At 39.3% G+C, this 61,924-nt stretch overlaps 2 protein-coding genes and 3 pseudogenes across 2 annotated transcripts; 3 read left to right on the top strand and 2 right to left on the bottom strand.

Moving 5' to 3' along the window:
- Positions 1–7,217: 7,217 nt before the first annotated feature.
- On the bottom strand, positions 7,218–46,379 carry MBTPS2 (membrane bound transcription factor peptidase, site 2). Its single transcript, XM_065901122.1, has 11 exons — positions 46,238–46,379; positions 43,243–43,391; positions 41,280–41,505; positions 31,393–31,496; positions 29,556–29,683; positions 21,462–21,580; positions 20,351–20,531; positions 11,546–11,640; positions 10,986–11,181; positions 8,873–8,948; positions 7,218–7,530 (listed from the first exon to the last, which is right to left on the bottom strand). The coding sequence occupies exons 1-11, from the start codon at positions 46,310–46,312 to the stop codon at positions 7,308–7,310; spliced, it is 1,572 nt and encodes a 523-aa protein (XP_065757194.1). The 5' UTR covers positions 46,313–46,379; the 3' UTR covers positions 7,218–7,307.
- LOC136143205 (U2 spliceosomal RNA) lies at positions 10,578–10,687 on the top strand (annotated as a pseudogene).
- Positions 25,750–26,949, bottom strand: YY2 (YY2 transcription factor). Its single transcript, XM_065901190.1, has 2 exons — positions 26,824–26,949; positions 25,750–26,745 (listed from the first exon to the last, which is right to left on the bottom strand). The coding sequence occupies exons 1-2, from the start codon at positions 26,947–26,949 to the stop codon at positions 25,750–25,752; spliced, it is 1,122 nt and encodes a 373-aa protein (XP_065757262.1).
- LOC136142694 (heterogeneous nuclear ribonucleoprotein A1-like) lies at positions 34,992–37,070 on the top strand (annotated as a pseudogene).
- On the top strand, positions 46,311–51,177 carry LOC136141999 (nudC domain-containing protein 2 pseudogene; annotated as a pseudogene).
- The last annotated feature ends 10,747 nt before the right edge of the window (positions 51,178–61,924 follow it).

Here is a 61,924-nt window from a genome sequence, read left to right as displayed (position 1 = left end):
AAGCATAAGGTAAAGACTGACAGACCATGATATATGAAAACATAAAAATAAGCATTATACTTAAGTGATGTTTTAATATATTTGCAAGTAACAAATCAAATGATGGAGCTGAGCTTATGAGGAAAAGCAGTAAGAAGACAATAATCACTCCCTTGCAAAATGGGCTAAGGATAGGGATAAACAAAAAGAATACAATGGCCAATAAATACATTTTAGTATTCAACCTCTTTTCTAATCAAAGAAATGCGAATTAAAATGAGACGCCATTTTACCTTACCCAATTAACAGAAAAAAATGTAAATGCGGGCTTCCCTGGTGGCGCAGTGGTTGAGTCCGCCTGCCGATGCGGGGGACGCGGGTTTGTGCCCTGGTCCGGGAGGATCCCACACGCCGCGGAGCGGCTGGGCCCGTGAGCCATGGCCGCTGAGCCTGCGCGTCCGGAGCCTGTGCTCCGCAACGGGAGAGGCCACAACAGTGAGAGGCCCGCGTAACACACACACACACACACACACACAAAAAAAAAGTAAATGCAACCAGGCAATATGTATATATAAAACTTTGTTCAATTTCAACATAGCAATTTTTCCTTTTAGTATTAAGTTTCTAGAATTACCCAAAATCATAGATATGCAAAAAGATGTAGTTATAAGGATATTCCTCACAGCTTTGTTTATAATATTGCAAAATTGGAAGTAATAGGGGCTGATTAACTTATGGCATATTTAACACTGCAATATTATACAGCTATTAAAATAACACCAGAATATTAATAACATTGAAAAGTGCTTATAATATATTGTCAAGTTTAGAAGGTAGCTTACCAATTATCTATAATATAATGCTATTTTTTCAAGAGATTACAATTTACTTTCATTTAACATGTTCTCTATAATGAACCTGCCTTTCTTTTCTAGTAAGAAATATTCTATAAAGGCCCCTAAATTACATTATCTGTCTCTTTCTGTTCCAATTCCATATTCCCAAAGTAAACTCCTGACAACCAACCTCTTTTTCCCAGTTATATCCATAACAGAAAAGGGGATGGCCTGAACTGGATGAATGAAAATTCTGTAAATTGCTAAGTGCTACCTCCCACTGTAGATTGCTGGTGATACAGAAAGCCTAGGAAGAAAATTGGAAGCCATTAAAGGATGGAAACAAAGTGGCTGAAAGGAAAGATAAGAATGCTAGGAATAAAGCATGAAGGTCAAGGGCAGGTAAAAGAAGTTAAGATATGGTCCAATATATTTGCAAACCCTTTGTGAAAATGTGAATCTTGAATGATGACAAGCAGTAAGAAGGTGATAATGGCTGCAGGGAAATATGGGCAAAGGATGTAGATAAAAAAGATCTACAAAACAACAGACATTAAAAAAAAAAAGTTTAGCCTCTTTTCTAACTAAAAAAATACAAATTAAAATGAACTTGTTTAAAAAAAAAAGAGCTTACTTTGAAATGCAATATCCCAGACTGTGTACAGCTTTCTATTGTCTGATTTAGTCCTCAAAGTTCATCCTGCCCCAAATTCTCTCCTACATTGCTTCATCACAGTGCCTCCTTCTGAATTAAGACAGTTTGGGTCAAATGCCCATGTTACTACCAACGAATACACCCATGAACACAGATTATTTTGAATAGTTTCAGTGAGCAAAATCCTTAGCCAACACCTTAAATACGATTTTAGGTCCATTTTTATTGCAGGAAAAAATATTTAAAAGGGTCAAGGCCCGGGGAGACACTCTGGAAAACCAGAGCTAGCCCGAAGGCACTGGAAGCCAAAAAGGCACACCAAATGGAGGCAAGATCTAACGCCAGTGTGGACTGAGATATGAGGGAAAATTTATGTTATAATTCTGCATTCTGAAAGTAAATAGAGTACATAATAGTAACTTGAGCGTGTCAGGTGCCATATTAAGAACTTTAGGTAAACTGTTTTATTTAACAATATTATAAAGGAAAATACTATTATGCCTATTTTAAAGATAGTTCATTCTATACAGAAAAATAAACCTGGATTTCCTACCTCACACAATATATTCTAGAAATTAAAGATCACATCATGAAAGTACAACTCTAAAGCAAACAGAAGAAAGTATAGGATATTATTGTGACTTTGGGACAGGACAGAACTTTTTAAGTAAGACTCACAAAATACAAACATGAATCAAGAAATTAATAGATTTGACTACATCAAACTAAAAATCCTTGTTCAACAAAGGACCTCATAAATAAAAATTTATAGATGGATGATAGACTGGGAAAAATTATTTGCAACATCTAAAATGGACAAGAGTTGATATCTAGAACTTGGGTTATTCTGTAAATAGATAGTAAATATTTTAGGTTTTATGGGCCATATGGTCTCTGTTGCAACTGTTCAACTCTGCTGTTGTAGCATGAAAGCAGCCATAAATGAATGAATATGGTTGTGTTTCAATAAAAACTTATTTACCATAATAGCTGGTGAGCAGGATTTGGCCTTCAAGCTATAGTTTGTTGATCCCTAATCTAGAATATACAAGAAATTCCTATTGATCAGTAAGAAAAATTTAGGATGCTTGATGGAAAACTGAACAAAGGATATCAATAAGCAATTGGCAGAATGAAAAATCCAAATGGCTAAACAAATATATAGATGTGCAATATTATTAATAATATGAGAAATGCAAGTTCAAAGGAAATGCCATTTTGCACCTAAGGGATTTGTCAGGACATGGAAGTCAGGTAATTCAGGTGGAGGTAAGGGTGCGGGTAAACATGAAACCCACACGCCTTGCCAATGAATAAATTTCAGTTACAGAGAGCTATTAAGTGCTAAATGAAATTATTGCATTTCCATACTCCAAATAAAGGAGGGCTCTTTGATAAAGGGCAGCAGGCAAACTTTTAACAACACACATACATACATTATCTTTATTTTGTAATTAGAGATAATACACATTATCTTTATTTCACTATGGATCCAAAAACACCAACATAGGCTGTCACTAGTCTACAGACCAGCTGTTATATACTTTCTACCAATGTGTTTTATTTTATTTTATTTATTTATTTTTTGGCCACACCGGGTGGCTTGCGGGATCTTAGTTCCTGGACCAGGGATTGAATCTGGCTCATGGTAGTGAAAGTGCTGAATCCTAACCACTGGACTGCCTGGGATTCCCTCTACCAATGTGTTTTAGACATGAAGAAAATCTTAATATTCATAGGGTTTAATTCTTTTACAGTTTAGAGTTTCATATCTTTACGAGGAGGACTGGCTTTATGATGCCTGATTAATGGAATGTAAAATTCACATGAATTTAAGATAAGGTGAGATTCAACTTTATAGGATGGAGAGCCAATTACAGGGTTCTACTCTTAGACACTTCTGGGTTTTCCCTTCTCTACAGTGTCAGGAGCACTTCAGTACAAAAGTCTGAGAAGCATTCAGATAATAAGGGACATTTATTGAATATCCATCAATCTTTAGCTAAATAAAACTAAGATATAAGGGTGTTTTTTTTTCTTTCTTTAATGGGAAATCAAATTACACAATATAACCTGCTTGGTAATTAGAACTGCAACTTCCTTTAGCCACTTTTTTCTATCTCCACCCTGAATATAACCTATTGTAGCATTAGGTTCTGAAATAGAGGCTTTCCCCTCATTGAATTCATTTGCCATGGTCTGATAAAATATACAATGGATTATTCAAATTAGTATGGCCTAAACAGCAAGAGTAGCTTGCATATGCACTGATTTAAAAAGGCTTACTGTTTCAATAAAGTATATCCACATGCTTTCCCTTAAAAATAAATTTGTTACTTAACTCTATCATTGATCACGTGTTCATGTACTTAAAAGGATAGATTATACTGAAGCATATGTATACTATTGTTTGATGAGTCATTAAAAGAAAACTGGTTTACATTGAATCGTACATTTTAAACAGGTGAATTTTATGGTATTTAATTATATTTCAGTAAAGCTGATAGATAATCAATCATCTAGTCTTGTGGCTCTGAACTGTAGTATAATGGGATCAGAGGCAAAGAGGAGGTGTGAGATGGGGCTACTAGCCAGTCAGGAACTGCGGTAAATTCCCAGCCTATTTTATCTGGCCCTTAGTAACCAAGAAGAGAGAGGAAGAGGGGGAGGGGGAGAGAAGGAAAGAGAATGTGAATGTGTGTGTGTCTGTGTGTGTGTGTGTGTGTGTGTGTGTGTTGTGTGTGTATGTGTAGGAGGGAGGTTGGCTCTGTGGACAACGGAGGAAGTGCTAGGGCAAAAGGTGAAACACTTTCTTTCACGAATTCCTAAAAACATAGACTTAGAGAAGACTTCTATCAGTCACTAACGAAACGTGATGGTCTTCTTTCTTTATCCATGAACAGGCCATTTCCAAAACAGTAGTGAGAGTACTGGGATTTCATTTGAAAAAGACTTCTTTCTGTGGCCTACCAACAACTTTCATATACGGATTGCTTGAGTGAAAACTGAGGCTGCTTTTAGAATCAAGAATTTTAAAACATCTAAGATGGTACTGTATGTAAAGGGAAAATTTTTGACAGAAAAGAATACAAATTTAAAAAAAGACAACACATAGATGATAAAACATAGAGTGCTGGTACACATTTATTCTTTTATTGCTAAACATTAAACGTCAGCAACTACGATATCTTCAAGTTAAAGCCTAAGAATGAATTACAGCTCAGTTGAAAGATTTATAGAAAAAAATACCTGTGTACCATTAGTATGTGGACATTCAATAAATACCACAGGACAAACTGATGACTAAGAGCCACATATCCATGAAGTGCATGGTTACGATTTACTGTTAGAACAGATAGTGACCTGTAAGAGCGATTATCAGAAGGTCAAGTTTAACTGCATGTCTTTTCAAACTGAAATGCTAAAAAGAATATATACATCCTTTACGGATTTTAAGTGATTAAAAGCAACCCTGAAAAATGTAAACAGTGCAGAATAGAAACACTGAAAATAAAGTTTTACTGCTGATCAACTGCCAACACAACACTTTCTTCAAATCCTCAAAATAATTCATTTTTCTAATTGCTCTACAGAAACCAAAATGGACTATTTTCATAAAGATGATAATATATCAGGGACACAAAGACCTTCCAAGTTATTATTTTATGTTATATATTTACAGCATATTCAATAATACTTTTTACAGCTTACTTAAATAGAAACATGCTTTTCTAATCCATAAATAACACTAATCATCATCCATTCAACCACATTTATTAAGTATTTTTGATGTCTCATGCACTGTGCCAGGGATGCAAAGATGAGTATGACATGGTCCTCGCTCTAGAAGTGCCCGCAATCAAGCTGAAGAAACAACACATAACATTTCCTTTCTTACACAATGAGGCCATTTCTGTAAAAATGGGACTGATGTGCTCAATATCCTACTAGAGTGTTTGCCAAATCCTGACCCAATGTAGCAGAAGACCAAGGTGTTTAAAAGCCATAAGAAAATGACATGCTTGGGGGTTTTTTCCACCCAGAAAAAGAAGTTTACAGGTAGGATTTCATCTATTAAATTTTTTTCTCAGTTTTAAAAAACTGACCTGCACCTACATAGCATTTCCATTAATAAACTGCTTAGTTCATGTAATAGAATTAATTATGTAAGTATTTCATGGTATTCCCCAAACTTTAATACCTGAACAGGTCTGCGTATCACTCTGTTAATATACTTTAATCCTGAAAGACTGTCTGCCTAAAAACAGAACAAATGCCTTTTTCCTAGGATAAACCAATAATTTGTACAGTTTTAAGTAGTGGTAGTAACTGATGACCTTGAGTCATTAAAAATATTAAAATTATATTCAATATATAATTTCTGTTTAAGAAGGCAGGCAGATTTATAATACAATCTAAAGTCTCCTTAAAAATGGTTAAAAAGTTTTAGTGCCTATAAAGCAACTCAGTGATCTGAAAGAGGTGAACCCCACGAATACCTCAATTAGTGAAAAAGTTGGATACATGACTACTCATGTTCTTGAGTATATGAGAGAAGCAAATATTTTTCATCAAAGAAAGAGCTTGCTCATATACTTCTAATACCAACAGCTTCACACTGGCCTATTGACTTCCCAGATCTTCCAGGGCTGCATCTCCAGTCCAAAAGATCTCAAACTAGGCAGGGCTCTTTTGGGCTCAAGAGGCAGTTCCCGGGCACTGGCAAATCCACATTTGTACTCACATGCAGCCATACTCACTCTACTACCAAGTCTTTCGTGGACCCACAGAGGTAGCTTAGGGGAAAGATGGAAAGCAAGGACTACATATTTAATTACCCAACACAGAGAAACATCGGAGCCACTGGTGAGGACAGAGTATGTTTCAGGGCTTAAGGTAATTGCTTCTTGAAGACAGGGACCTAGAAGCTAGGCCCCAGGTAGCTCCAGCAGCACAAGAGAAAATATCTACCCTGGAAGGATTCCAAGCTTTGAAGCTCTGTAGAGAACAGTAACCCAGACTGCAGAAGGTCCTGTGATCTCTCTTGTGACCTGCCGCAAGACCCACCTGGCTCATTTCTGAGGTTCACCCCTAACTGTCTCAGCTAACATACTGCAGGTGGCAGATACTTCTGCAGCTCACTCTGAATGTCAAGGGTAGTGTTGCTTTATGAGAGTATAGGGACATATTATCAAAGAGGCAACTCTTGTGGGGCAAAACATGTCTCACCCTATTATAGACCCTACTTCCTCTTTGTTCATTTATTTGGCGTCATTTGACAAAGATTTTCCCTTTCATGTCAGCAGATTCTTTTACAGAATTTTATTAATTTAATTGTAATCAGACCTCAGTTGTCAGAGTACAAAATAATACACAATTTAATTTAAAAATACTTTTCAAACAAGACAAGGGACAAGAGATATAGACCAAGAAAATGCTCACCTTTCCACTTGGCCAAAGTCTGGTCTCCTTCAAATCTGGATTAATGATGCTTTTTCAAGAAGTTTTTCCGATTAATCCTACCCAATTCTGTTTTCCTTTACATTATTTCAACATGATACGTAGCCACACAAAAATGGTTTAACATGAATTTGCACTTGTTTAGGAATTGTTCCACAAGCATCTGAAGGTTGTAGGTTCAGTCTTTAAAACTAGAATGTAATCAGGGACTATGCCTTTCATTTCTTCTGTTTATCCCATAGTTTGGATACTCTGGATAAAGAACTTAAAGTTGTTGGCTAAAATGTAATTTTAAGAAACACTTTATATTTCACACCAAGTAAGGTTTTCAATATTGTATATTGTAACTCAGAGATTCTATCAAATGAGTGCAAATATTACCGTGCTGTAACCATCCAGAGTCCCAGGGTCACATTGGCAGCCAAAAGTATACTGCCACCAAGCAAGATGAAAAATCCTATCAGATCTTTGACATCATTGTCTCCAATCACTGAGGTAAGAGTAGCATCTAGGAAAGAGTTTAAAATCCATTGTCCGTCCAAAGCAAAGCAGGGCACTGCATTAACAATAGCCAGAGCTCCCGAGAGGGAAATCAGGTACCTGGTTAAAATCGGTTAAGGAGCTTACGGCGAGGTCTGAGGGCAAAGCACATTGGTGGGAGTCAGAAGCAGGCATTTTACCAGGACTGGATTTGAGATTACAGGTGACTTCCTTCCTTTCTTTAAATCTCTGCTTACCAGTATACACCATTGCTTCTTAGATCTCTACTATTTAAAACAAATGACATATTATTTCGAAGTTCAAAAACCTTGACTAGAAAAATAAAGGCCAACCACTTGTAAACCAAGACAATCTGTAATGAACTCCTTCAGAAGACTAACTCTTCCTAATCCTTTAATTATACATCAAGACAAAGGAATAAGAAATAAGGGAAAATTACTTTTTGATCCTTACGAAGTATACGTTATATTAGATATATAAAGATTTTGGCCCCTTGAACTCTATTTTACTATCATCTGTAAGGTCATAGTGTAAATATCTCTGAGAAAAAGCTGCAGTCTACAAGGTACAATTTTGACTGTACACATTTTTTAGTAATTCATTTGTTAACTAATTTGTTACTAATTTGCTCATCTGTTTTGTTTCATTTTTTTTGCAAATCATTAAGGAAAGAAATTAAAGATTTAAAACTGACAAAAATAAAGAACCTTTCCAAACTGTTCACTTTATTCAAATTCTACATAATAACCAATTAAAATTTTTCTTTACATGCAAATATAATATGCTAAAGAACACATGAGATTTTGTCCTCTGAATGCTATTTTAGTATTGGAAACCAGTTTGATCTCCCTTACGCATTCCTCCACTTGATCGGAGCCAAGAGGCTCAGAAGGGGTGGAATTCATCACCGCATTAGTAGCTGAAGCGTTCATCCTTTATAAACGTACTAAAAGGTTTTATACCCCTAAATTCAACTCTCAATTTGTATTCTAGGTTCCTTCCCTTCGACATCTTAACCTTTCTCTCCTCCCAATCAATCTGTCTTCTCTGACTTCTTCCTCCCTAGGTACAATCTGATCTTTTTCAACTTTAAAGTCTCTTTTTTTGGTATTAGCAGTTAATTGATACTTGTAAGGTCTGTTCATGCTCTCTAATCACGGTAAAACTAATGAAGTTCCAAGTAGCACTTTTTTTTTTTTTTTTGCGGTACGCGGGCCTCTCACTGTTGTGGCCTCTCCCGTTGCAGAGCAACAGGCTCCGGACGCGCAGGCTCAGCGGCCATGGCTCACCGGCCCAGCCGCTCCGCGGCATGTGGGATCTTCCCGGACCGGGGCACGAACCCACGTCCCCTGCATCGGCAGGCGGACTCTCAACCACTGCGCCACCAGGGAAGCCCCCAAGTAGCACATTTTAAAAACATCTTTCACGCCAGAAAGGATACTTGACAAATGTCTCCACAACCACAGGCAGATCTATGCTTAGAAAGTTGAAACGTGGAATAAAACTGGTGATGCTCACTAAAAAAGAAAAATAAGAAATAATATTATTTATACAGATAAGCAACAGCATTATGAATTTTACCATATGACTAAAAATTGGGCTAGCCTATTAAATTGATTGAGAAAGCCCTTCCCAAACATATGCAGGCAGGCTCTATGGCCCACATATAAAAGCAATTGGCAATTCTAGAACATCTAATAAAAATAGTGGAATACAGAAATTCATGTCTCAGTGTACTTATATTTTGAGGTGAGAATATGATAAAACTGATTATATACCAACTATGACTACCAAATACAGAGATTGACTTTAAAAATACACTAGAATTTATATCAAAAGAGTCCTTATTCTTTCAAAGAGGTATAACCTTAAAATCACATTCACTCCAACTATCAATATTATGCCACTTAATCTCCTTCTGGTCTCGGTGTTTTTTTCATTGCTAAAACAGGGATTAAGACTAGGGGATTTTTAAGGTCTCCTCCACTTTGTGGATTCCATGATCCTGTTTTTGTTCAAAACATTTAAAAACTCTCTTATAATTAAATAGAACCCATAGCACACATTTCTGAATTACCCTGAAAAGGGACATTTCTACATTTGTTGAGGAGGTATTATACACTCTAGAGTCACTTAGAGTCAAACTAATAAATAAGAAGAATGACCCGACTTTTATCTTAGGATATGACTATGGAGAAATGAGAGAGCTTTTTAAAGAGTAACTTAAAACCCACATGTCCATCAATTGATGAATAAATACAGAAAATGTAATATATCCATACAATGGAATATTACTGGGTTGGCCATAGAAAGGAACTATGTACTGACACATACTATAACATGGATGAACCTTGAAAACATTATGCTAAGTGAAAGAAGCCAGTCACAAAATATTCCATTTATATGAAATTTGCAGAAACAGAAAATAGATTAGTGGTTGCCAAGGGCTGGGGGTGGGTGGGTGTAGAGAAGTAGAATGACTGCCTAATGGGTATGGGCTTTCTTTTTGGGGTGATGAAAATATTCTGGAACAAGACTGTGGTGATGGTTCCACAACTCTGAATATATTAAAAACTACTGAACTGTACACTTTATTTTTTATTTTTAATTTTTTAACATCTTTATTGGAGTATAATTACTTTACAATGGTGTGTTAGTTTCTGCTGTATCACAAAGTGAATCAGCTATACATATACATGTATCCCCATGTCTCCTGCCTCTTGCGTCTCCCTCCCTCCCACCCTCCCTATCCCACCGCTCTAGGTGGTCACAAAGCACAGAGCTGATCTCCCTGTTCTATGCGGCTGCTTCCCACTAGCTATCTATTTTACATTCGGTAGTGTATATATGTCCATGCCACTCTCTCACTTCGTCCCAGCTAACTGTACAATTTAAAAGGGTGAATTGTATGATATGTGAATTATATTTCAATAAAATTGGTAAAAAAAAAAGGAACATAAAATAAATCTTGTACAACAAAATAAGTTAGACTGTATGATCTTCAGCCATATGGAGAAGCTATACGTTTAATCCAATCATGTTGCCACTGTTAAAACAATTATGTTGGCCCGCTTTTGAAATTATATTCATATAAAATTCATGTGTCATGCACAAGTTACTTTATCATCATTATCGCTATGATTCCGATCGCTTCTTGGCCTTTTGGCTAAGATCAAGTGTAGTATCACTATGATTCCAGGCATTCTTTGACATATGCTGCTCTTGCTACTGTTTTGGGAGCTTGGATAAATTTAATAAACGCTCAGAGAATATCTTAGAGATCATCTATGTGATATAAACGGTAGTGAAGGAAAAATGCGTCATGTGTCACTCTCCATAGGCAGACATGGTGTTCAGCTCCATCTTGCTTTATAAATTCAGATTATTTTCCTACTGCTTAAATTTCATTTCGTGCTTAAGAACAAGTTAACAAGACTTTGAAAAGTGATCAAATATAATAAATAAAATTAATGCAAGATGTGTACTGAGTTGCTACCACTGAGAATATATGCCATTGTAGCGATATTCTGAGGGTCTACCACAATAATACCCACCTGTGTAGTGAAGGTGCAGTGGATGTCCTACATACAACATATCGATTTGAGGTGGGTGTTTCACTTTTATTAAGCGAGTATGAGTTTCCAAAGAAGGTATTATACAGAAACTTGAACTTGAGCTTTTTTTACAATCTTTATTGGTTCTACAAACTTGGGTGGCTTCCACTGCTTTCCGGGCAGGTAGACATGTATACTAGGGATAGAACATTAATTAGTCAATATTAAAAATGACTTGTTAACAAGAAAAACACCAAGTTACATTACTTCAATATCTTTCATGTCACCTAGCATATTAGGAATGAAGTTCATATAAAGGAAATGCCATTTATGTGTATCTACTATAAATTAGATTCAATTATTCTACTTTGGCCAAATAAGATATTACCATTATAAAATTTTTAAAGATTCTCAGATAAATATGACATGTGAAATGTAGAGATTTTAATAAAATTATACAAAGCAAAAGGGCAATGGTTTTGTAGATTCCATTTTAGTTCTATATGCTTACTTTGTAATAATTATATCAGGCAAGCAAGACTGCTTCAGGGACAACTTACCAAACGCTTATTAAAATTATTTCTATAGGAAAAGCACACATCTGTAAGGCTGTGATTGTTACAGCATTCAGTCGAACCGTCTAGCCGTTTGTATGCTGAAGAGAAATGGTTTATTAAAATCTGTTATTAAAAAAAAAGAATCCATTACATAGAAGTACATTTGTAATAAGAATTTTGCTTTCAAGACAAAAAGAATTAAGTAAAATGCATATGAATTCAGAAACAACTGTATAATCGACAGTTCAGCTTGTCAGCTACTCACTGCAGAGTTTGATTTTACATTATAAAAAGAGATACATCCACATCCAATTTGAAATCAAGAAGCATCAATTACCCTAGGTTAGTTGTCTTCATATAAACTTACCCACTCGTAAAGCTGGAGTTCCAGGGGTCTCAGTAGGTTTTGCAATAACTCCAGGTGGTCAAGCACAAATATTTAATGAGCCACTATTAGATGTCCTAATGCTGCTGATCCACTGATCCAATTTCACTACTGAACTCCTGTGCTGTGCTGTTAGCACAGTGAGCTAGAGCAGGGGGTCCCCAACCCCGGGGTCGCGGACCGGTAGCGGTCCACGGCCTGTTAGGAACCGGGTCGCATAGCAGGAGGTGAGTGGCAGGCGAGCGAGCGAGCGAGCGAGCGAAGCTTCATCTGCCGCTCCCCATCGCTCGCATTACCGCCTGAACCATTACTCACATTACCACCTGAACCACCACCCCTGCCCCCTGCCCTGGGGAAAAATGTCTTCCACAAAACCGGTCCCTGGTGCCAAAAAGGTTGGGGACCACTGAGCTAGAGGATGCCTAAGAGACTCTCATCCCTAAGGACATCCCTATTATATCAAATATCTCTCCCACCTCCAGGCTTATCTTGAGGCTTTCCCCACAGAACCAGGGCAGCCCAATAGGACCCCACAGATATGCACATATTTGCCTGCATACTAGTAATCCAGTTACCATTTCTGGAAGATAACAGAAACAGGGCAAGTATTCCCATTATTCATTTATTTTTTCAAGTTCTTTGGTAGACTGCTTCTCTTGTGTCTAGGGTAGAATAAGGAAGCTAAATCACTGTTACAGCTGGGACAAAATTTTTTTTCCATATATTTATTTCGGAAGGTTTCCTGCATTCAGCACATCAAACTTGTAAAGCAAAATTGATGCGTGGGGACTTCCCTGGCAGTCCAGTGGTTAAGACTCCCAGCTTCCACTGCAGGGGGCGCAGGTTCGATCCTTGGTCGGGGAACTAAGATCCCACATGCCACGGGGTGTGGCAAAAAAAAAAAAAAAAAGAGAAAAAAAAATTGATGTGTGGCAAGGACCAATTAAACTTAGAATCTTATATACCTACTACCATACTCACATGTGCTGAAGAAGAGAAAGTAAAGTTATCCCCGATTTCCAATACTACGAAAAGCATTATTAACAAGAGTGTCTTTAGGAGTGCTGGCGTGAAAATGGCTGTTGATATGCAATCTGACTTTATAAGGATTTTATATTTCAGGCAAAGGTTTTGTTTGTTTTTAAATCTTTTCTTTTTTTCTTCTAGATCATTTGGTTAGACTGGATGTCCTTAAACACGCACTGTTGCCAACGCGAAGAACAAAACAGAGGTGAAGTAAACTAACAGATGCATCAATTTCTCCTCTGCAATGGCTGGCTGTGTGGGTAGTTTTGCCTTGTTTTCTTACCATAACTGAATGGGTATTTAAATTCTGGGTGGTGAGTAATATTTAAAATATGAAAGCAAACTGTGAACATCTAATGGCACAAACTTGTGCCTATAATCACTCATCAGCCCTAATGGTAAACTATAAGGTAAAAAGGTGTTTAGGATTAAAAAAAAAAAAAAAAAAAGATCCAGGCAAAAGCCCTCAGTATTTTTTCTCATCAGTTGCCAAGTCGCACCAATTTTTACCTTCTCATTATTTTTCTCTTTATTCCCACTAAAGGGTAGACTCCAATTCTTTCTCACTTGACCCATTTGAAGAGAGTACTAACACATCTAGTTTACCACCTAGCTCTCATATGCAAACTTGTCCTACATACTGAATGCTTCAGATTAACCTTCCAGTGTAGAACTCTGAGAATGTAGTTCTTCTAATCCAAATATCCAAAGACTCTGTGCTGCTCCCAAACAGTCTAAATGCCATAGCCTAAAACATAAAGACTTCTACTTTTTCTTTTTAGTCACCTTAGCTCATACTCTTCTCTTGCTGAACCAAATTATTAGCAGTTCCCTGACCAACTTCTAGTCTGTGGCGCCGAGGTTCATTTATATCGGTCTCCTGAAATTAAACTCACTGTTGAGGCCCAGCTCAAGAGCTGCTGCTATGAAGCCTGTCCTCATCTTTTCAGTCAAGACTGACTGCCATCAACTCTCACAACTCCCAATACTTTTTGTCATTAATTATATTTAACCTTGTACCGTAATGTGGGCATGGTCTAATTCTTTGATTAGACTGTGAGGTCTTTGAGGGAAAAGTTTCTCAGTATCTTATATAAGGTGAATAACTCAATATGCACTGAATACATAAATGGTGTTCTATGCCACTTGCCTTTGTATCAGTAATGATTTTTAAAAATTTACATCTGATGCTTGATTCTTATTTTTTCTTGGAGGAATGTATGCAATACAGAATCGAAAAGTCAAGAATTTGATATCACTGTTGATATAGGATGTCTGATAATACAACAGCTTAAAGGGGCCAAGCAGGTATCAAATAAATGAAGTGGATAGTGTGTGGAAAAAATAGGAAGTGGTGGGGGTTGTGATGAATTAGAGAATACATACCTTGTTCTAAGTAGTGTTAGCAGCCAGGCCACTCAACTTGGGGCCGAGAGTCAAGAGATCATCTATTTTATTCCATGAGAAAGAAGTCTGGACCCTCATGCGAAACCTTTTCTTTTTTCTTTTTGGCCGTGCTGTGCAGCATGCGGGAACTTAGTTCCCCGACCAGGGATTGAACCCGTGCCCCTTGCAGTGGACTCTTAACCACTGGACCACCAGGGAAGCCCCGAAACCTCTTAAATATTAAATATTGGCAGCCAATTAAGAATATTAAAAATATTGTGCAAGCCAAACCATACACATCTGTCAAGGCTGGCTGGATTTGGCCTCTAGGTTACCACCAATTTGTGACCTCTAGGTTATGGCTTCTTCCTATGGTGATTAATCCAATTAAAACATAAACTGATGGCTATGGCTACCATGACAAGATGAAGTGCCTCCTGACATACAGAATTTCCCATTATTTTGTTATCATGTGAGAAGATATTTCTCTGTTTATCAATTTAAAAAAAGTTGTACATTTAAAAATGTATTTTATTTTAGAATCTTTTCTACTGGATCACATTAAAGGACAAGTCACTTAATTTCTGTGACTCAATTCTTAACCTATAAGACGGGTATGCCAGAGGTAATTTTCACATTAGTATACTGCTATCAACATGAGAGACCAATCCAATTCTACTTTGGAAGGCACATTCAAGACTGCAATGGGAGGGCTTCCCTGGTGGCGCAGTGGTTGGGAGTCCGCCTGCCGATGCAGAGGACATGGGTTCGTGCCCCGGTCTGGGAGGATCCCACATGCCGCGGAGAGGCTAGGCCCGTGAGCCATGGCCGCTGAGCCTGCACGTCCAGAGCCTGTGCTCCGCAACGGGAGAGGCCACAACAGTGAGAGGCCCACGTACCACAAAAAAAAAAAAAAAAAAGACTGCAATGGGAGGTCCCAGAGGCATTCATGGGATCAGTTTAACTCTAGGAAATTAGAATTCTCCCTTAAATCTCCCCAGACTGGGAAAGAATTAGGGAAATTAAGACCAGAACAGTTTCATAATTCCATTACAAGGAGAACCTACATATTCTGAATGTACCCTAAGATGGGCCCTAAGATACTTGTAGAAATAGTCTAGTCTTCAAAGGATGGTCTAGACCAGAGGTAATTTTGGAATAAGGCTGGAAGGAAGAGACTTTTTCAATCTATAGTTCACAGTACTCACTACTTTCTACATCACTAAAATGAATTGAACAATTTTCTTAACCTAGCTTAATAAATATATAAATGTAACTAGAGTTCCAATACAGGCATGCAAACCTATTTATTCTATTTATTTATTTATTTACTTATGGCTGCATTGGGTCTTCATTGCTGTGCGCAGGCTTTTGTGGCGAGTGGGGGCTACTCTTCGTTGCGGTGCGCAGGCTTCTCATTGCAGTGGCTTCTCTTGTTGTGGAGCACCGGCTCTAGGCACGCGGGCTTCAGTAGTTATGGCTCGCGGGCTCTAGAGCGCAGGCTCAGTAGTTGGGGCGCACGGGCTTAGCTGCTCCGCGGCATGTGGGATCTTCCCGGACCAGGGATTGAACCCATGTTCCCTGCACTGGCAGGCAGATTCTTAACCACTGCGCCACCAGGGAAGTCCCTTTATTCTTAGTTCTATGGTAGAATTTATACCAGCACCACCTAGTACCAAGTAGTTAAAAAATTATAAACTCTCTCTCTCTCTTCAATTGGTGAGAGCAAAGAAACCTTGGATGATACCTTGATATTCACAATGGGAGAACAGACACTTTTTTCTAAACATTAGAGAAGATTTGAGCATAAAAACAATCTGGGTACTCAAACTATGTGGAAAAGATTTCCTGAGTTTTCCTTTTACTATCTTAAACTAAGTCAGGAACGGCCTTTTCTCACTTCAGTTAAAGATGCATAAGACAGGACAATACTCCCTGTGCCAGGCAGTTACAAGTATATACCCTCATCTCCTTTGAACAGGAATATAGGCTATTCAAAGGGGATGCCTGTGTCTGGACTCATAGCTTCATTTTAGGGAGCGGTTGCCTTTAGTATTCAATCTCACTCTTTTTAAAATGCCATTCAAATGCTGGACTTAGTAGTCTTTCTTATTCAAGACAATGCTTCCAAGAAAGAAAAAAAGGAATTTAGCTTTCGGCACATATGAAGAGTGTCCCCTGAACTAAAGAAAGAGGATGCAAGCTACTTGTTAGAAAATAATCCCCAAAAAGAAACAAACTAGTTCTTGTCTGTAACTTTTAGTTTCATTCAAATCACTAAGTGGCATATGGACACAGAGCAATCTTAAATTAAGCAGAAGCTTGAATATGAAGAGGGGAACTTTGTTCTGTTCTGATGCAGAATGAAACCAGAGATTTATTCCAGGTACAAAGGGCTCTAAGCCTCACCCAGTGTCCTTTTTGGGGCTTCCTGGAAAGGCCATTCAATCTGCAAGGAGTGTGTGGGACAAGCTCTTTAGGCTTGCCCCATGTACCAAGGGCAGAGGTGTAATTAAACCAGCCTTGGTTCTGTTGGTGCTGCTCATAGTTTAGCAGGTTAATGTTTAAAAATCAAAAACGAAAGGACTGACAGAAGAAAAAAGTAGTTCCCAACAATTTCATAAAATGAATAGTCATTTCACGTTGATTAACCACATTTTTCTAATTTGCCAGAAATATACCTGTTAATATTTTAAGGAGAACATCTAGTCTGCTTAATTAATACCGTAATTAATTAATATCTTAGGGAATATCTTTAAAAATTTTAAATTACACCTGGGAGAGTCAGGGCATGAAATGAGGCCAGAAATGATTGGCTGGGACAGCTTATGAGCACTTTCAGGGTCAGATCTTTCTAAGGTGGCTTTATTGTTTTCAAGTGGTATAAATTTTCAGAATTTTAATTATGTATATTGAATTCTACTGTAAATTGAATATGAATCACTTTTGGATTATGAGCTACTTTGCATTACCATATTTGGCTATATCTTTGCCATCTACTCATAATGTAGGATAACAAAGGTCCCTAGATACATGTAAAATAATATCAATCCGTAGTTTTCTTTTTTTGCGGTACGCGGGCCTCTCACTGTTGTGGCCTCTCCCATTGCGGAGCACAGGCTCCGGACACGCAGGCTCAGCGGCCATGGCTCACGGGCATGTGGGATCTTCCCGGACCGGGGCACGAACCCGTGTCCCGTGCATCGGCAGGCGGACTCTCAACCACTGCGCCACCAGGAAAGCCCCGTAGTTTTCTTAAATGTCCATAGCCACTTTGGTCAAGTCTGCCATTAAAATTAATCTAGTATATATTTTATTTTTTATTATTATTATTTTTTTTTGCGGTATGCGGGCCTCTCACTGCTGTGGCCCCTCCCGTCGTGGAGCACAGGCCCTGGACGCGCAGGCCCAGTGGCCACAGCTCATGGGCCCAGCCGCTCCACAGCATGTGGGATCCTCCCGGACCGGGGCACGAACCCGTGTCCCCTGCATCGGCAGGCGGACTCTCAACCACTGCGCCACCAGGGAAGCCCTAGTATATATATTTTTTTTTTTTTTTTTTTTTTTTTTTAAGACTTTTTTTTTTTTGGATGTTGCGGGTAGGAGTTTATTAATTAATTAATTAATTTTTGCTGTGTTGGGTCTTCGTTTCCGTGCGAGGGCTTTCTCTAGTTGTGGCAAGCGGGGGCCACTCTTCATCGCGGTGCGTGGGCCTCTCACTGTCACAGCCTCTCCTGTTGCGGAGCACAGGCTCCAGATGCACAGGCCCAGTAGTTGTGGCTCACGGGCCTAGTTGCTCCGCGGCATGTGGGATCCTCCCAGACCAGGGCTCGAACCCGTGTCCCCTGCATTAGCAGGCAGATTCTCAATCACTGTGCCACCAGGGAAGGCCCCTTAGTATATATTTTAAGTTACATTTACAGTCATTAAGATTTCTACAGTCTGGCTGAGTATATGTACTCCATTTAAAAATGATTAAATGGAGGTACGGGTTTATCAGATACAGTCATCATGTAAAATCAGCAAGTATCCTAATACAGTCGCTCCTAAGGAAATGAGACATATATTGAAGAATTATTATTTTGGGATTGATTTTTTTATTAGTGTGGGAAGAGTAATATCTGCTTTGGGTTTTTAAACAAATACCTCCAAAATATAGCATATGATCCATAATAGTGAAATACTCAAAAAGTTAATAAGGAAAGAGTTTCAGAGTATTTCAAGAAAAATTTCACTTCCATTCTGTCTGCCGGAAAAAAGACAAAAGCTTAAACATCTGAAATGCAGATATTCTAAATAAAACAATCCTACTGGAGAGAGCTTTATTTGATTACGATGTCATTTTGGCTTTTGTAATTCAAAACAGATTGTACCAAGTTTAGAGAAACTTGAGGAAAATGATAAAGGACTTAAGAAGTATGAAATTATGGATTATTTCTCTTACAGAAGAACACACTGTGGATTACACACCCAACTGAAAAGATGCGATACATGGAAAAATATGAGATGCAATATGAAGTACTGAGTGCTACCTACGAGGTATTTTTGCCCCTGCCAAAAATGGATCCTGAATCTAATCAAGCCTCTGGACCTAACTACCATAGGAAATTTGGGGGATACCGAACATGTTAATGATAAATTTGACAAAACAAATGACTCAGTTTCTTCAATAAATGATATTAAAAATAAAAAGTCAGGGGGAATTGTTACAACTTAAAAGAGACTTAAAAGGCATACCATCCAACTTAAACCAACTATAAAAACAAAACCAGAGAAGAGTGCAGGTATTAGGAATTATTGTTAATTTTGTTAGGTGTGATAATAGTACTGTGGTCATGTCTAAAAGGTCATCATCTATTAAAGATATGCTGAAGTTTATGGATAAAATGACAGGATACCTGGGATGTGCTTTAAAATACTTCCCTCAAAAGTGGACAGGCTGGATAAAAAAAAATGGCAAAATGTTGATAATTGCTGAAGCTAGGAGAAGGATACATGAGGTTTCATTTATACTACTCTCTCTCTCTCTCTCTTTTTTTTTTTTTGGGCCGTGCTGTATGACTTGTGGGATCTTCCTTCCTCGACCAGGGACTGAACCCATGCCCTCAGCAGTGAAAGCGCGGAGTCCTAACCACTGGACCACCAGGGAATTCCCTGTATTACTCTCTTGACCTTTATGTATGTTTGAAAAATGTTTACAATAAAAAAAATTCTTAAAAATGGGTTATACATGGAAGACTACATTTGAAAAAAAATTTTAAATCAGTTCTTACTACTTTGTCACTGTTGTACACAGTACTTTAATACAGTTATTCTTGATAATTAATCATATTTCTTAACCCCAGTAGATGTAGACAAGTATCCAGGCATTTCTTGACTTAAAGATGTAGTCTGTGAGCATAATTTGTGCTTTCCAGCACTTTCAATAATTTGGGTCCCCATAATTTTGTATGAAGAGTTGGCAGACTGATTTTTCAGAGCTGGAAGAGCTAAAAATAAATTTGGAAGCTTCTGAGAATAAACTTGCTTCACCCTGTCGCCTACGACACAGAACAACAGATGTGACTTCAGTGGGTATTTTCGGACACCAAGATGACTTCCTCTGGATGACTGCCACACAAAAAAACCCTACCCCAAATAGCTTTGGACATGCCACCATCCATACAGCACAAGGGTATTTAATTGCTGGAATTTAGTTAATTGGTTATGTTTGAGCTTGAATGCTGACTTAACACAAGTGTTTTTTAAATGCTGAAAGAATTAGATACTAGAGTTCTGAAAATCAAATATGAAATTAGTTAGAAGTTCAACAACAATATATAATAAACAAAACATACATATTAGTATCTAACTTACCAAGAAGAATGTTTACTAGTTTAGGCTTATTATTACTTTACTGATTTGTTTTAAATAAGTTAGGACAAAATAAGTCTACAGACATGATCTAAGAATTAGCAAATGGCAAGTACTGCTGCTTGAAGCATTATATTATACTGAGGAAATATACACACCTCTAACTGGGAAGCTTAACTGCTGTAAAGTTGATGCACTTATACAGTAACCAATTTGGGGCTCATAGGCGATGGTATCGAGACATTCATTCCAATCTTGTACATTTGTAACAGGACAATCCTGTAGATGGGTGACAAGGTCTCCCACAAAAAGGCCTCTGGGTCCAATGGCAGGTGAGTCCTTGGGAAGAGGGCAGAAATAAATCAGATAATGTGTGAAGACAAGCTATGATTAATCTGAGCAAATAATAAAGACACTGACTTAATTAAGTAGACTATTTTGAATAATGTAGAAAATAATCCAGCTTTGAATCCAAGATATATAGTCCTAGAAAATTAACAAAATAACACCCAATAATTATAGTTACTTTTCATATTTCACTAAGATTTTGAATTTTTCACAAATGAAAACCAAACAAACCCCACTTGCCAACAGTTAAGATTAAAATGATAAACTTTTTCCCAAACTGCTAATTAAAATTTTTTGTGAAAGTAGTCATCAGAATGCTTTCAATGTCCTATATCATCAATGGATAAAATTATAAGACTTATCTAAACACAGTCCCAAATATGCAGACAATACCGTCAGCACAATGAACACATGAGTACATGAGGCAGTTGCTCACAAGGTAATTTTCCTTGTCCCAAAGTGTGAAGAGAAGACTTGATACCATCATAGTAGTCTAAGGGAGTGAAATACAGAGTTGAAGACATTAATTTAAACTCCCACGAAATGTTCTGCTGGCTAGCCTAGGTTCCATCTTTCTTACTTCTTAGGAGTAAAGACATCTGACTCAAAAGCAGAGTTATAAAAACAAACAGTAAAGGTAAATGCTGCATTTAATCAAACTACAGTTAGAAAGTCTTGATACTATCCTTGTAACTCAGAACAGAAACAATTTCAGTATTTTAAAAGAGCCAATGTAGTTCACAAAACTATTTCTTTGATTTGAAAGGATTACAGTAATTTCTTCAGGAGAAACTGAGCATTCTGTACATGAGAACAGTTTGAATAAAAGTTCCTTAAAAAAAAAAAAGTTCCTGACATAAAATGCTAAGTGTTACATCACAAAATCTGGCGAAAGAATACCCCAAGTAATCTATTATTTACCTCAGCAACTTCAGTGATAAGCACCCCGACTCCAGTGTAGTAAAACGGCAAGAGAATTACAGGAAGGAGAACAAGAGCTAAAATACCCAGGAGTGCAAGGACGAAATTATGCCAGATACCTGAAAAGAGGGAAAAAAAGGAATAAGCTCAACCAGGGGCAGGAATGATATCATTCCAGGTAGTTATACTTCATAATACTTAGGCATTCTGATAAATTAGTAAAGTAACCAGAAGAAGCTGTGAGGCAGACAGATCTACTTATTAGTACAGAAGACAGATGTCCAGTTAGAGGTTTCTTCCATTTCAGATATTAAAATCTAAAATGAGCATGTTAATACAATACTAGGAAGACCACATGCTAATATGATTTAACACTATTAGAATCTATATTCGATTACATATATACCTCTATTATATATGTAAAGGTGTGTGTGTATATAATGAATAGAATATCTCCTACTTACTACTCTTTTCTCAGAAAATGTATACATATTAATTTAAACATAGTTGTGAAAAAAAAACATACTTGTGATCTTTGAAAGGAACTTCAGAGCTTTTATTTGAAAAGTTATGATGAAGTAAAAAACATTCTTGCTGAACTGGGGTATGTATCTTACATCAAGACTATAATTATCTCTGCCATCTCTGCAGAGATGGTTAGGTGAACCCAGGGGTGTGCTGGAGCCTGCTCCTACCAGCTTGCCACAGCTGACCGGGCCTCTTTAACCAACTCCTCCTTCAGGAACTTCAAGTTGGCGCTTTGAAATTGGCCACGGTGGGAGTATTTACACCACAGAAACCAGCAAATGCTACATATCAGAGCTCTCCACCCTCTCCTCCAGGGCTAGATGTTAAACATTCACTAGCATACCTCTAGATTACCCCCCCCCTCCCATACCGATCCTTGCCCTCTAGTACAGTTTTTCTCATAAGGCAGGGTGGAAGCACTACCCACTCTCTGAGCAGTGTGATTCTTAGTTGTGCAGGTCTTGTCCCTTACAATACAGGACATATAGCATTCCCGACTCCATCCTCTGAATGTCATTAGTGTTCTCCAGTCACTGAGACAAGCAAACAACTGCCCCCACCCCACACATTCCAAATATCCCCAGGAAGGTGATAGCACCAGTGGTTGAGGACCAGTGTTCTATAATGATAGAAACATAACTTAAAAGACATCTCCCAGACTCTCAGGAGGCTGAGTATGGCCATATGACTATGTTTCGGCAAAAGGATGCAAGTGGAAGTGATGGGGATTGTCTTACTGGCTGGAATGTAGCTATGATGGTGCTAAACCTGAGTCCATGATGCAGAAGCTGCATGTTGGGAATAGTAGAGCTAAGACAGAGAGTCTGAGTCCCCCAAATCATAGAATTATCATATCAGCATTGAACTACTTACATTTGCAATGTTTTATGAGAGTTTAAGTCACTGCTATTTTTAGCTTTTACAGCAGCCAGATACCTAGCTAATATGGACCATATTCACAATGTAAAATGTTCCTCTAGTCCAGGACATATTGGGTAAACAATATTTTCTGTTTTGCACACAGCAAGATCTTTTTTTTTTTTTTTTTGCAGTACGTGGGCCCCTCACTGATGTGACCTCTCCCGCCGCGGAGCACAGGCTCCGGACGCGCAGGCCCAGCGGCCATGGCTCACGGGCCCAGCCGCTCTGCGGCATGTGGGATCCTCCCAGACCGGGGCACAAACCCGTGTCCCCTGCATCGGCAGGTGGACTCTCAACCACCACACCACCAGGGAAGCCCCAGAAAGATCAAGCTATTTATCACAAACTATATTTTGCTTTTTCATTTATATATTTTCGACTTCTTCCTCACCTGCACATTCACATCTAACCCACTTCTTATATCCACTACAGAGTAATCCATTTAAAAAAAAACATTGACTTATTTATAAGGTTCCCTCCTAATGATCACTTAGGCTGTTTGAACTTTTTCATACAATGCTGCAACAAACAGCTTTGCTCATATTGTTATGCATCTAATTAAGAATGCATCTGAGGGTATGGAAAATTGCACAGAAATGGAATTATTGGGTCAAAAAATACATGCATTAAAATTGACCTCCAACAAGTTTGCATTATATTCTCGTAAGTGGCATATGTTTCCCCACCCTCTAAACAATACTGGATGGGATGCTATCATAACTTTAGACTGCCATCTGCTAGGTGAAAGGTAAAATCTCATCCTGATTTCTATTTCTTTAATGATGAGTGAGCTTGTACATTTTTCATGCTTATTAAATGGTTATTTGTATTTTTGTCTGAGAATTGCTTACTTCTATCCACTGTCAGTTTACATTTTTTGACTGGGTTGTCTTTTTTTTCTTAAACTAATTTATATATATTATTATTTGTAATACACACACTGAGGAATTTGTTCTTCTGTACGAGGTATTATAATCATTTCCTCCAGTTTGTTTGGCTTGGTTTATAGTTTTGCCTATGCAGACATTTTAAATTTTGGTGAGGTCAAATGTCTCCTTTTGTATTAAGCCTTTCCCAGTTCAAGACTACAGAAGACACTCACCTTTGTTTTCTTGTATTGTTTTCATAGGTTTTTTTTTTTTTTTTATTTTGCACTCGAGGCATGCGGGTTCTTAGTTCCCCCACCAGGGATTGAGCCCATGCCCCCTGCAGTGGAAGCACAGTCTTAACCACTAGATGGTCAGGGAAGTCCCTAGCATCATTTAAAAAACAAAATTAAAACAAACAGAAAAAATCTCTAATTCTTTGACCCACTGGAATTTACTCTAGTGAAACTAATTAGGAATACAGCTGTACCACCCCACCACCCTGTTGCTAGTCCCAAGACAATTTCACAAAATAATCCAGCCCCATTGATTAGATTTGCCACCATTACCATGTGCTAAATTCAACTTTCCCCTTAACCCCTCAGGAGGGCCTAAAAGCTTGCACCAGACCTCTCCCTTATCAGGATGACACCACCATACAACCCCGGCTTTTCTCATCCAAGCAACAGTCAGAGGGGCACACAGCAGCACTGCTTCTTTGACTCTCTGGGCTGGACTCTCCTATCTCTTGTCAGGGATGCAGCTGGTACCAGACCACCCTGTTGGATTCCAGATTTGACCATGATGGCTAAATTGCAATGCAGGTACCTTTATTTCCTTTATTTAAACAATCTCTTGTTCATTAATGATTTGCTTTTTGAATATACCAAACAAATTTTTGTTACAATTTTTACTTTCTCTAGAGCAGGGTTTCTCAACAGTGGCACTACTGGCATTCTGGGCCAGATAATTTTTTGTTGTGGGGGACTATCTTGTGCACTGTAAAATGTTTAGCAGCATCCCTGGCCTCTACCCACCAGATGCCAGTCGTACCCTCCCTGTTTTCTCTATTTTCTAGGCACAATATTTATATAGGCAAGTTTTTTTCTTTCTTTAGAACAGGTATTTTATTTTTTGCTTTTTCTATTACAAGGGATGTATATACCAAGTATTAAAAAGTCAATACACACACAACATAATCCACAACTGAGCACCACTCCTTAACTAAACAGGCAAAGAAATGACACTAAAAGACAGCACCTGGTAGTATTTGGGGGAAAATAAAAAGACTAAAACAGGTTTAAATCGACTACTACATCCCATCCAATATTCAATACTACACAATCTAGTGCATCTAAAAGGTAGTTATGCAAAATGTGTTAATGTCAAAGAATACAACCAAAATTAAGATGGCAAACTAAACCTATATAACTTTTTTTAAACAGGAAAATACTTTATATATGCATGTAACTGTCCTTCTTTTAAAGAAAATCTGCAAGCAACGTTATCTACTTCCAGAAAAACCATATATAGAACTACTAAACATATTCTTAAAAGTATAAAAGTGAACACTTAGAAAATCTGTAATTTTAAAATCATAAATAGATGAACTTTATATTTAAAAGAATGTGAAAAGAAGTCCCATTTTTAGCACAGTTGTATAAACAGTCTTTTGATGTGAGCTTCATGAATTGTCCTCCTTTTGTGACCAAATATTACAAAAACATAACGTTTTTCAAACTGTATTACAGAACAAGACAGAACATCTTAACAATGTTATCTTATATAAAGAATTACTTTTTTTAACCTTTTAAATTTTACTTTTACTAACCTATCAAAACCTGACTCTTAGACGTGTTAGAGTCATTAAAAAAATTCTTTTCTAGAAACAGTACACAAAAAAGAGGCATATTTATTTCCCATCACATTATTGGAAGATGCTTTCCGAGCCTGAGAAGTTTCTTCTTTCCTTTTTACTGTCTATCTTTATTCTTAGTATGTGTTAAGATATGAGTTTTCAGGTTAGCTGACTGAGTAAATGTCCTATTACAGTAATCGAAGGGGCACATGAAGGGCCTCTCTCCGGTATGGATTCGCATATGGGTACGCAAATTGTAATCCAGGGAAAAGCTTTTTCCGCAGCCTTCGAAGGTGCACTGAAAGGGCTTCTCTCCCGTATGCACCAGTTGATGACGTTTCAGTTTTGAGCTCTCAACAAAAGCTCTGCCACATTCTGCACATACGTGGACTCTGGGACCATGGGTGTGCAGATGCTTTCTCAAAGCAGACTTATCCCTGAACATCTTCACGCAGCCTCTGCTAGGGCAAGCTATTGATCTCGGGGGCTCTTCTTTGGTTTTCTGGGGCTTCTTTCTAGTAAATTCTGCCACTTGTTTGGGATCTGAGAGGTCAAGGCCAGGAATTCCTCCAGGAGGCAGCTTCTTCCCCGTCAGGTACTCTGAATAACCAAGAGTTCGTTTCTCAGCAGCCTGTCTAGTCTCGTGGTCTCTCTCATCGCACGCGGAGCACATGGTGACGGTGAACACGCCTTCCAGGGATTTGACGCGCACCTGCTCCTGCTCCCACTTCTCGCTGCCCACCTCGGAGCTGCTTGCCGCCCTGGCCTTGCCGCCGGCGTAACTACTCTTATCGCTGGGCTTTGTGCCTTGGCCACTGTCCTTCCTGCTGTGGCTGTAGGCCGAGGAGGACGTGGAGGGTGGTGACAAGGGAGCCAGGGTCTCCTGGAAGCAGTTGTTTTCGTCGGCCAGGATGGCCGTCTTGTTCTCCAGGTTGGTGACCTGCAGGTCTTCAGACCGGTAGTAGCCCACCACCTCCTCCTGCATCTGCATCATGATCATTTCCTTGTTGTAGTCCCCTTGGTTTGGGGTGCTGATAATGAGAGGTTGCAGCACGAGCAGAGACGTACGGTGGTGGCCATCGTGGACACAGCTGCCGCTGATGTCTTCGCACTCCTTGGCTGCCTCAACCGCCATTGTCTCCACAGGGACGGTCTCCACAGGGATGGTCTCCACAGGGACGGTCTCCACAGGGACGGTCTCCACAGGGACGGTCTCCACAGGGACGGTCTCCACAGGGATCTGGTGCAGCTCCACAGCATCTGCATACATCTCCGAGTTTTCTGTCACGATGTAGAAAATGTTGTTTGAGGCCATGGCCGAGGGCTCTTCTCAGGCTTTGGCTACTGGGCAGCGAACGAACGACAAGACGGCCGCGGAAAAGAAAGGCTGTGAGAGAAAAGCCCGAGCTCCAGAGGAAAGAGAGGGCGCTTCCGGTGCGGAACGCGGAAAACGCAGACGACGTGGAAGCTTCTGGACCCGCTGCACACGTTCGCTTTGGGGAACGCCCCCCACCGTACATGCGCTTTACGTCACCCCGCACACGCGCTTTACGTCACCCTGCACATGCGCTTTGCGTCACCCCGCACACGCGCTTTGCCTCACCGCCCCACCCCCCGCACATGCGCTTTGGGGCACCCCGGCACATGCGCTTTGGAGCACTCCCCCCCCCCCGCACATGCGCTCTGGAGCACTCCCCCCCACCCCGCGCACATGCGCTTTGGGGCACCCACGCAGGTGTGCTTTGGGGCACCCCGCACATGCGCTTCTAAGCTGGGGCACCCCAGCAGAGTGCAGCACCATGCTCATGCCCACGCTCACACACTCGTGCGTGCGCCAGCTCTCCTGCCACTGCGTGCCTCTTCGCTCAGCTCGCCAAGCTATTGTTTCTTTTGAATACAGCAACCAGGCTCTACAGAATTTTTCTGTATTTCATTTCCATTGACTTTTTTGTCCCTCCCCCTCCCCCCGCCAGGTATATAATAGTATGGGCGGGGAAGGCCTACTCCTTTCTAATACTTATGCTTCTTTTTTTTCTTATTCGATTGCACTGACCCACATTTACAGGCCATTTTTAACAGTATCAGTGGAATGCTTGTCCTGCCCGTTAATAGGAATGCTTCTAAGTGTTATACCATTAGGAAGTAACCAGCTATTTCTGTTTAGTACTTCTACTAAAGATTTTTGGTTTTTAGCCATTAATAGATGTTGAACTTTGTTAAATACTGACTTCAATATCTGCTGAGATGAGGATATTTTTCTCTTAAGAGTAATTAATGTTTACCACATTCAAATAAGATTTCCTAATTTTAAGCCATCCTTGCACTGTTTAGATACACCAACCGTCTGTAGAATTTTTTTTGTGCTTTACAAGTATCAGTGGTATACTGACTTTTAAAAAATTCTTAGTTTCCTTCTCTATGCGACCTGGAAAGTTTATACTAAATTGGAATTGAGAAGAGAAATCTTTTCCTTCAAGATTCCTTCAAGATTTGAAAGAATTCTCCTATGAAACTTTCAGGACCACTCTTAAACTTTCTTAATTTCTCCCATGGTAATTAGCCTATTTATATTTTTTTTCTGTCTCCACTGGGGTTTATTTCGGCTGTTTAAAAAAAAGATAATTATCCAGGTTTGTGAAAATTTTTTGCAGAGATGAACAAAGAACACTTTAATAATTGTTTAAAATTTCTCTATCAGTTGTCATTCCCCAATCTGACTGCTAATTCTGTCTATAAATGCTTTCTCCGATTTAATCTTTTTTTGTTCTTCAAAGAACTCTTTTATTTAACAGTTCTGTTTTTTCTAATTTATTATTTTTTGCCTATATGCATGCTAATTACATCATTTCTTACCTATTTTATAGTTCTTTTCTCACTTCTTCAGTTTAACTGATTTACTTTAATTTCTTACTTCATAATAATTGCCTAAGGCAGTGACTTTTCCTTTTAGCAAAACTTTACACATTATTTCATTATCACTTTTAAACATACTGCAATTATGGTTTTGAATTAAATTGGCCAATTTTTATAAGTTTCATGGGTACTTGAAAAGAAATTGTCATGGTATAGGATTTGACATAACTGTTGATTTTGACCTTGCTAATTAGAACTTTGATGATGAAGACTTTTTCATACTTAACCTGCTGTGTGTTGAGAGATGAGATAAGCCTCCCTGATTACATTTCTGCTTTTTCCTTGTACTTTTCCCATTTTTGTTTTGATGATGTGTTACTTTATTTAGTAAGAAAGACTCACGATTACATTTCCATTGTGGATTACACTCCTTATGATTATCAAGTGACTTCCTAAGTCTAATTTAATGCTTTAGTCATATTTTCATGATATGTTCTCATTTTTTCAATCTTTTAAAAATAATTCATGTTAAAAAAATGAAAAAACTGGAATGTAAATTATTTTGCTCTACCACTTCTGACTGAGAGTCTTTTTTAAAAAAATTTACTTATTTATGTATTTATTTTTGGCTGCGTTGGGTCTTTGTTGCTGTGCACGGGTGTTCTCTAGTTGTGGCAAGTGGGGGCTACTCTTCGTTGCGGTGTGTGGGCTTCTCAATGCGGTGGCTTCTCTTGTTGTGGCGCATGGGCTCTAGGTGTGTGGGCTTCAGTAGTTGTGGCACACAGGCTCAGTAGTTGTGGCTCGCGGGCTCTAGAGCGCAGGCTCAGTAGTTGTGGCGCACGAGCTGAGTTGCTCCGTGGCATGTGGGATCTTCCCGGACCAGGGCTTGAACCCGTGTCCCCTGCATTGGCAGGAGGATTCTTAAGCACTGCGCCACCAGGGAAGCCCTGACTGAGAGTCTTATAAACTGAATTTATCAACCAAAAGGTGAGGTGTTTTCAGTTGTGATGTACTTTCCATAAAACCACTAATAACACACAGATGAATAAAGAAATTTAAGTCTTTTACCTGCGCAAAATATCCTTAGCTGCTGGACTGGTGATATAAGTTGCAAATGAGTGGTGAACAGATCAACAAATGCTCCAGGATAAATAATGAAGAGAAAAATCCCAAAGCCATTAAATCGAACTTGTTCCCTAAGAAATCACATAAGAAAAAGGAATTTACTACTAGTATTGCATTTTTCAGATTAATAATGCATGTAATCTTAAAACTTCCCACTGTAATTCAAATTCTTGCTTAAAATACAAGTCTCTCTGGAGAGTCAAAAAATTATATATGATATATATCATCATAATTTTATAATAGCATACAGATTTAGTTACCAGTGAAATTGCATTTTGTAAAACAGGGCATTCTGAAATAGACTTAACAACTTCAAAAATTTTTAGAAACCAATATGCTGAGCAAATAACTTAAAATTAGTCACTTGTATAAAGAAATAGTTAATATTTCTATGAGAAACTAAATGAAAAACATTTTTATGGTTTATTCTGAATTATTTTCAGGGAAGGAGATAGTAGAAAATAGAATTCAAGTAAATTATCTAAATATTTATATTTCTCTTAGCCATTATAAAGGTGGAGGTTTATCTAAGTGTATTGCTGTTGAATTAATGTTAAAAATAAGTACTGCATTTAAAAATGCATAATGCTCAGACTGTCCTCAAGAGAACTATTTTTTATCAATTCATTCTCTAAAACTGGAATTACATTTAAAAGCCTCGTAAGACCATACAGCTACTCTAAAAAAAGCGTCATCTAAATATATTGTGCTGTCACCTAGCATTAACTATATAAGATGACTGTAAAATTCACTTTTTCTTGGCAGTGGGATTTTATAAAATATTACCAAACTATTTCACAAACATATTATGAATGATTAAACTGTAATAACAATACTTTTCTATGTAAAACCCTAAAAGCTGCAAAGTTAAGGTGGAAGTAAAGATGAAAGAGAGAAAAGAAAAAAGTAGCCGACCACTTAAACCACTACATGGCACACCTGTGTAACAGTATATGCTCTGTCAAGATGAGGGTTTATTGCCAGTCAATAGACTCTTGTTCATAAGCAACTGGAAAGTAATAAGAAGTGATTAAATCTTCTCCTCTAAAACCTTTTATCTGGTCCACACACCCAAAGGATGAAACACATTGCCATCAGTATGTGTGTTCATTATGTGGGAGTGAAGGGGAGTTGAGACTCTATCTCTCCCCCCATCAGGATTTTACACATTTAGGAGTCTTTAAAATGCTCAGGTATAATTACAATGATACATTTGGACAGTCAAGACGAGAACATGGCATGATACTTGAAGCAAGTCCCAGGTTTCATCCTCCCTTATCTTCTTCCACTTGGATTTCTAGATAGGCTATGATATTTGTTAACAAACCCAGAGCTTTCAGTGTTCTTGCTGTAGCCAGCAGAGGCCATGAGTAGAAGCAGGAAAGTATTTCAGATGATGAGCCAAAGAAAGTACTAAGAAGGCAGGTGGATGGGCTTTGATTTGAGTGCAGTGGTTATCATTCTGATCCAGTGATGAATAGAAAGATTAGGTTTCAGGACTGGATGAAAATAGTGAAGAACCATGAGGATATAACCATGCTGGCAAAGGACAAAGGATAGAAAGACCCAGATTATAGATGTGCACATAGTTAATTGAGCATATTCATCAATATATTAATCTCTACAAAAGAGAAGTTACCTTAAAATAATAATGGTGGATATGCACTGGGCAGTATCCAAAGAAAGAAAAAGTATCAAATGTAGCAGATTTTAGTAATAAATACTCCTAAATGAAAAGCTTCTTTGCATGGAATAGAGAGAGAGAGGTAAATATCATTACCTAATAGCTGCTATCCCATGTCCAATTTCATGTACAACACCACTAATGAGGACTGCAGCGAAGAAATAGGTCAGTTGGTTGACGGGTAAATTTATGCCAGGAACCTGTTCACAGACACAATGATAAAAACACACTTGGGCACCAAGAGAACACGATGTTCACTCTGTACTAAAACTTAAACTTCCAAACTCAGTGTTAGGTAAGCTAAAACTAATATGAACACTGATGGTCCACTTCTCCATTTCTATCATAATAAATTTTATAAAAACACCAGTCAGTTTTTTTGAACTAGGCAGTTTTTGAGCTAAGCACACCACCAATCTAAAGAGAATAGGAAACACCAGGTTAAAAAGTTGAAACGTTAGCTTCCTGAAGTCTTTACCACGGGAAAGAATTAGGGAGCCTGGCATAGTGCCAGGGAAGGCAGAGTGGCAGTGAAGGAGTCAGTAGCTGATCCACCCTCGAGGGCTGGCAGCCCGATTTGGGAATTCTTGTTACAGTTCCCATTCCTTCCGCTAAAGTGTTATTGCAAGGCTCCAAGTACTTATGTGAGTAATACAGGATGTCCCCACCCCCCTTCAATGAGTTTCATTTTAGTATTATCAAGTTATATGAGAGTTGATCATTAAAGGCAGTGTAATAAAGTGCCTTATTGGTGTGGGAGCACCAGGCCCTTCATTTCTTCTATCAGTTTGTCTAGAACATTGGTTAGAAAAATCATATCAAAGTGATACATAAATATTATACTAAAATTGAAATTTAATGCAGAAAGTAAGGCATTTGGAACATACAGACATGTTAAGGACCCACGTGCTCCACTGTTATGCACTTAAGGTTGCTATTTTAAAGGCTGCACAGTAAAATTTTTTTAGATACCCAAGAATCTTCTTGCAAGATAAATAATCGTTCCTAAGTTCTATTTCTCACAATCCAGGCAGTGGGACTCTAAAGGTATCCTTCTGGAGGAAAGTTCGTCTTTCTTTCATTAGTTAGTATTTTAAATTAATTACAAAATATGTTTAAAGCAGGAAAACTTGAAAACTCAAAGAATAATAGAAACCGTTCCTGTTCCCCAAACACAAAACAAAAAACCATTCTCAGTGTTTCAATGCACGTCTTTCCAATCTTTTCATGTACACATATTTAAAAAAATTATACTCTTTTCTTATAAATATGGTTTTGAAATCTACCCTTTTCACTTAATAGTATCACAAACATTTTCCCATGAGTATTTCTGGTTCAACATGATTTTTAATAGCTGCATTGTATTTCATGGAGTAGATTGTTGGGCATTTAATTGTTTTAAAGGTTTCTGCTCTTATAAAATACTGTGATAAATATATTTGGACACATATACACAAATATTTGGAGGGAATAAATTGTTAGACAAGCACGGTTGGTTCAGGCTCTGGGGACATATCATTTGGGTTTGGTGTTCTGGCTCCATCATAACTAGCTAAGGGACCTTGAAGAACCTTGGATTATTCCTCCAGTACTTCAATTTCCCCATCATTAAAATGGAAATCACCATATTTACATAAAAGGGTAATTCTGAGGATTACAGGAGATAATCCTTGTCCACTGTTTAACATTACGTCTAACAGAGAGGGTAATTATACACAAAATTTAAAGGACTTTGATACATATCAAACTGCTCTCCAAAGGCAGACACTTCAATAACCTTGGGTAAGCTCATTTTATTCAAATCTGCAATTTGAGAGGAATAAAAAGCATCCCATTGTTTGATTTCTATTTCTTTGATGACTATTAAGCTGAATATTCCCCCTACTTTTTGACCACTGATAGATCTTTTGTGAGTAGCCTACTCCCGACTTGTCAATTTTTTTCTCCTTAGAGTGTTCATGTTTTTCTTATTGTCCGTAAGATCACTTCAAGTATCAATTATTGATTCTCTGTGATACACATCACAGATGCATTCCCAAGTTTTGCCTTTTAATTTTATTTTGCTTTTGGTTTTTTGATATGTAAAAAATGTTATGTAGTCAAATCTATCAATATTCATGGTTTCTGCCATTAGTTTTATGCATATGTCTTTCTCATTCTGTGTTCCTATAAATAGAAACCTGTTTTTATTTCTTTCAAGGTCTTTTATGATTTCACATTTTAATTTTAATTCAATTGCAATTTATTTTTGTGTATAACAAAGGAATTTCATTTTTAAGCCTTTTTTAGTAACTGAAGAGGAGATTCAAACCATGCTGCTTGGATTGCTTTCTAAATTCATTGATTCCAAGAGTCCTTTCTCTAGTTATGAAACTAGCTTTCATAGTCATCATTTTTAATGTATTCATAACATTTCACTGAATGACAATCTCATAATTTAACCATTCCTCAATTACATATTGTGGTTGTTTCTAATTCTTCATAGTAATAAATGTTAGGATAAACAGCTTGATGAATACTAATTTTTCTGTAATTTGGAAGTGTTTCCTTAACCTAGAGTCCCAGATGTGGAAGTAAATGGTCAGAGGATATTTTTATGATGCTCATTATCTGAAGTTCTCTCTACTCAGACCCTACTAAGCAACTCTTTTCAAGAACATCAGTGTACCTTTTTCTACATATCTGCTCCATTCCCATGTTGTCAGGCATCTGTCTGTTCAGACCTGTAGTTTCCTTTTCTCTGATTCCTCTCTAAATTTATGTACTTAAGATTAATACTCATACATTCCCTCTATATCACAAAGTATTCAGGTTATCTTACCTTTATTTCAAAAAAATCAGTAGCCTTGATCCAATAGGATATTGATTTCTTCTCTTTATTATTTCAGTGATGTAATAATGAAATAAGGTAAGGATTTGAACATGTGACTACACCAACAGATGGTAGGTCTTATTTGCTGGCAACAATACTCGACTGCCCATCTGTCTCGGCCGTGATCACACAGGGTATTAGATGTACCAAAATACTGATCTCTCAATAACATAGAGTACCAGGTTTTGGGGAATTAATACTGAATGAGGCTGAAGGGAATTATAGAGTAAACAGAAAGTATGTGCTCTAAGCTACAAGAGCTCATATCAAAGTCAGGAGATACAACAAACTTAAACAAAAACATGCCAGGTAGATATACAGAGGGCAGCTGACTTCTTAATGGTTCCAAAGCATGGCTCTCCTAACTGAATCAATATTTTGTAAGCTCTATGAGTAAGTTGAAAAGCAAACAGAAGAAATAATTTCTTCTGTAAATTAACACTTTACCATTCAGGCAATGATTCTTTGGACAGGATGCCAAAAGCACAAACAACAAAAGCAAAAATCAACACATGGGATTACATCAAACTCAAAAGCTTCTGCATAGCAGAAGAAACAACCAATGGCAGCCTACAGAATGGGAGAAAAGTTTTGCGAACCATATACTGGATAAGCGGTTAATATCCAAAACATATAAAGAACTAACAAAACAAACAACCCCCTGCCCAACAATCTGATTAAAAAATGGACAGAACTACTATTTAGTAGTTCCAAAGAAGACAGCATAATGGTCAAAAGGCACATGAAAAGATGCTCCACATCGCTAATCATCAGGGACATGCCAAGCAAAACCACAATGAGATACCACCTCACACCTGTCAGAATGGCTATCATCAAGAAGAAAAGAGACAACACAGGTGCTGGCAAGGATGTGGTAACCCTTACACACTGCTGGTGGAAATATAAATTAGTCCAACCACTATGGAAAACAATATGGAGGTTCCTCAAAGAGTTAAAAATACATCTAAGGTATGATCCATCAATTCCACTTCTGGGTATATACCCAAAGGAAATGAAAATATTTCAATGAGATATATGCATATCTCCGTTTATCACAGCATTATTCGCAATAGCCAAGATTATGGGAACAACCCAAATGATCACCAACAGATGAATGGATAAAAACAATGTGGTACATGTACATAAACAATGCAATATTACTCAGCTATGAGAAAGGAAGATATCCTCCCATTTGCAACAACATGGATAGACCTTGAGCACATGATGCTAAGAGAGATAAATCAGAGAAATACAAGTACAGTATGATATCACTTATATATGGAATCTAAAAAAGTCACATCTATTAAAAAACAGAGAGTAAAATGGTGGTTACCAGGGGATGGGATGGATATGAGTGACGGTATTTAAGGGTACAAACTTGTAACAAGTAGTAAATAAGCCACAGAGATCTAATGCACAGTATAAAGAATACAATCAATAAAATTGTACTATGATGTGATAAATATTGCTCCAATGGCAATCATATTACAATAAATAAATGTATGAAAGTACATAAGGTGTACAGCACTGTACACCTTAAATTTGCAAACAGTAACATGTCAAATTTATCAAATAAAAAAATTAAAAAAACTTTGTTAGCTTTGTTTCTGCCCGTGGACGCCACCGAGTAAGCATCATTAAAGTCTCCCCAGCCCCACTGCTGTCACGTCTAAATCAGTCTCCCAAAGAGCCCGAACAGCTGTGGAAGCTCTTCGTTGGAGGTCTGAGCTTTGAAACAACCAGTGAGAGTCTGAGGAGCCACCTGAGCAGTGGGGAACGCGCACAGACTGTGTGGTAACGAGGGATCCAAACACCAGGCGCTCCAGAGGCTTTGGGTTTGTCACGTATGCCACTGTCGAGGAGGTGGATGCAACCATGAAGGCAAGGACACACGAGGTGGATGGAAGAGTTGGGGAACCAAAAAGGGCCGTCTCAAGAGAAGATTCTCAAAGACCTGGTGCCCACTTAACTGTGAAAAAGATTTTTGTTGGTGGCATTAAAGAAGACACTGAAGAACATCACCTAAGAGATTATTTTGAACAGTATTGGGGAAAAAAGTGACTGGCTGAGGCAATGGCAAAGAGAGGCTTTGCTTTTGTACCATTTGATGGCCATGACTCCGCAGACAAGACTGTCATTCAGAAATACCACACTGTGGGCTTCCCTTGTGGCGCAGTGGTTGAGAGTCCGCCTGCCGAGGCAGGGGACACGGGTTCATGCCCCGGTCCGGGAAGATCCCATATGCCGCGGAGCGGCTAGGCCCGTGAGCCATGGCCGCTGAGCCTGTGCGTCCAGAGCCTGTGCTCCGCAACGGGAGAGGCCACAACAGTGAGAGGCCCGCGTACCACAAAAAAAAAAAAAAAAAAAAGAAATACCACACTGTTAAGTAAGGAAAGCCCTATCTAAGCAAGAGATGGCTAGTGCTTCATCCAGCCAAAGAGAGCAAAGTGTTTCTGGAAACTTTGGTGGTGGTCGTGGAGGGGGTTTTGGTGGGAATGACAGCTTTGGTCGTGGAGGAAACTTCAGTGGCCGAGGTGGCTCTGGTGCGTGGCAGCCGTGGTGGGGGATATGGTGGCAGTGGGGATGGCTATAATGGGTTTGGTAATGACGGAAGCAATTTTGGAGGTGGCGGAAGCTACAATGATTTTGGCAGTTACAACAATCAATGTTCAAATTTTGGACCCATGAAAGGAGGAAACTTTGGAGGCAGAAGTTCTGGCTCCTATGGGGGATGAGGCCAATACTTTGCCAAACCACGAAACCAACGTGGCTATGGCAGGAGGTTTTAATTACTGCCAGGAAACAAAGCTTAGCAGGAGAGGAGAGCCAGAGAAGTGACAGGGAAGCTACAGGTTACAACAGATTTGGGAACTCAACCAAGCACAGAGGTGGCAGGGCCTAGTTGCTACAAAGACATGTTTTAGACCAGCGGTCCCCAACCTTTTTGGCACCAGGGACTGGTTTCATGGAAGACAATTTTTCCATGGATTGGGGGGGGGATGGTCCAGGCGGTAATGCGAGCGATGGGGAGTGGCAGATGAAGCTTCGCTCACTCGCCTGCCACTCACCTCCTGCTGTGCGGCCCGGTTCCTAACAGGCCACAGACCAGTAGTGGTCCGCGGCCCAGGAGTTGGGTACCCCTGTTTTAGACAATACTCCTGTGTATGGGCAAAAATACCCCAAGCACTATATTTGTGACTAATTGTATAATAGATTATTTTAGCTTCTATTCTGTGGAAAGTGTAAAGCATTCCAACAAAGCGTTTTAATATAGATTTTTTTTTGTACCCACGCTGTTGATTGCTAAATGTAATAGTCTGAATAAATGTGACACTGAATAAATGTGTCTTTAAAAAAAAAACAAAAACACAAACTTGTTAAACTGAAATAAAACCAAAAACCCCAAAAAAACCCTTTTGCCATTCTAATCCTAGCAGGCAGACAGGCCAGTGATCCTATTTCCTCCAAGCCTGCTTCTTTCTCTACTATCCTCTTTCTTGGCAAACAATAAACAGCCATGCAGCCTGAGAGTCATCCTCGACTTTCTTCTCCCTCCAGCCTCATATTCAATTAATGATTGAGGTCTGAGAACTCCACTGCAAAAGATCCCTTGAATCCAGCCCCTTCATTCTCCTTACCACTAATTTAGTTAAGATCTTTATAACTTCTAACATGAATTATTCCAAATGCTCTCTTAAACGGTCTCCCCATCTTCGGTGAAACCCTACTCCAGTCCATTTTGCATAGACTTGTTATCTACAGATAAAATCAAAACTTCTTAGAATGGCCCTTCATAACTCAGACCCTACCTATATCTCCCATCTTATCTCCTACACCATATACCTTCCACCATATACCTCTTAGATACAGGTCAAAGTTACTTTATAGTTCCTTGAGGAATTACTGGTCTTTTTTAAGAGAGTAGAGCATACTGTGCACAGGCTCTGAGGTCAGTGGTGGGTGAATGATGGACCCACCATTTACTAGCTGTGATCACAGGCAAGTGACTTAACAGCTCTGTGCCTTGGTTTTCTCATCTGTGAATCAGGAATAACAACAATGCTTACCTCTAGATTGCTGCAGGAATAAAATAAAATAGGCACAAAAAACCTCACATGGGAAGCATTGCATATTAACTAGTATTTTTAAAAAATAAATTTATTTAATTTATATTTATTTTTGGCTGCATTGGGTCTTCGTTGCTGCGTGAGGGCTTTCTCTAGTTGCGGCGAGCGGGGGCTACTCTTGGTTGCGGTGCGCGGGCTTCTCATTGCGGTGGCTTCTCTTGTTGCGGAGCACGGGCTCTAGGCGCACGGGCTTCAGTAGTTGCGGCACGTAGGCTCAGTAGTTGTGGTGCATGAGCTTAGCTGCTCCGCGGCATGTGGGATCTTTCCGGACCAGGGCTCAAACCCATGTCCCCTGCACTGGCTGGCGGATTCTTAACCACTGTGCCACCAGGGAAGCCCCTAACTAGGTTTTATTATTAGTATTATTATTCCCTCTGCCTTTCCATGTTATATGGTTCCCTCTGTTTCCGGCATGCTCAACTGCCATCTTCCTTTCCCAGGCTATGTGGACTCTCCTTCCCTTCCCTTCTCCTCTACTCTCTTCCCAGTGCCAGGCACACCTCAGCAGGGCTTGTCTTTGTTCCCGCAGCACCTTGTACTCTGTCCAACTGTAGAAAATCATAGCAGCTCTCCCTCTAGACTAAAAGCTCTGTAAGTGCTAGGATTGGATTTTGTTCCCTGTATAAGCAGGACTAAGCACAAGGCCAGTAGGCAGACTACACTCAGTAAATGTTTGCTGAAGAAATAAATCATCTCGTCTGAGGCCTCACCCACCTGAATCCTTTTAACCTCTAAGAAAGAGCTATTACCATAGAAGAGATTATGTTCTGCTACAAATGACTTGTAATCTTCCCATAGTGACACAGCTAGTAGAGGCCACAAAGAGATGAGTTAAAAAAAAATCTGTCAATCTTGAATAGACATTTTTCCAAAGAAGACATACAGGTAGCTAACAAATGAAAAGATGCTCAACACTGCTAATTATTAGAGAAATGCAAATCAAAACCACAATGAGGTATTACCTCACACCTGTCAGAATAGCTATCATCAAAAAGTCTACAAATAACAAATGTTGGCGAGGATGTGGAGAAAAGGGAACTCCTGTGCACTGTTGGTGGGAATGTAAATTAGTGCAGCCGCTATGGAAAACAGTATGGAGGTTCCTTAAAAAGCTAAAAATAGGACTACCATATGATTCAGCAATCCCACCCCTGGGTATATATATGAAAAAAACAAAAACACGAATTCGAAAAGATACGTGCACTCTAATGTTCATAGCAGCACTATTTACAATAGCCAAGACATGGAAACAACCCAAGTGCCCATCAGACGAATGGATTAAGAAGATGTACTTATATATATATATATATATATATATATACACACACACACACACACACACACTGGAATATTACTCAGCCACATAAAAGAATGAAATACTGCCATCTGCAGCAATGTGGTTGGACGTACAGAATATTATGCTTAGTGAAATAAGACAGAGATAGACAAATACTGTATAATATCACTTATATGTGGAACCTAAAAAATAATACAAATGAATGTATACGCAAAACAGAAGCAGACTCACAGATACAGAAAACAAACCTGTGGTTACCGAAGGGGAAAAGGAAGAAGGGAGGGACAAATTAGGGGTATTAACAGATACAAACTACTATATAGTTTGTATATTTGGGATGAAGTGAGAGAGTAGCCTTGACATATATACACTACCAAATGTAAAGTGGATGGCTAGTGGGAAGCAGCTGCATAGCACAGGGAGATCAGCTTGGTGCTTTGTGACCACCTAGAGGGGTGGGATAGGGAGGGTGGGAGGGAGGCTCAAGAGGGAGGGGATATCTGTATACTTATAGCTGATTCACTTTGTTGTACAACAGAAACTAACACAACATTGTAAAGCAATGATACTCCGATAAAGATATAAAAATAAAATAAAATAAAGTAAAATAGATAAGTAACACGGATATACTGTATAGCACAGGGAATTACACCCATTATCTTGTAATAACCTACAATGGAATTTAATCTGCAAAAATACTGACTCACTATGCTGTACACCTGAAACTAACATAATACTGTAAATCAACTATACTTCAATTTAAAAAAAAGTCACTAACTCATATAGTCTATTTCATTAATAAGAACACGATTAAAAACATAACGTCCATGACTCACGGAAATGGAAACTATTAACGTAAAAATTTTAAAATTGAAGTTAGTCAGTGGTAAAGCACCCTTTCAAACTCTGGAAACATGAATTGATAAGGTATTGGTCTACACATGTGCTTTAAAGTGGGAATTATTTTAAGTAGCTTACAGTCAAAGGAGTACAACTCAGCACATTATTCTTCATATCAAGAAATCACAGTGATCATTCAAAAGGTCTTTTACCTTTAATTAAAAGGATATTATTGCTTAAGAATCTGAAAGCCATGAAGAAGAAAGGGGAACATTTTGCATAGGATTAAGATGCAATTTATTTCTACATTATAGAGATCTTAAATCAGTATGCTTATTCCTTGACAGTAACAATTATTCAACACCTCAAGAAGACAACATGAATGACCAAGTTAGGTATAAAACAAGCTACAAGTATATATTTTACAACACAGGGAATAGAGCCGATATTTTATAATAACTATAAACGGAGTATAACTTTAAAAAATCGCGAATCACTATATGGTACACCCACAACTTATATAATATTGTACAGCAACTATACTTCAATTTAAAAAAAACCTTGCACTGAAAAAAAAAACACAACATGAATTAAATCGAATACTTGTGTAATTGTTGACAGTCTTAGTGGTGGTCCATTTGTTCTATTATTACTACTACTACTACACATTGCAACAATCCTTTGCTATACTCTTACTAATGATTTTGTTTAAGCAAGTAATTTGAGAAATTGTGAGACTTTTCATTTATTTCATATTTATATTATGGATAGGAATTATGCTATCCAGAAGAAATTTCTTATATCTATGTTTCAACAAAGCTACATAAAGCAATAAGAAGGCACTTACCACAACTTGTAGCACCTGTTCGTTGTGAAGTGAGGAAGAGGAAGAGGATGAAGAGGAGGAGGAAGAAGAGGAAGAGGAGGAAGAGGAAGAGGAGGAAGAAGAGGAGGAAGAATAAGAAGCGGGAGAGTCAGCCATCATTTGGCCTAAAGTCTGCATCAGCGTTTTCCCCAGAAGAAAAAAAGAGCTGAACATAGCAATTACACCAAACACCATTCCAAAATTGAACCTGTCAAGAGGAAAAAAATTACATAAATGTAAAATTCCTCACAATTCATGGACTAAAAAATTCATTAACCAGCCACCTTTCATAGCTTCAAAACAATGTCTAAAAATTTCAATAACTCTGCTTCTTTCTCCTACTTGAAGTTCAGATACTTGACTGAAGCATGGGCACTAGTCTCTTTAAGCAGTTATAATTTACAATTCTCTCATAACTGAAGAGGCTGATGTTGTTCCCAATAAAAAGTTTGTTTCCTCTCATATTTTTTTGCTCATTTACATAGCATTGTTTTGATCTTGTTCTCATGTAGTTATGAAAGCTCTTTTGACATTATAGACACCATTCTTTTTCATCTACCGATTCTTTTGTTTGCATTTTATTTTACTTGAATTTTGTAATGAGCTTAAATATTAACATGGTAAAACTTAACAACAGTTTCTTTCTTCTACTGTTTTAATAATTAGACATTAGAAATCACTCCTCTGTAGTTGGGAATAATCTATTACATTTTCTAACTTTTTGATAAGTTGCGTTTTTCAAGGCACTTGTCCATTTCATCTAAATAGTCAAATTTATAGGTATACAACTGTTCACAATAGTTTCGTTTTTCAAAATGAGTCTCACTCCATTCTCTCATTGCCAAGGGCATGGGTTCAGTCCCTGGTTGGGGAACTAAAATCCCAGAAGCTGTATGGTGTGGCCAAAAAATAAATAAATAAAAATAAAATAAAACAAGTCTCAGAATCTATAGTAATGTTTCTCCTTTCAATTCTGATTCTTAGTTATTTTGTTTGCTTTTTTCCTTGATCAGTCATAGTAGGGTTTTATTAATTTTATTAATCTTTTCAAAGTACCAACTTTTGGCTTTGCTGATTTTCTCTACTGTATACTATTTCATTGATTTCTGTTCTTATCTTTATTTCTATTTTGTTTGCTTTGATCTGCTGTTGCATTTTCTGCTTTTTGATGACCTGATTGTTTATATTTAGCCCTACTCTAGTTGGAGCTAAATTTTTAACAGAAAGGAATTTCGACAAAGGCCCCCTACTGCCATTAGAAATTCTATCAAGTACAGAAACCGTCAGTCTCTAGGGTGTCCCAGAGATCATTGTAAACCCCCTAACCACAAACACTATAAACCATGATTTTAAAAATATTTTAAATTAAAGGGATATGCCTGGTATAGCCAGAGGGCTCCAGGACCCTGCTGCTGTAACCTGGCTGGCCATTTTCCTGATTGGTTTGTTTGTGTGTATGCCTTACTGGATGATAAGTATTTTAAATATCCTTGCCCTGGATGGGTATCACAGAAGAATTACAGAGGAAAGCCAGCAGACTTTTGGGAGCCCTATGACTCCCAGGACCCTTGTTTCTATGTGTCATGATGGGGGAGAGAATTCTCCAGGATTATTTTCCTGGTGGAAAATGCTCCATATGCTTTTTGCCTTTCTATTGGTGTATAACTTACACAAAGTGCCTAAGTCTGAAGCGTACAGCTCATTGAATTTTTACATATGTATACCGATGTATCCACCATCCAGATCAAGACACAGAACCTTGATTTTGAATGTATGCAAAAGCACAATGATTCAATCCCATGAATTTATATAAAGCCAGAAAGTTTTTACATTGTCAACATTTTAAAACTCAATAAATTGAAAATGATGGAAACAGTTCATTTAACTAGTATTTCTCATGATCACAAATGACTAATTTAAACCAAAAAGAGAAAGTAAAGAATACCACTGGTAAAGCATCCTTGCTTTCCGCCGTCCCCAACTGTAAAACGCACGATTGAAAACAGCAGTCTGCCATCTTATGTGAAAAGGGGAGATGCTCAATCCGTTGTTTTCCAGCCAGTCTTCATAAGAATGCTTAAAATACACAGATGACTAAGAGAGAAAGAAAAGTTCCATATCACTGAATTTTGAAGAATAATTTTTAAGTCTTAAGAAAATAAAAGTGTTTTCTACAGGAAAGCAAGATATTGACTAATCAAATGTTTATAATTTTAAAGCTTTATGTTTATTCTTCAGGATATTAAAGTAAGAGTCTTGGATTGGCTGATGTGCTGAAGTCAGGGTCTGGCAAACTACGGCCCACGAGCAAAAAAGTTTGCTGGCCTTTGCTTAGAACAGCATCGTCCAATAGACATATAATGGGAGCTATAAGTGCAAGCCACATATGTGATTTTTAATTTTCTAGTAGCTGAATTTTAAAAGGCAAACAGAAACAGAGATTAACTTAAATGTATTTTTAACTCAAAATATCAAGGTATTATCATTCAGAATACAATTAATATATTGAAACACGTCACATTCTATTTATTTACTTACTTACGTATTGAGTCTTTGAAATTCAGTGTCAGCTTTACACTTACAGCACATCTCTATTCAGACTAGCCCCATTTCAAATGCTACATGGCCACATGTAGTTAGTGGCTACCATACTGGACAGCACAGGTCTAGAAGCCTTGTTACCAGAGAAAGAGGTCTTTTGTTGTAATTAAAAAAGACCCCCAGCCAATCCAACAGAGGGGACAGGTTAGTTGGAATTGGTGCTTTCTATCCTCTTCTGAGCAACAACCCTAAGAAATTAGGCTGAATTTGACCATGAAAAAGCACAAAACTTATCTAAAGCCACCTTGGTCTCAGTAACTTCTTACATTCTTCACTGTTGGGGAGATAGCTGCTTATACGCAGCCTAGCAAAGAGTTTTATCTTTAGGGAAGTTTGAAGTCTTCTTGAGTAATGTAAGATTTTGGATAACATAAGGCTGTTTTACATACACTGCCACTGACCTCTTACCTCTTACAGTAAGTATGGTAAGTATTTTGTCATATAGATGCCCATCCATTTGAGAAACTTATCTAGAAGGATATTTCAGCCCTATCACAGTCATAAAATGACCTGAGTCTGAATATAGGTATCTGTTTGCCTTTGGATCCATAATGCTCTCTGATCTCAATCTTCAGGTGAAGTTATTAAACCTGCTTGTCTTCTAGGACGTGGAAAAGGAGAGTGGCACACCCCTCCAGGTGTCTACTGAGGAAATCCTAGACAAACCAAGGATGGAACAGCAGACCAAGTTAGAAGCAGAGAAGCTGAAGGTGCAGGCTCCTAAAACCTGTGGTCTCTCCATTCCCCAAGCAGATACTCTGAATGAGAGATCGGTCTTTCGCTCAAGGAATAGTGCTCTCTTAGCGAGTTAGGAGCTGTTACTGAAATTAAAGTGACATCCTGATCACCTCACACACTGGACCAGAGACTATAGAGATGTGAAAAATTCTTTTTATTTTGGATTTTTGTCACCCATGCAACATGAAGAAATCATGCGGCTTTATTTTTCCAAACAACAAAATCACTGTTTAAACCAGCAGTGGCCTGTACTGCTCATGACATGCTAAGCACCGTGCCAAGTATGTGCAGAGAAAGCACCTGGGGATCTTATAAGGATGCAGATTCGGATTCTGTGGGTCAGGAATGAGGCCTGAGATTCTACATTTCTGACAGGCTCCCAGATGATGCCAAGTGCTGCTGGTCCTTGAATCTCAGGTTGAGTAGCAAGGCTCTATGTGGATGAATTAATGAAATCCTCTCTATAATCTCAGGAGAGCTTTACATTTATTATGCCAATTTTAAAGATGAAGAAATGGAGGAACAGAGAGTAATCTGCCCAAGCTCTCAATGGATAGGAAGTGGGAGAGCACAGCTCTAAGGACTGCTCTAAGGATTCAACTGTATAATCTCCTCACTTTGCAAGTTTGAATGCAACAAAAGTTATTTTGCTCTTAAGCCTAAACCACACAATACTAAACTACAGTACTCTATTTAAAACTATTCATAACATGAAGGTTTTACTAGTCATAATTGGAATTTTCATTAAATATTTGAGAATTTACATAATTTTATTCCACGCATACAATACTCCCACCCCCAGTATGCAATTCCGAAAGGCTGCCTGAAGCATGTGGTCAGACAACTGTCCATAATATCTGCTACCCAAATAAGAATGGACCGTGCACTCAGGGTGTGTGTGGGGGGCGGGGGTGGGAGTATTAAGGGGGGTTAGTGTGAAGAAACGGCGTCTAAGATACAAATTATAATTCGAGTAGTCAGAAACTAGTTATCTAAAGCCTTGCTACTTTGAAGTATGGTCTGTAGATTGGCAGCATTGGTAGCACTTGGGAACTGGTTAAAAATGCAGAATCTTAGGCCCCATGCCCCAGACCTGCTGAATCAGAATGTGCATTTTAACTGGAACCCCAGATGGTCATAAGCACTTTAAAGTTTGAGGCCACTGATGTAAATCACAACTTGATTTAGATTCATTCCAATACCAGTCTCTGGAGGGTCGTGGCCTTAAAGACAAAGAGGGCAAACAATGTCTTTCCCAGGAGGATATTTTATTTCCTCCCAGGTGCAACGCCGCGGGGTTTGGCAGGGCCCCGGCCCTCCCGAGCCCACTACCGGCGCCTCCCGGGCAGGATCCGAAGGCTGCGGGGCCTGCAGAGCCCCGCAATGATACTGCGGCAGCTGCGCAGGCCGCCACACCCCTCCCGCGGCCAGCCGTGCTTTATTTACTCCATGGGACCGGGCGCCGCGCGGAAGGCCGCACGTGCGTTCCGGTCGCACGGCTTTCAGCCCGGGAGGCACAAGGCAGGGGAAGAGAAAAGGCCTAGGGCCTTGCGCCCCGGCCCTTGCACCGCGGGCTTGGGTCTTAGGCCCGAGGCCCTCACCTTCAACACCAAGTCGGTCAGGTAGACGGCAGTCCAGCCGCCCACCACCACCACCACCAGCGATACCGGAATCATGGCAGCGGCGGGGGCAGCGGACGGAAGGCGAGCGCCGGCGTTCTCCCTGCGAGCCGCAACCAACCGGCCGCGCAACGCTTACAGCCCCAGCATCTGCGCAGAAACCCAGCTGCCACCGGCTCCTTTTTCGTGGTGGCGTCGTTTCCTTCCGGATCCTTCTGGTGGGTCGCACGACCGGCAGTGTGCGCACCGGAAAAGGGCGTGGGGGCTTATTTTAGCGGGGCACTCGGGCGCCGCCGTCTAGGTATCAACTAGACCGCGGCTGCCAGCCCTCTAGCGATTTCTTAGGCTATGGCCCTCCCTGCTGTCTGCTCTCCATTCTCCGGTTCTGGTCTGGGGTTTGCGCTTCCTTTTAATCTAGTGGGGTTTGGGTAATCCCAAATAATAATCGTCTCCGCCGCTCAGACTCTGTCATAGGTATCCAGATTTAAGTTAATTATGTTTATTCGTTCTTTTTATTGAAGCGTAATTTACATATAGCGAAAACATAATACGGATCTCAACTATTTCGATGAGTTTTGATAACTATGTATCTGTGTACCCTAATAAAAATAGAGAACATTTCCATCTCAGAAGTTTTCTTCGCTCGCTTCCCGGTTAATCCTCTCCTCGCCCTCCCATCACCTCTTTTCTAATTTTTAAATCTTTGTGTAAATAGAATCATACAATAAGTACACTCTTGTGTCCGACTTATTTCGTTCAACATGATTTTTTTGAGCTTTAGGTTCTTTTCTCAATCTCTTCCATTATAAAATTTGAGATTGGTGCTACATTAAAAAAAAGTTCTGAACATCTGTACATATTTTTTTGTTGACGTGTACCTGATCATATATTGACCTGGCGCAGTGGTTCTCAACCTTGGCTGTAACATTAGGATCACCAGGGGGCTTTAAAAATTCATGATGCCCGTTCTCTAGCTTAGACCACTTGAATCAGAATTTCAGAATGAGATCCAAGCATCAGTATTTTTTAAACTCAGGTCATTCCATTGTGCAGCCAAGACTGAGAACCACGGAAGGAAAACTAGTATTTATGGAGTTTTGTTTGTTTGTTTGTTGTTTCTTTGTTTTTTGCATTCTCTTAAGGCCCAGGTCTTTAAAAGTTATTTGTTTTTACTTTTCTGGAAAATCATCATTAGCAATAGTAATACTAATACCGAAATATTGAGAACATAATACTAGCTTAAGAACAAGTATCCCAAATGAAACTGCACCCTCAGCCTTCTTCAAAGTAAAAATATAGTGTCATACTAGCAACCTGTATGACAGATACTGTTACTCATTTGCCTCACTCTCCCATACTTTTCCTAAAGTTTTAATAATTTAGCACCGTATCTCCCTAGCTTCAAGAAACCTTATGACTCAGTTTTACATCTTCTTGCCTATATGTGTGTACATGTGTTGTTTTAAAATCTTTCAATTTATTTTGGACAAAGCTAGGTATAATTATAAAAGTTTATATTCAAGCACCCTGTGACTCCACAGTTTTCCATGTACAGGTTTCCCGAAAGTCTTAGTGCAGTTTTAGGTTTTGATACTTTCAGAAGTATAAATGCCGAAAACTTGCAAAAAGCATCACTTGAAAATGCATTTAAATTTCCTTTACACTATTTAATTTGGTGAATTTCGAGTAATTTTAAATTTCAAATTTTTTAGTCCCCCTGAGGATGGCAAACGTTGACTGAAACAAAAAATTGAATTACATTTACTATTCAAAAATTCCCGAGACCAAAGAAGCATGAAAGAAATTTAAATAATTTTATTTTTCAAGTGATGTTTTGTGTAAATTCATAGAGTTTGTACTTCTGAAGTTATTAGAGCTTAAAACTACACTAAGACTGTTGGTACACTATTGTATTTGAACTGACCTTTGTTTGCTCTTGTATAATGACTGTAGCTTTTAACACTGTTCTTTCCTAGGATGAGAAAATTTACTTAAGAATTAAAATGTCTTCTCTTTTGTTAGCCTGAAGCCTTGTCTGGACCACCTGCTGGGACAAAAACCAGTTACTGTGTGGCTGATTACCCAAAATATGTAGGAAATGAGTTGATTGTGTTTTTCTGTTCCCAACCTAAAATTTTACTTGTTCAGCTGACTTGGTGTTCTCATCAGGGACCCAGCAGTCAAAACAAAACACTGAATAGAATCCTGCTGGTTTCTGGAATTTATCAGTAGTGGAAGCCAGCTGGTGGCAGCAGAAGAGACAAGACCTAGGATGCAAGGTGGCAGCAAAAAACACCTGTATTCCATAAGATCAAGGTATTCTTCCTTAGAAGAAATGTGACCTAATTTACAAATAGTTTCAGGTTTCTGTCAAGTAACTATCTTGAAGGACGCACAGCCAGGCTTTTATTCATATCATTTTTATTTAGTGTATGTATGTGTGTGTATATATAATATATATATATTTATTTGTTTGTTTATTTATTTATTTTTTGCGGTACGCGGGCCTCTCACTGTCGTGGCCTCTCCCGTTGCGGAGCACAGGCTCCGGACGCGCAGGCTCAGCGGCCACGGCTCACGGGCCCAGCCGCTCCATGGCATGTGGGATATTCCCGGACCGGGGCACGAACCCGTGTCCCCTGCATCGGCAGGCGGACTCTCAACCACTGCACCACCAGGGAAGCCCTATTTAGTATATTTTTTTTAGAGAGGCACCAAAAATACATTTTGGCTGAATGCAAAACAGCTACATGTTAGGGACTTCCCTGGCTGTCCAGTGGTTAAGACTCCATGCTTCCTCTGCAGGGGGCACGGGTTCGATCCCTGGTTAGGGAACTAAGATCCCACATGCCACATGGCGCGGCTGAAAACAAACAAACAAAAACCAGCTACATGTTAAAAATCAATATTTGGCTGAAGCAGAATATCACTATTATATAATAAACTTCTGAGATACCAGAATCAACATGAAATATAAAAATTAGATAATATTAAAATATTATAATTTTGTTGTTAAAATGTAAGTATTCAGATTTTTAGAGTTTGACATCCCCTTCAGGAGTATTTATTTCTCATCAATGTAAGCTGATAGTTTGCTTCTGGGGTCATTATACTATATGTTTATGATACTAACTTACACCAGTCAGGATAAGCTAGGTTATGCTTAGGAAATAAGCCCTAAAATCCCACAGGCTTAAAATGAGAAAGATTTATTTTTTGTTTGTGCTGCATATCCAACAGGGGTTGGTAGACTGACGGAGACTCCATTTTATCATGCCCAGTTCTCAAAGTGAGGTTCAGGATTTAATGCAGCAGAGAGAGGACTAGAGTGTTTACCACTGGCTGTGAAATGCTATGGCCCAGATATGCACATGTTCCTTCCACTCCAGCTTCATGAGCCAAAACTAGTGAAATAGCTGTTCCTAATTTAAAGGGCAGAAGGAGTGTAATCCTCCGTATACCTAGAAGTAGAGAAAAATATACCTGGAACTAAACAGTAGTGCCATCTACCACATAAATAGATTCTCTCTTTCATCTACGGAGGGCAGTGTAACAGAAAATGTTTGGTTAGTGCTGCCATTATGGGATACTGCTAGTATTGATGCCGCCACAAAATTATTAAGCTTTCCCTTCTCTTTAATAGCAACTAACTAAGATAAAGGCTCATGTCTGTTGTTTTTTTTTTTTGGCCGCGCCGCACGGCATGTGGGATCTTAGTTCCCCAACCAGGGATCGAACCCACACCCTCTGCAGTGGAAATGCTGAGTCTTAACCATTGGACGGCCAGGGAAGTCCCTCATCTCTATTTTATATCCTCAGCTTGGTGTGGTTGCTGATGATGGTACAGTTTGGTTGAAGCAGTCCCACAGACGGAAGCTTCTAGTCCCAGGTGAAGAAAATTTTTTTTGAATCTTTGCTGAAAGTATTATCCACGCTTATATTTTTTACTCCAAATATATATACAAACACACACACACACACACAATATTTGCCTGCAACTGCTGCTTTACACGGTCATGTGAATAAAATTTGTCCTTAAACCTTGGTTCTAAAACTGTGGCAAAGGAGCAATACAATTGGCCTTCAAGAAACCAGTCATCTGGGGTTTTCCATTTATATTTCAGTTTCATTTCATGTACACCAGTCTCAGCATCTTCCTGGAGTAGAATGATAAGAGAATCTTTTCAGCCACTGTCATGTAAGAAATACTTGTACTCTGAAGTCATCAGTTTGATTACTTTTCCTCAGGTTCCAGAAAGCAAAGTATTTTTCTCTGCAAGCAATTTTAATAAGTTGATACATTGTTTTCATCTAAAAAGCATGTTATTTTAGTTTTGCTCTAGATGGCTTTTAAACACGTAGTAGCTGCTATTCCATCTTGTTTAAACATCTTGTTAAATATATGACAAGACGATTCAAAAACCTTTGGATGGCCACCGGGGCCAGGAGGCGACTGGAGTGTGTCAGCCCTGTTTGAGGAGCGCAATGGGGCGGTTCCATGCAGAACGTCATGGGGCCAGTGGTACCAGATCTTGGAGGAGGTGTTCATTGAAGTTCAGGTGTCGCCAGGCACTCGCGCTCAGGATATCCAGTGCGGCCTGCAGAGCCGGCATGTGGCGCTGGCCGTGGGTGGCCACGAGATCCTCAAGGGCAAACTCTTTGATTCTACGATAGCTGATGAGGGAACCCGTGGACTCTGGAGGGTAGAAAAATGGTCCGTATTGTTCTTACAAAGAGAGATGCAGCAAATTGTTGGACTTCTATTCTGGAATCTGAGTATGCAGCTGATCCTTGGGTGCAAGACCAAATGCAGAGAAAACTTCCAGAAAGAAAATCCTCGTTTTGACTTCAGCGGAGCAGAAATCTCAGGAAACTACCCTAAAGGTGGACCAGATTTCTCAAATCTTGAGAAATATCTGTGAACTTGCTGCATTTTGTGGATCCTAGCAAATGTTGCCAGCTTAATCAAAGGAACAGATTATGTGGTGGAAGAAAAATGTGGATGCCTACAGTTAACAAATTGCAAAATATATTTAAATATGGTTCTGAAAATTGCATTCAAATATGATTTACATAGGAAACAAATACTGTAGGAACTATTCTATTGATATATGGTAGCTTTTTTTTTGGACTTGTTTTTGCTCAGCATGAACTTTCATATGCTGCGGTTTACTAATTTCATATTTAACCTGTATTTTTTTTTTTTTTTTTTTTGCGGTATGCGGGCCTCTCACTGCTGTGGCCTCTCCCGTTGCGGAGCACAGGCTCCGGACATGCAGGCTCAGCGGCCATGGCTCACGGGCCCAGCTGCTCCGTGGCATGTGGGATCTTCCCGGACCGGGGCGCGAACCCATGTCCCCTGCATTGGCAGGCGGACTCCCAACCACTGCGCCACCAGGGAAGCCCTAACCTGTATTTTTAATACAAAAAACCTTAGGGTATAGATCATGTGAAATGACAGGGTGCCTTCAGGGAAAATTAAGTTTTTCTTTCAATAAGTGTGATGCAGGAATAATGTTCAATAAACTTTTCTAAACTTTTCTTGGAAAAAAAAAAACCTTTGTACATCATGTATTTTTGTCTTTGACTGAAGTATGAGGCAGTGGCCCACTATCTTTCTGCTTATAGACAGTTATAATTGCTTTCGGATTACAGTACTGAAGGTTATATGAACAAAACACTGTACGCTTATGATTCCTAAATCACTCTTACCCTTTACCACGTTTGTTCTATTATCCATAACAATTGACACATTTTGAAACTGATTTTCCATCCTATAAGTAGTTCTTCAGTCAGAATGCATTATGTTGATAGCTGTGTGAGGGAGGCCTCAACAATTGAACAGAATCAGAGTTGAATTCATTATTAATCTACAATACTGTTAGACTTAAATATGACTTATAGTCATTTTTGCATATCCAAGTGTCTGATGTCCAAGGTGTAGTGGCACATTTAATACTATTGCATTTTTGTTCATAGCAGAATACAATTCAGGAAGTTTCTCAATACCATATTTTCTAGAAGGAACTTAACAACTAGGATTTATAGCTTCAGCAAATATGAAAAATCCATCATCTTCAACTACTGAAAATAGTTCATAGTTTGTAGCAGGAATTGTCAAATTATGGCCTGGGGATCAAATCCAGCCCTCTGCCTGTTTTGTAAATAAAGTTTTATTGGAAAACAGCCATGCTCCTTTGTTTGCATTACCTTTGGCAGCTTTGCATCACAACAACAGATCTGAGTAGTTGTGACAGAGACCTAATGGCCCACAAAGCCTAAAATATTAACTATCTGGTCCTTAAAGGAAAAAGCATGCTGATTTGTGGTCTGCAGTGATACTGTCAATAAGATTTTTCTTTAACTTTAGCTTCCCTAGACATAGAAGTATAAGGAATTCTCTACTTTTTTTTTTTTGGCCGCACCGCACAGCCCTGACCAGAGATCGAACCCGCGGCCCCTGCACTGGAAGCACTGAGTCTTAACCACTGCACTGCCAGGGCAGTCCTAGTAATTCTCTTCTTAAAGCCTTCTCATAAAGTCTATTATTTTGGACTTCCAAAGGCAAAGTTGAGGGCCCAAATCCCAAGGCGTAAACTAAACATAAGTACACCCCTGTTATTTAACTCAGCAGGCTCTAAAATTAATCTCTTACTGCTTCTCTGAACATATTTTGATTTCCCTCTTATTTGTAGATAATAGTTCTATAGGGCATATAATTCTAGACTGAAAGTTGTTTTCATTCAGCATTTTGAGAATGTGACTTATTTTCTGGCTTCCATTGCTGCTGTTGAGAAGTCTATTGTTAGTCCAACTGTCACTTCTTTTAGGCAATCTGTCTTCTTTCTAGTTTCTTTCTACTGATCTGAGTTTGACTTTGGTGTGTCTAGGTATAGATTTCTTTTGTCTAACTTGCTTGGAATTCGTCATTATATGAATCAGGGTCCAGGCAGGAGAACAAAAGCCCTGCTAGGTACTTCAAAACAGAGAGGATTTGATAAAGGAATCGGCTACACATGTATTGGGAGATTGAAAGAGGAACAAAGGTCAGGTAGCCTGGAGATTAGAAAGCAGAAAGTATTAATAGTTAGCACATCCCTAGGGTTCAAGGCACCAAAAGGAGGAGGTTATGTTACCAGAACCTAGGAGGGTGGAGCAGGTGGCCACCATCTCAGGAACAGCTATGCTATTGGGGATGGATGGGTGGCTGTTGCTAAGGGCTTGGGACCAGAAGGAGTAAAAGGAAGAGAAAAAGAGAGAGAGAGAGAGAGAGAGAGAGAGAGAGAGAGAGGAACTCCTGCTGTTACCCTCCTCCTACCTTTTGATCACATACCAGCATTTCTTATTGGTGGAACCCAGGAGGAAGCCAGCTGCTAGAAGAGCCTGGAAAAGCATTGTGGACACCCAACCCCAGTGCTGCCTTACAGGGAATAGAAGCCTGGGTGTGGAGCTGAAAGACCAGCACAGTTTAGGTTCCTGAATTTTAAGATTTGTCACCTTCATCAAACTTGGCAAATTCTCAGCCATCTTCTCTTTGAATGTTCTCTCTCCCTTGTTCATCTCATTTTGAAAGTCTGATTGGATGTAACAGCTTCTCTATCCTCCATGTCTTTACCTTGCTGCATTCTGGGTAATTTCTTTCTTTCTTTCTTTTTTTTTTTTTGGCTGTGCCACGCAGCATGTGGGATCCTAGTTCCCAGCCAGGGATAGCATTGGAAGTGTGGAGTCTTAACCGTTGGACCGCCAGGGAAGTCCCGGTAATTCCTTGAAATCTATCTTTCAGTTCATTATTTCTTACTTCATTCAGTTGTGTCTAATCTGCTGTTTTGACCCGTCTATTGATTTTCTGATTTCAATTATTTTATTTTATTTTTCATTTCTAGAAATTATATTTGTTTTTGTTTCAAATCTGATTTACTATTTTTTGCTTTCTCTTGTTCCTTAGCCATATTTTTAACTGTACAGATTAAACATGCTTGTTATATACTGTGTATCTGATAATTGCAGTATCTGTAGCATTGGCAGATCTGATTCTTTGTTTCTGCTAATTGTCATTCATGGTGACTTGCATTTTTTTCTTTTTTATTGCAAACTCATGTTTGTTGGAACTCTATCTAGTGGAAGTACTTAATACCTGAGCTTGAGGTAAGTTTCTCCAGAGATAATTGGCATTTACTTTTCCAAGTACCTAAGGACCTCACTAACCTGGGGTCACTTAAATCTAAATCCTTAATGTAGGTCACAATTTTAGGTTTCAGATTAGAAGTTGATGTCCAGTTGTAGTAGGCTGCTTCTGAAATGGCTTCCAATGGTCACTGCCTCTTGGTAATCACGCCTTGTGTAATCCCCTCCCTTTGTGTGTGGGCTGGACCTAGTGACATGCTTCTAACAAACTGAATATGGTAAAAATGATGGAATGTCACTTCCATGATTAGGTTATAAAAGACTGTGACTTCTGTCTTCCTTTCTCTCTCTCTGGCTCTCCTCACTTTCTCACTCTGATGAAGCAAATTACTATGCTGTGAGCTGCTCTGATGAAAGGCCCACATGGCAAGGAACTGAGGGTGGCCTCCAGCCAACAGACAGCAAGGAACTGAGGCCCCCAGACCAACAGCCTCAAGAAACTAAATCCTATGCAAAACCACAAGAGTGAGCTTTGAAGCAGATCCTTCCCTGGTTGAGCCTTGAGAATGACTGCTGCCCCAGCCAACAACTTGACTGCTACTTTGTGAGAGACCCTGAGCCAGAGGACCCAGCTAAGCCACAACCAAATTCCTGCCCCACAGAAATAGTGAGATGATAACTGTTGTCATTTCAAGCCACTAAGTTTTAGGCTAATTTGTTATTCAGTGGTAGATAACCAAAACGTCAATCATGAGTGGTAATAGTTCCATTCTAGTCTGTCGGTTGAGCTAAATCTGTTACTATTTTCCATATGACTATCTCCTTAAGGAGATACTGGAACAAGCTAGAAAATACCCAAAGGGATACTGTTAGGGGGATAAGAGGTCTGAAAAATATATCATATGAAGAACAGGTGAATGAATTGGGTGTGTTCTACCCCAAAAATTGATCTATGATAATTTTTCAAATTTTAAAAAAGGTGGTAGAAAAGAAGCCTAATCTGGGAGCAATAGGAATGACCAAGATGTATGGGCTTCAAACCTACTAGAGTCCAGTTTGTAATCAGAAAACTACATGGGAGACTTTTTTTCTCCTCTATTTATAGCCAAGGCCAAGAGAGGCAAGTTTCATTAAGGTCACATTCTGGGAGTGGTTGGTCTGTTCTAGTTCATTCACCAAGGGTCCAGTTTCCAAGTCTCTGAGCTTTATCTTCTGCCCCTACTGAAGGCCCACTCATATAGCTAAGGTCAGCAGATGACAGCAGGGCAGACACCAGCTTTAGATCTCACCTCTCTGGATTTATGTTTTTTCATCTTGCCTTTAAAAAAAAGAAAACAAAAACCTCTGAGGATTTCCCTTACTTTCCACTACCTCTACTACGCATTTATGAAATATTTACAGTACTTTATCCAATGCTTTATGTATTTTTGTCCCAGGAAGGTTTTTTCAGGATGGCTAATATGCTATATTGCTGGAAATGGAAGTCCCTATGGACCAGTTTTTAAAAAAAATGGTGGTAAAATATACATAACATAAAAAGATCCCGCATGCTGCAACTAAAGATCCCACATGCCACAATGAAGATCCCGCGTGCTGCAACTAAGACCCGGCACAGCCAAATAAATAAATATTATTAAAAAATAACCATTTTAACGTGTACAGTTCAGTGGCATTAAGTACATTCACAATGGTATGTAACCATCACCACTGTCTATTTCCAGAAATTTTCCATCATCGGAAACAGAAACTCTGAACCCATTAAATAATAATTCCCTACTCCCCCCCCGCCCCCTGCTCCTGGTTACCTCCTGTGGGCCTGTTCTAAAAGGATAAGTTACTACAGACCTTTGAGAATATATGTGCCAAACCCCAGATATTCTCAGATACCAGGGGGAGAAAAAAATGGTCTATGACTATAAATTTAACATTGGGAACTTACACCAGGGAAGTGCTATTGATTACCTCTGTACTCTGTGCCTATGACCAGTTCCTTTCAAAGTTGACATATGCTGCCAATATTCATATTTTAGGAAACTACAACTCGGCTTTTCTACTATTCTCCAGAAGCCATGCTAATTCCCAACTTTACTTTTACAGTCCCCAGCAAAACAAAAAAACAAACAAACAAACACAAACACGCTGCATGGAATTCCTAGTATAGGCTAGTAGATATTGCTAAGAAGAGCAAGACCAAAGTTTACTGCCTTTTACGTGAGAAGCCAGTTGTTTGTACTGGTGCCCACTATCATTCAAAAGAAATAATTACTCAGTGGTATTTCTGCCCTAGGAAAGTTCAATTAACTTCATAACTGAGGGTGTGAGAGAGGAAAAGATACATTACTGGCTGAGCATTCTCTACTTCTCTCCCTGTAACTATCTAGTAAAGAGAATTTTGTCCTTGCTGTCCTATTTGAGATTTTTCAGGATGCGGAATTGGGAGAACGAGATGGACTCAGAAAGGGATGGTCCTGAGAGACCGACAAGAGAAAAGGATTTAGTGGAAAGCCAAGTCAAACCTGGAGTTAAGGTTAAAAGAAGGGAGAGATAAAGGACAAACTAAGGGCTGGATGTCAGAGAGAGGTTGGGGATTTGGTCAGTCAGAGAGACGGTAGCAAGTATGTGTGTGAGGGAATCGGGGAGGAGAGGAAAGCTGACTCTAGGGCTGTTGCTGTCAGTTATAATCTGGATCCACTTTCATAATCTTCGCTGATTTCACATTTTTCTTTTATTTTGAGATGTTACTCATATACAGTCATGCGTACAAATCTTAAGGATTGAGCTTGATGAATTTTTACATATGTCTACACCTGTGTAACCACCACCCAGATGAAGATACAGAACATACCAGCGCCCCACAGCTCTTCCTCATCCCCTTCCCAATCCAGCACTCAGGAAGTGATCACTCTTCTGCTTTCTCTCACCATAGATTAGTTTTTGTCTGTTTACTTAACTTCATAAGAATGGAATCATATGGTAGGTACTCTTTTGTGTCTGCCTTCTTTCACTCAACATTACGTCTGTAAGACTGATCAATATTGTTGTAGGTAGCAAAACAGGTTATTATTTTTTTACCATTGTGAAGTATTTCACAAATTATTTCTCTGGACTATATACTTGATGAACATTTGGGTGTCTCCAGTCTTTGGCTATTACGAATAACAATGCTATGAACATTCTTGTATATATGTGATGGTGGACGTAATCACTCATTTGTGTTGGGTATATGTCCAGGTGTGGAATTACTGGATCCTAGAGTGGACATATCTCCATCTTTAGTATTTGTTGCCAAACAGTTTTTCAAAGCAGATGTACTAATGTACATTTCCACCAGCAATGCAAGAGAGTTCTGGCTGCTCCCTGTCCTTGTCTAGACTTGGTATTTTTAAAATTAAAAAAATGTTTCCCCCTAATTTATTGTATATTATTGACATGTACGGACTTGATATTTTCAGTCCTTTAATCTTAGTCACCTTTAACATTCTTTGAAGGGCACAAGCAGACATCAGAAATCCTTTAAAATTATTTTTGTTGTTAAACTCTGCTTCAGCATAAAAGATTCTATGCATAGACTGGGTACATGAAGCCTTGGAAATTATCAGGGTCAGAGGCCTGAGGTTTTGGATTTGTGCAGATCCAGTTCAGCTGTTGTAGGAAGAACATATCTGAGAAGAATTCAAGAAGATCACTGTGTTCTTGAAGGTGAAACTTTACTCCATAAAGATAGAACACTCTCTCTTAGAAGATGGATCGTTCAGTAGAGACCGTCTGAAGTAGGCAAAGCTGTCAGAAGACTGGACGAATGCATCATTCTGTTAAGCCAGTTGTTAAACTTGAGGGTGCATCAAACTCCACTGGAGGACTTGTTAAAACACAGCTCGCCAGTCCCACCCCCAGACTTTCTGAGTCAGCAGGTCTGGGACTTGGAGGGCAGAGAATCTGCATTTCTAACCAGTTTCCAGGTGATGTCTATACTCCTGATCCCAAGACCAACACTGTGCCATGAGGGCCACTGAGGTCCCTTACTGCAATGTCCCAGTGAGAAGCAGTGAAGGCAGTGAGAGGTAATTGGATTTGGGATATATTTGGAGGGATCAAGCCTACAAAACTTGATGTTAAACACTGTGATCCTAGAATGTTCCTTAAGTAGGTTTCTTGCTTGTGTGTTTTTGTTTTTTAGGTTTTAAATTTAAGAGCCATGCAGTTTTGTTGTTAAGCATATAGGCTCTAGAGTTCAATGGCCTGGGTTCAAATTGCAACTCTGCTACCTATTAGTTGTGCGGTCTTGCAAATTCATTTCTCATTTGTAAAATGTGGATAATATGAGCAGGGGGTTCTTGCAGGGAATAAATGAGATATCATATATAAAACACATAGTATAAGGAATATAGATTTCTGATTGCTTCAATTTGGGGCAAGAACACATTGCTTAGATATGATAATGAGGATTGTCAACATAAAATAACTGAGAAGAAAATTCTGCATTTATTTTCTAATATTTTTTGATAACTAATAAAATTTACAGAAAGCTAATTTTTAAATTTAGATTTTTATTACTTTTGCATAAAGCATAAATTGTGTCAAAATAATTCTGATAGGTGACTTGAAAAATTTCATTTGTACCTTCTGTACAAATTCTGTGCAATATTCTGTACAATATTCACAGTGGACATTATATCTATTCAGATTTAATGGGTTTTGGTAAGAATGGCAAATTAGAGAGCAGTTGTACTTGGCACTTGAAAATTTTCATCTAATTAGTTATCTTATCTGTGACACAATTAAAAATTGCTGAATTATTATTCATTCAGCTAAAACACTGCCAAAGGTCAAAATCTCTGATACTGGTTTTCAGCATATTGACAGGGCAAAGCAAATGCTATAAAAGTTTTAAAATGTTCTCAGAGCCCAGCAAAATTTTGGCCAAGGAGTTTTCAAGCAGGAAATATGAGGTAAACATCTATTTTTTCTTACCCTTTTAGAAAATGGAATTGTACACTATATAATGATACATAATTCCAACAGGGTCTTCTGCATCCAATTGGCTGTAAAAAGAACTAACCACCCAAAGGCAATCCTCTGTAGCAAAAGCATTTTATCTTTGTAGATGTCAATAAATTTTTCATTTCTTTTGAAAAATAGGCAAAGCATGTTTTCCTGCAAAATATAAACAGTCTCCTCACATGATATGATTATCCAAGCTTGTGATTTTGTGTTCCAGTGGTTCTTAAGCTGGTTCACACACCAGAATTGCTTGGTGTGGGGGTGTGTCTTCAAAGTACCCCTGACCCTGGCCCCTGGCCTGATGCAAGGCTGGGACTCTCTGAGGATAGAGTGTGGACACGCCCATGTTTACAGGCTCCCTCAGCTTCGACACCGCCTGCATTTTGGCCATGTGGCAGTTTGGATAATCTGCAAGCCTTTCTGCTCCTTTTTTTCTCGGTACGCGGGCCTCTCACTGCTGTGGCCTCTCCCGCTGCGGAGCACAGGCTCCACACGCGCAGGCTCAGCGGCCATGGCTCACGGGCCCAGCCGCTCCGCGGCACGTGGGATCCTCCCGGACCGGGGCACGAACCCCCGTCCCCTGCACCGGCAGGCGGACTCCCAACCACCGCGCCACCAGGGAAGCCCCTTTCTGCTCCTTTTATCCTTTTTTTATCCCTTTTATCCACCTAGAAGTGGCAGATAAAATAAGGCAAGCATCCTTTTAAATGCATAGTTAGGATAGTAAGGGAAAAACTGAAGGGCCAAAATCAGAGCCAGACCTACAGTTGCCCATGGTGAGTGGCTGCTGACACTTCATTTTTCCTGGAAGAGGAAGAGGGTACGCCCATCTTTGTAACCAAGTACTCGTAACTTTGGGTTTGGGTTTTAACAGCTTTTGGGGTACAGAGGAAAGGCTCTGGGCACAGACAAGATGGGGAATTGGAACTAAAAACCTTGTACAGACTTGGGACCCTGATTAGGCTACAGTGGAGTAGAAAGCAAAGCCATCCATCAGCTGAGGCAGAAAACAAAGAAGCTTGTCTGCCCTTGTCTGAGTTTTGAGTGGAGGAAAAAAAATACACATATATATATAAAAAAACCCCCACACATGTAGAAGCTCCATAGGAACTAATAATCACCACCTTTCCTCAGGTGGTTTTCTTTCTGTATTTACACTAGTTGTGTGGTCTGGCAGCCCCCACCCCCAGCTGAGAAATTAGTATATGAGATGGTTCCAGGCTGGGACACTTTCAGGGCTCCTGGCAGGTGGGAATGTAAATTGATACAGCCACTATGGAGAACAGTATGGAGGTTCCTTAAAAAAACTACAAATAGAACTACCATACGACCTAGCAATCCCACTACTGGGCATATACCCTGAGAAAACCAGAATTCAAAAAGAGTCATGTACCAAAATGTTCATTGCAGCTCTTATTTACAATAGCCAGGACATGGAAGCAACCTAAGTGTCCATCGACAGACGAATGGATAAAGAAGATGTGGCGGGCTTCCCTGGTGGCGCAGTTGTTGGGAGTCCGCCTGCCGGTGCAGGGGACACGGGTTCGTGCCCCGGTCCGGGAAGATCCCACATGCCGCTGAGCGGCTGGGCCCGTGAGCCATGGCCGCTGAGCCTGTGCGTCCAGAGCCTCTGCTCCGCAACAGGAGAGGCCACAACAGTGAGAGGCCCGCATACCGCAAAAAAAAAAAAAGAAGATGTGGCACATATATACAATGGAATATTACTCAGCCATAAAAAGAAATGAAATTGAGTTATTTGTGTTGAGGTGGATGGACCTAGAGTCTGTCATACAGAGTGAAGTAAGTCAGAAAGAGAAAAACAAATACCGTATGCTAACACATATATATGGAATCTAAGGAAAAAAACGGTCTTGAAGGACCTAGGGGTAAGATGGCAATAAAGACACAGACCTACTAGAGAATGGACTTGAGGATATGGGGAAGGGGAGGGTAAGCTGGGACAAAGCGAGAGAGTGGCATGGACATAATACACTACCAAACGTAAAATAGATAGCTAGTGGGAAGCAGCCGCATAGCACAGGGAGATCAACTCGGTGCTTTGTGACCACCTAGAGGGGTGGGATAGGGAGGGTGGGAGGGAGGGAGACGCAAGAGGGAAGAGATTTGGGAACATATGTATAACTGATTCACTCTGTTATAAAGCAGAAACTAACACCATTGTAAAGCAATTATACTCCAATAAAGATGTTAAAAAAAAAAAAAGCAAACGCAGGACTTCTGAGGGACACACACACAGCCACGCAGCTGTGGTTGCAGTGGGGTCAGGGGAGTGATTTAAGTAGAGCCGAGGCACTTCTGGGGTGCGGAGTGGCTGAGGGCAGGGTGCACTCCCTGCAGACCCTCATAGCTGATGGAGGCTGCCTTCTCCAAGTGGGTTCAAAGGTGTACCTCTAACCCAAGAATTTGTTTGGTGGGACGAGAGTCAACAGGCGACTGACTCTATTTCACCATCCTGTCCCCAGCACATAATATATTTAGTGCCTTCCTTGAGGATTCGCTTATAGGGAGTACTTTTTTTTTGCT

The sequence above is a fragment of the Phocoena phocoena genome, chromosome X (genome assembly GCF_963924675.1).
Source record: "Phocoena phocoena chromosome X, mPhoPho1.1, whole genome shotgun sequence".
Classification (NCBI taxonomy): Eukaryota; Metazoa; Chordata; class Mammalia; order Artiodactyla; family Phocoenidae; genus Phocoena; species Phocoena phocoena.
Note: the sequence above shows the minus strand (reverse complement) of the source record. Positions and strands in the feature narration are given on the sequence as shown.

Excerpts from the sequence above, each read along its gene's own strand:
- YY2 (XM_065901190.1), bottom strand. The coding sequence starts at position 26,949 with ATGGCCTCAAACAACATTTTCTACATCGTGACAGAAAACTCGGAGATG. Across the intron at positions 26,746-26,823 it reads TCCCTGTGGAGACCGTCCCT|TGCGAAGACATCAGCGGCAG; the intron begins GTGGAGACCGTC and ends GCAGCCAAGGAG.
- MBTPS2 (XM_065901122.1), bottom strand. The coding sequence starts at position 46,312 with ATGATTCCGGTATCGCTGGTGGTGGTGGTGGTGGGCGGCTGGACTGCC. Across the intron at positions 20,532-21,461 it reads TTATCACTGAAGTTGCTGAG|GACTCACCTGCCATTGGACC; the intron begins GTAAATAATAGA and ends CCTCTTCCCAAG. Across the intron at positions 7,531-8,872 it reads GTTGTGGAGACATTTGTCAA|GTACCTGATTTCCCTCTCGG; the intron begins GTATCCTTTCTG and ends GATTTTAACCAG.